This window comes from Pongo pygmaeus, chromosome 5, assembly GCF_028885625.2.
Source record: "Pongo pygmaeus isolate AG05252 chromosome 5, NHGRI_mPonPyg2-v2.0_pri, whole genome shotgun sequence".
In the NCBI taxonomy this organism is placed as follows: domain Eukaryota; kingdom Metazoa; phylum Chordata; class Mammalia; order Primates; family Hominidae; genus Pongo; species Pongo pygmaeus.
The window spans coordinates 132,895,102-132,967,190 of record NC_072378.2 but is presented as its reverse complement, the minus strand read 5'-3'; the positions used below and the strand labels follow the sequence as shown (position 1 = coordinate 132,967,190).

The window sequence follows — 72,089 nt, the reverse complement described above, 5'->3', positions numbered from 1 at the left end:
AAGTTTTTTTAAAAATTGCTGTACTGAACTATTGAATGGAACTTGGAAATAAAATTCCTTCCAAAATAACTATTCTTCAACAGGGAGTAATAGGTAAATGTGCTAGAAGTGAGAGGACTCGAATTGCCAATGATTTACTCTTTTATTTTTCCTCCTAGGTTTCTGGGATAAGTATGTGCAAATAAAAAATAAACACAAGAAGGAACTGTAACCTGATTATGGATTTGGGAAAAAGATTAATCAACACACAAAGGGAAAAGTAAACTGATTGACAGCCCTCAGGAATGATGCCCTTTTGCCACAATATAATTAATATTTCCTGTGTGAAAAACAACTGGTCAAATGATATCCGTGCTTCCCTGTACGGTTTAATGGTGCTCATAATTCTGACCACACTGGTTGGCAATCTGATAGTTATTGTTTCTATATCACACTTCAAACAACTTCATACTCCGACAAATTGGCTCATTCATTCCATGGCCACTGTGGACTTTCTTCTGGGGTGTCTGGTCATGCCTTACAGCATGGTGAGATCTGCTGAGCACTGTTGGTATTTTGGAGAAGTCTTCTGTAAAATTCACACAAGCACCGACATTATGCTGAGCTCAGCCTCCATTTTCCATTTGTCTTTCATCTCCATTGACCGCTACTATGCTGTGTGTGATCCACTGAGATATAAAGCCAAGATCAATGTCTTGGTTATTTGTGTGATGATCTTCATTAGTTGGAGTATCCCTGCTGTTTTTGCATTTGGAATGATCTTTCTGGAGCTAAACTTCAAAGGCGCTGAAGAGATATATTACAAACGTGTTCACTGCAGAGGAGGTTGCTCTGTCTTTTTTAGCAAAATATCTGGAGTACTGGCCTTTATGACTTCTTTTTATATACCTGGATCTATTATGTTATGTGTCTATTACAGAATATATCTTATAGCTAAAGAGCAGGCAAGATCAATTAATGATGCCAATCAGAAGCTCCAAATTGGATTGGAAATGAAAAATGGAATTTCACAAAGCAAAGAAAGGAAAGCTGCGAAGACATTGGGGATTGTGATGGGAGTTTTCCTAATATGCTGGTGCCCTTTCTTTGTCTGTACAGTCATGAACCCTTTTCTTCACTACATTATTCCACCTACTTTGAATGATGTATTGATTTGGTTTGGCTACTTGAACTCTACATTTAATCCAATGGTTTACGCATTTTTCTATCCCTGGTTTAGAAAAGCACTGAAGATGATTCTGTTTGGTAAAATTTTCCAAAAAGATTCTTCCAGGTGTAAATTATTTTTGGAATCGAGTTCATAGAATTATTATATTTTACTGTTTTGCAAATCAGTTGGTGATCATATTTATGAACACAACATAATGAACCACATGCACCAACCACATGAATTTTTTTTTTAATCAGTTACTTAAGTCAAAGTATGTATGGTGAGTTAAATTATGATGCTTATAGGTAATTTCCTATTTGGGACATAGTAGGTATACTCTTTTCCATTCTTACCACACATATTGGAACTTTGCAAATCCAGCATTTAAAGGCCTACATTTTATATAACTTTTCCTGCCCTTAGAAGAATTGCCATGAGTTTACTGTGGTACCTTAGTCAGCTGTTCAGTGGTGGAAACTATAGGGCTGAATTTGAGGATGCAAATCAGAATGATTTTGTCATATACATATACATGTCCTTGTCACATATGTGTATATCTCTTTTAGTAAAATCAACTAAAAGTACACACATTAAATGTTACTGCTAAATAATTGTTGACACGTAATTTATTTGTTTTGTTAATATATATTCCAATCCTTAAATATCTTGATCTTCGGTGGGCGGAGGGGGGAGGGATAGCATTGGGAGATATACCTAATGCTAGATGACGAGTTGGTGGGTGCAGCGCACCAGCATGGCACATGTATACATATGTAACTTACCTGCACGTTGTGCACATGTACCATAGAGCCTAAAGTATAATAATAATAATAATAATAATAATAATAAAAGAAAAAAAATATCTTGATCTTCACATTTTTAAAGTATGTTTTTCTGATTCTCATGCTTCTAAGAAATTTGAAAAATAAAGGAAAATATAAAAATAAAACATATACAAACCAAATGAAATTTTAAAAATGTTATTCATAGTATACTTCCTGGTAAGGATTATATCATCTAAAATTATTTTATATTAATATTTTTCTTTTTCAACTTTTATTTTGGAGTCAGGGGCATATGTGCACATTTGTTAACTAAATATAATGCATGATGCTGAGGTTTGGGCTATGAGTAATCCCTTTTTGTGGCTGTATAACGTGACTTTGCATAGATGTACAAATATATTTTTAACCATTCCCTACTGTTAACAATTCCAGTTGTTTCTAACTTTTCTAAAAATAATATAAATTAAATGAAATTTCTGCTTTTTACCTGCCACTGAAGTCACGAAAATGTCTAGAAGGATTTTACCATGTCTTAAGGTCATATCTGGCATGATAGGGTTCAAAACACAGGCTACCTGGTATTAAACAAATTCACTTTGCTGGGCTCCATAATACACAGAAAGAAAAGCAGTCATCCATCAAAGTAGCTAAACATGAGGGCCAACAAGAGGTATAATTAGACTAAATATACCATGGCTATTTAGATGGCATATATAAAAATAAAAAAGAGGAACAAATAATGGTTTCAAATAAGATTCTCTAAAGGAAGTGGGCAAACATTCTAAATTGCAAGCATTCGTCAGCAATTGAGCTGATGAATACAAACCTCACATGGTCTGTTTCAGATTGAGTATCACCAGGGATTTGGATTTGCCTTCTGCTCATGAATAAGTTAGAGTAAGGCAAATGATTTTAAACATAACTAAATGCACACTGCTGTGTATAAATTTCTGCTTACAAATCTGAGGATCTCCGGAGGATATGTTAAATCCTTCCAGAAATTATAGTCTGTTTCTGGAGTATGTATTTTGTTTCAATGATCAGTATCAATGTTTGCTCTAGTACATTTTAAAAGCATTATGTTTTATGTTTTTAATTTAGTATACGCAAGACAAAATAAGTAGTGTCCCTAACCACTCTCAGTTTCAAAAGTTTTTTTCATCTGTGCGACCAGTTTGACTTTTTTCACCTGTGAGAGCAGTCGGTCAAATTTTAAAAAGGAAACAAGCATTTAGTGAGTTTTCTATACTTTACAGTAATTTTATGTGCTTTTCTTCATTTGCTCCCATAATTCTTCTTAAGATTACTCTGAAGTGTTTGTACTTTTCTCTATGTATGTTTTGCCTATTCTGAATTTTTTCTAAAACCATTATGTTTTCTATGTAACCATTACTGCTGGTTATACAATAAAGTTTATATTAGCTTTTCAGTTGACTCGTTTGGGTTTTCATTATACAAATCATGTTATCCTCAAACAAGGCTGAGTTTTGTCTTCTTTCCAATAATTATGATTCTGATTTATATTCCTTACTGTACTTCATTAGTTAGAATTTCTAAATCAATATTGATAATGGTAATAACAATCATCTTTGTCTTACATTTACTTTAAAGTACTATTCAGGTTTTAGCATTGATTCCACATTTATCTTGGGACAAGTTCATGACTCAAATAATTTTACATTTTTCACTCAGTACTAAAGCTCTTGCAGTCTATCTTTATTGTAGGTTCTGTTTTTAATATTCATAATAAGTAATAACTGCCCTTCTCAGCAAAACAGGAAGAAAGGTTTGCTTCGTCTTTCCATATTCCCAGCTTTGCTGTAGCTTCCCTTTCCTCACGTAGAGGTGTGTCTTTTGATTTTCCAGAGTCTATTTAACAACTGGAATCCAATTCACTTTTGAGATGTTTTTTACTCCAACTAGTTATAGTTCATTGGAACTATAATAAAAAGATTGACCCCCTGCCTCTCCCTTTAACTAAACAGATGAGTAAATTACTGATATTTTCAGAATTTTCTCTACAATTTGAATCTCTAACAAAGGGATAGAAACAGTGATTCTTAGCAGAATAATTAGCAGAAAACAATGAAATCATGTGGGTGTCCATTTTATCCAAGCGGTAAGATCATGAGCAGACTGCTCATGGTAATATCAAGGTTTCTTTCTTCCCAGACTCCAGAACTACCCACCTGTCTGTTCATTTCCAAATTCAGTTATCCGGCATGGATTCCATGAGTCCCAGATAGCCTGCTAATTAATTCCTCTTGAGAACAGCTTTTGGTTGCATCCACACAAAGAACCTTAAGTTGACATACAAGATTATAGCAAATGCCAAGAAAGCAATTTCAATGACACTCCTTCCCCAGGTCAAGATAACTTGCAATCAAAACCGTCTCAACTTCCACCCTCTTCTCAAAGAGGAATATTCATATAAATTTCCACTCCAGATCAGTAAAAGAAGTGTTAGCAAGGAAGTTTGTTGGAACTGATTTATTAGCGATAATAATAATGCCATCTTAAGAGATCAGTGAACTGGAGTCCATCTTGATTTTGAAGTCAGTTCTTGAAGTCAATAATCCAATCTTTAGAGACTCATAAATATTTGCCAAAAAAGTAGTGCAAACCAGATGAACTCCAATTCATTGTCGATTCTGATGAGCCACAGTTTCCCTTTAGTTCCCAAGAAGAACTCGAACATTAAAGGTGTAAAGAAACATGCAGAATGATTTATGGTTCTAAATTTAGTAGATGATAAAGTGTACTGACAAAATTATTATTTAGTAGTTGAGATATGCCCTCAAAATCTAGATGATGTAAGAATCAGATTGAGAGTTTTGTTTTTTGTCTTTTGCTTTTTTAAAAGATAAAGTACATATGCATTTTCCAAAGTGCTTTAATATAATTAATTGAGTATGTGGCCACATATAAAAAATATTGGAAGTAAACTTGACAGATCCTCACCTTCTTCTCCACATCTCTCTTCCTCCTAAACCTCCTGCCTCAAGCCTTTAAGCTCCCAGTGAACTCAGGCTGTTCTAACATTCATTCCATTGAGGTTGGTTCTGTTGTGATTCACATTAGCTTCAGCATTTCCTTTATTTCTTTCATTTTTCACAGTGGGAAGACATTATTGACTCACACAAATTAAAATGTTCTCAACATATTTATAAATTAAAGTGATGTAGGAGCTTATAATTAGGCCACCCACAATGATTTATCAATGGCACGTATCCCTCTTTTTTTAATTATACTTTTAGCTCCGGGATACATGTACAGAACGTGAAAGTTTGTTACATAGGTATACATGTGCCATAGTGGTTTGCTGTACTCATCAACCTATCATCTACATTAGGTATTTCTCCTAATGCTACCCCTCTCCTTGCCCCCTACCCACTGACAGGCCACCGTGTGTGATGTTCCCCCTCCCTGTGCCCATATGTTCTCATTGTTCGACTCACACTTAAGAACGAGAACATGTGCTGTTTGTTTTTCTGTTCCCGTATTAATTTGCTGAGAATCATGGCTTCCAGCTTCATCTATGTCCTTGAGAAAGACATGAAATCATTCTTTTTTATGGCTGCATAGTATTCCATGGTGTATATGTGCCACATTTTCTTTATCCAGTCTAACTTTGATGGGCATTTGGGTTGGTTCCAAGTCTTTGCTATTGTGAATAGTGCGGCAATAAACATATGTGTGCAAGTGGCTTTATAATAGCATGATTTATAATCCTTTGGGTATATAACCAGTAATGGGATTGCTGGGTCAAATGGTATTTCTAGTTCTAGATCCTTGGGGAATCGCCACACTGTCTTCCACAATGGTTGAACTAATTTACACTCTCACCAACAGTGTAAAAGCATTCCTATTTCTCCACATCCTCTCCAGCATCTGTTGTTTCCTGACTTATTAATGATTGCCATTCTAATTGGTGTGAGATGGTATCTCATTGTGGTTTTGATTTGCATTTCTCTGACGACCAGTGATGATGAGCTTTTTTCATATGTTTGTTGGCTGCATAAATGTCTTCTTTTCAGAAGACATATCTTTTCAGATTTGGCTCTCTGTCTCATGTCTTTTCAGAAGACATATCTGCAAAGGATATGTCTGTTCATATCCTTTGCCCACTTTTTGATGGGTTTTTTTTTTTTTTCTTGTAAATTTGTTTTAATTTCCTTGTAGATTCTGGATATTAGTCCTTTGTCAGATGGATAGACTGCAAAATTTTTCTCCCACTCTGTAGGTTGCCTGTTCACTCTGATGATAGTTTCTTTTGCTGTGCAGAAGCTCTTTAGTTTGATTAGATCCCATTTGTCAATTTTGGCTTTTGTTGCCATTGCTTTTGGTGTTTTAGTGATGAAGTCTTTGTCTATGCCTATGTCCGGAATGATATTGCCTAGGTATTTTTCTAGGGTTTTTATGGTTTTAGATCTTACATTTAAATCTTTAATCCATCTTGAGTTAATTTTTGTATAAGGTGTAAGGAAGACGTCCAGTTTTAGTTCTCTATATATGGCTAGCCAGTTTTCTAACACCATTTATTAAATAGGGAATCCTTTCCCCATTGCTTGCTTTTGTTAGATTTGTCAAAGATCAGATGGTTATAGATGTGTGGTGTTAATTCTGAGTTCTTTGTTCTGTTCTATTGGTCTATATACCTGTTTTGGTACCAGTACCACGCTGTTTTGGTTTCTGTAGCCTTGCAGCATGTTCAAAGTCAGGTAGCGTGATGCCTCCAGCTTTGTTCTTTTTGCTTACGATTGTCTTGGCTATAGGCACTCTTTTTTGGTTCCACATGAAATTTAAAGAAGTTCTTTTCTAATTCTGTAAAGAAAGTCAATGATAGCTTGATGGGAATAGCATTAAATCTATATATTACTCTGGGCAGTATGGCCGTTTTCATGATATTGATTCTTCCTTTCCATGAGCATGGAATGTTTTTCCATTTGTTTGCATCCTCTCTTATTTCATTGAGCAGTGGTTTGTAGTTCTTGAAGAGGTCTTTCACATCCCTTGTAAGCTGTATTCCTAGGTATTTTATTCTCTTTGTAGCAATTGTGAATGGGAGTTCACTCATGATTTGGCTCTCTGTCTATTATTGGTGTATAGGAATGCTTGTGATTTTTGCACATTGATTTTGTATCCTGAGATTTTGCTGAAGTTTCTAATCAGCTTAAGGAGTTTTTGGGCTGAGACAATGGGGTTTTCTAAATATACATTCATGTCATCTGCAAACAGAGACAATTTGACTTCCTCTCTTCCTATTTGAATATCTTTATCTCTTTCTCTTGCCTAATTGCCCTGGTCAGAACTTCCTATACTATGTTGAATAGGAGAGTTGAGAGAGAGCATCCTTGTCTTGTGCCAGTTTTCAAAGGGAATGCTTCCAGCTTTTGTCCATTCAGTATGATATTGATTGTGGGTTTGTCATAAATAGCTCTTATTATTTTGAGATATGTTCCATCAATACTTAGTTTATTGAGTGTTTTTAGCATGAAGGGGTGTTTAATTTTACTGAAGGCCTTTTCTGCATCTATTGAGATAATCATGTGGTTTCTGTCATTGCTTCTGTTTATGTGATGGATTACATTTATTGATTTGCGTATGTTGAAATAACCTTGTACCCAAGGGACAAAGCTGACTTGATTGTGGTGGATAAGCTTTGATATGCTGCTGGATTCCATTTGCCAGTATTTTGCTGAGGATTTTTGCATCAATGTTCATCAGGGATATTGGCCTGAAATTTTCTTTTTCTTGTTGCGTCTCTGGCATGTTTTGGTATCAGGATGATGCTGGCCTCATAAAATGAGTTAGAGAGGAATCCATCTTTTTCTATTATTTGGAATAGTTTCAGAAGGAATCATACCAGCTACTCTTTGTACCTCTGGTAAAATTCGGCTGTGAATCCATCTGTTCCTGGGCTTTTTGTTTGTTTGTTTGTTTTGGTTGGTAGGCTATTAATTACTCCCTCAGTTTCAGAACTTGTTATTGGTCTATTCAAGGATTCAACTTCTTCCTGGTTTACTCTTGCGAGAGTGTATATGTCCAGGAATTTATCCATTTCTTCTAGATTTTCTAGTTTGTGTGTGTGTGTGTGTGTGTGTGTGTGTGTGTAGGGGTGTTTATAGTATTCTCTGATGGTAGCTTGTATTTCTGTGGGATCAGTGGTTATATCCCCCTTATCATTTTTTATTATGTCTATTTGATTATTCTCTCTTTTCTTCTTTATTAGTCTGGCTAGCGGTCTATCTATTTCATTAATCTTTTCAAAAAACCAGTTGCTGGATTCATTGATTTTTTGAAGGATTTTTGTTTCTATCTCCTTCACTTCTGTTCTAATCTTAGTTATTTCTCCTCTTCTGCTAGCTTTTGAATTTGTTTACTCTTGCTTCTCTAGTTCTTTTAATTGTGATCTTAAGGTGTCGATTTTAGATCTTTCTTGCTTTCTCTTGTGGGCATTTAGTGCTATAAATTTCCCTCTAAACACTGCTTTAGTTGTGTCCCAGAGATTCTAGTACATTGTGTCTTTGTTCTCATTGGTTTCAAATAACTTATTTATTTCTGCCTTAATTTTGTTATTTACCCAGTAGTCATTCAGGAGCAGGTTGTTCAGTTTCCATGTAGTTGTGTGGTTTTGAGTGAGTTTCTTAATCCTGAGTTCTAATTTCATTGCACTGTGGTCTGAGAGACTGTTTGTTTTGAGTTCCGTTCCTTTGCATTTGTTGAGGAGTGTTTTACTTCAAATTGTGTGGTTGATTTTAGATTAAGTGCTATGTGGTGCTAAGAAGAATGTATATTCTGTTGATTTAGAGTGGAGAGTTCTGCAGATGTCTATTAGGTCTGCTTGGTCCAGAACTGAGTTCAAGTCCTGAATATCCTTGTTAATTTTCTGTCTTGTTGATGTGTCTAATATTGACAGTGGGGTGTTAAAGTCTCCCACTATTATTGTGTGGGAGTCTAAGTTTCTTTGTAGGTCTCTAAGAACTTGCTTTTTGAATCTGGATGCTCCTGTATTGGGTGCATATATATTTAGGATAGTTAGCTCTTCTTGTTTTATTGACTCCTTTACCATAAGGTAATGCCCTTCTTTGTCTCTTTTGATCTTTGTTGGTTTAAAGTCTGTTTCATCAGAGACTAGAATTGCAATCCCTACCTTTTTTTGCTTTCCATTTGCTTGGTAAGTCTTCTTCAATGCCTTTATTTTGAGCCTATGAGTATCTTTGCATGTGAGATAGGTCTTCTGAATACAGCATACCGATGGGTCTTGACTCTTTATCCAATTAGCCACTCTGTGCCTTTTAATTGGGGCATTTAGCCCATTTACATTTAAGGTTAATATTGTTATGTTTGAATTTGATCCTGTCATTATGATGCTTGCTGGTTATTTTGCACATTAGTTGATGGAGTTTCTTCATAGTGTCAATGGTCTTTACATTTTGGTTTGTTTTTGCAGTGGCTGGTACCAGTTTTTCCTTTCCATATTTAGTGCTTCCTTCAGGAGCTCTTATAAGGCAGGCCTGATGGGACAAAATCCCTCCACATTTGCTTGTCTGTAAAGGATTTTATTTCTCCTTCACTTATGAAGCTTACTTTGGCTGGATATGAAATTCTGGGTTGAAAATTCTTTTCTTTAAGAATGTTGAATATTGACCCCCACTCTCTACTGGCTTGTAGGTTTTCTCAGAGATATCCACTGTTAGTCTGATGGGCTTCCCTTTGTGGGTAACCCAAGCTTTCTCTCTGCCTGCCCTTAACATTTTTTCCTTCATTTCAATCTTGGTGAATCTGACGAGTATGTGTCTTGGGGTTGCTCTTCTCGAGGAGTACCTTTGTGGTGTTCTCTGTATTTCCTGAATTTGAATGTTGGCCTGTCTTGCTAGGTTGGGGAAGTTCTCCTGCATAATATCCTGAAGTGTGTTTTCCAACTTGGTTCCATTCTCCCTATCATTTTCAGGTACACCAATCAAATGTAGGTTTGGTCTTTTCACATAGTCCCATATTTCTTGGAAGCTTTATTAATTCCTTTTCATTCTTTTTCTCTAATCTTGTTTTCACACTTTATATCATTAAGTTGATCTTCAATCTCTGATATCCTTTCTTCTGCTTGATCAATTCGGCTATTGATACTTGTGTATGCTTCACGAAGTTCTCGTGCTGTGATTTTCAGCTCAATCAGGTTATTTATATTCTTCTCTAAATTGGTTATTCTAGTTAGCAATTCCTCTAACCTTTTATCAAAGTTCTTAGCTTCCTTGCATTGGGTTAGAACATGCTCCTTTAGCTCAGAGGAGTTTGTTATTACCCACCTTCTGAAGCCTACTTCTGTCAGTTCGTCAAACTCATTCTTTGTCCAGTTATGTTCCCTTGCTAGTAAGGAGTTGTGATCCTTTGGAAAAGAGCATTCTGGTTTTTGAAATATTCAGCCTTTTTGCACTGGCTTTTCCTTGTCTTCATGGATTTATTTACCTTTGGTCTTTGCTGTTGGTGACCTTTGGATGGAGTTTTTGTGTGGTCATCCTTTTTGTTGATGTTGATGCTATTGCTTTCTGTTTTTCATTCTAAGAGTCAGGCACCTCTTCTGCTGATCTGCTGGAGTTTGCTGGGGGTCCACTCCAGACCCTGTTTGCCTGGGTATCACCAGCTGAGGCTGCAGAACAGCAAAAATTGCTGCCTGCTCCTTCCTCTGGAAGCTTTGTCTCACAGGGGCACTTGCCAGATGTCAGCTGGAGCTCTCTTGTATGACGTGTTTCTCAACTCTTTCTGGGAGGAGTCTCCCAGTCAGGAGGCATGGGGGTCAGGGACCCACTTGAGGAGGCGGTCTGTCCCTTAGCAGAGCTCAAGCACTGTGCTTGGAGATAAGCTGCTCTCTTCAGAGCTGGCAGGCAGGAATGTTTAAGTCTGCTGAAGCTGCTCCCACAGCTGCCCCTTCCCCCAGGTGCTCTGTCCCAGGGAGATGGGAGTTTTATCTATAAGGCCCTGACTGAGGCTGCTGCCTTTCTTTCAGAGATGTCCTGCCCATAGAGGAGGAATCTAGAGAGGCAGTCTGGCTACAGCGAATTTTCTGTGCTGCAGTGGGCTCTTCTCAGTCCAAACTTCCAGGAGGCATTGTTTACACTGTGAGGGGAAAACAGCCTACTCAAGCCTCAGTAATGGTGGACGCCCCTCCCAACACCAAGCTCGAGTGTCCCAGGTCGACTTCAGACTGCTGTGCTGCCAGTGAGAATTTCAAGCCAGTGGATCTTAGCTTGCTGGGCTCCATGGGAGTGGGACCCACTGAGCAAGACCACTTGACTCCCTGGCTTTAGCCCCCTTTCCAGGGGAGTGAATGGTTCTGTCTTGCTGGCATTCCAGGTGCCACTGGGATATGAATAAAACTCCTGCAGCTAGCTCGGTGTCTGCCCAGATGGCCACCCAGTTTTGTGCTTGAAACCCTGGGCCCTTGTGGTGTAGGTACCCAAGGGAATCTCCTGGTCTGTGGGTTGTGAAGACTGTGAAAAAAGTGTAGCATCTGAGCTGGATAGCTCTGTCCCTCACACACATTCCCTCAGGACTTTCCTTGGCTAGGGGAGGGAGTTCCCTAACCCCTTGCACTTCCTGGGTGAGGCAATGCCCCCACACTGCTTCTGCTCACCCCGTGGGCTGCACCCATTCTCCAACCATTCCCAGTGAGATGAACCAGGTACCTCAGTTGGAAATGCAGAAATTATCAGCCTTTTGCATTGGTCTCACTGGGAGCTTCAGACTGGAGCTGTTCCTATTTGGCCATCTTGTCCAGGAATTCCCTGGTATCTCTCTTAATAAATGTACAAGTCAGATAAGAAATCACAGAGATGCCAAACTCTAAAATTTGTTTTTTGATCAATATTTTAACAATGTGATGGTTAAAGTAGTATTTTTCAAGCCAGGCTGCTCCTACGGAGATTTTAATTAATGAGAATATTCAAGCCCTCATTATCGAAGATGATCTATGGTGAGGAGGGCAGGCTTGGGAACCAGACGCCATGGGTCTGCATTTCTGACTCCAATATTTATCAGCTATTATTTGGACAAAGTTACTTAACAATGCAAAACCTTCGTTTACTCAGCTATAAAGTGAGGGCAATGATCTCACCTCCTTCAGTAGATTGTTGATTACTAGATGAGAAGCTATCGCCTAGCATGGATCTTACAAGTAAAATCCCTTGGTGAACATATATTATTAGTGGTATTCTCTGTCATTTTATTGGTGTGTGCTATAGAGGCGTTCACTCAGCATATGCTATGGTACTGCACACAGAGATGTTAACATACACAGACATTACATGTCAGTTCTTTAAAAAAAAAAAAAAAAACTAGTGCGGAATCCCAGTATCCTCCTTCCTAACAAATTTTACAATTATAATTATGCAAAAAAGATAGCAGAAGAAGATCTATTTCAAGCTCTATACAAAAGGAAGTAACCTGGTGGCACATTTGTGCATAGTCGGTGATATGTCAGTTATTTGAGAAACTGGGAGGATTTTATTTTGAAAAAATATTATATAGCATGTATATATACACATAAGATAATTTACATAAGAAATTATTGGTATATGTATATATAATTATATAGCATATAATCTATAAATATGTAAATTGTAAAGTTATAAAAGTTATTTATATTTTGATATCAATCTGCAAAACACCTATTATCTACCGATGTAATTAAGCTTCATGAAAACTCTGTGCAATCTCTGAAGCACACTAGTGTAGAGCACTCTGAAGCACCCTGGCACATGGGGACAAGCTCAGGCTTTGGAACCAGTCAGCCGGGATTAAAATCCCAGTTCTCTTTGCCGTTCCCATGCTTTCCCTCCTTTATGTTTTAGCTCCTGCAGCCCTATACGCCTGAAATGCCTCCCCAGATCCCTCGCTGTAACTGGCTGACATCTACTCATCTGAAAAGGCTCATCTTGAGGATTACCTCTCCAGGAAGCCTTCTGTTATCCCCTCAGGCCAGGTAAGTGTCTTTCTCTGAACTCTCAAAATATCCCACGCCCATCCCTGTCAGGGCATGTATTGATTGTGGTGCCCTCTGCCCTCACTGGACAGTGAATTGCAGAAGCTAGGGACAGTGATTTATTAAGTACTGCTGTACTTAGCATTATGTTTGGCACAGAGAAAGTCACTCACTGCATGTTTTTTAGCTGGATAAATAATAAATAATAAGGGGTCCAAGAGGACACAATTAATAAATGTTAGAGATAGGATTTGAGCCCAAGTCTGTCAGGCTATGTATTAGTCCATTTTCACGTGGCTAAAAAGAACTGCCCAAGACTGGGTAATTCATAAAGAAAAGAGGTATAATTGACTCACAATTCCACATGGTTGGGGAGGCCTTGGGAAAGTTATAATCATGGTGGAAGGGGAAGCGAACACATCCTTCTTCACAAGGTGGCAGAAGAGAAACAGCATATGTAGAAGGAACTATCAGACACTTATAAAACCATCAGATCTTGAGAGAATTCACTCACTATCACGAGAACAGCATGGGGAACACTGCCACCATGATCCAATCACCTCCTACCCATTCTTTCCCTTGACACATGGGAATTATGGGGAATAACAATTTAAGATGAGATTTGCATGGGGACACAAAGCCTAACCATATCAGGCTACAAACTCTACCCACTTTCCTGTCTCAGGAAGTAGGGTCAACTATGAGAATACTATAGGGATTCATAATTTTATCCCCAATTAAATTTAAGAGAATGTGCCTATATGGGTTTAATTTTGGCAAAAAAATGTATAATATAATACAATTTTAAAAGCAAAGTTATTAAAACATATATTCTGAAACCATTAACTAGATTTGACTTATGGCCTTTTACTTGGCCTTGTGTTGGAAGCCCTAACTGCATTGAAATTATTTGGGAGGATGGGATCGAGACTCAGAAATCTGCAATTTTAATAAGTGACTTGGTTTCTTTGAAATGAATGCAGTTCTAAGAACCATTGATTTAGATCTTTAATAAAAAGGAATTCTAAGCTTTTCAGTGTATATAGTAGGTTAAAATGTTAGAGGAATTATGAAGACTACAATGTTTAAAACTTCACTCAGAAGCCTCGGCTATGAGCTCCTGTAGGCAGCCTCATTCATACCCCGTTCCTGCCACAGAGCCTGGTACAGGGTTGCTGCTTGATGAACATTTGTTCAAGGAAGAGAGAGAAAAAAGATATATTGACTAGAATGCAACAATTTTAAACCAGCAAGGAAAAACTTTATTTCTAAAGTTAGTTCTTGAGATTTCAGTGTTTTGATATTTTCTCAAACTAATGGTACCTTGATCATCTAAGTCAGGGATTCCCAAATTCTCTCAGTGTGAAGATTGGTGTTAGTTGTGACAAACTTTTTATAGGTAATTGTAAAGTGAGAAAATCAAAACAATGTGGTGAGCTTTTCATATCAGAAAACTTATTCAATTTAATAGACTGTTTGTTGTCTAAGATTATGTCCTTCCTGAATTTCCAAGATTAATATGCTCTTTTCATTTATGAAAATATAGTGATAATAGAAAGTATTGAATAAACCTACATTTGTCCCCCAAAATTTTTTTTAAAAAGTTTATTAATGAAATATCAGAATGCACTATTCCAGCTTTTCAATTGCCCCAGGGGCAAGAAAGGTGTTTGGGGCAACAAAGTCCTATAGTGGGCTTGAGAAGGACCAGGGAGACTATGGTCAGTGCCAATCATCAAGGAAAGTAAAGGCACAGGGACTCCTAACAACCCACAGTCACAATCCACTAGAGACTGGTGATAAAGGCAACAGCCAAACACAAGCAAATTCTTGCTACTAAGAAAAAAGTTGGCCTTATTCTGTATTATTCCCTCTTTTGGCAGAGGAGCTTACCTTATTCAATATATGCAGTATACCTATAATTTTAATATTTGAAATTACTTACTAAGGGACAAACCAAATGAGTATTTAATTAAGGGTTTCCTGTATCAGCCAACCAGGGCTGAGGCGTGATGTTAGTTGAATGGTTTTCCTGAAACTTCTGTTATCTTCCAGATAAGAAACTCCTTGCTCTTTGCTCATGTGCCAAATCTATAAACATTTACATCAAATAAGTAGATAGACTAAGGCACAGGTCACTGTCTTGCTTATCTTGCATCAACTAAAGTTTTCTTTCTCAGGTTTACATTTGGCCTTTGCTTAATAGTCTGAGAATTCCCCAGGTATTTGTTTCCTCAAATAAAGTTTGGTGATAAATGTTTTCCTATCTCCACTAAGTACACCTACTTCCCCAGTGACTTCTAGTGTGAAATTATTTCCCATCATGATCAAAGCCAAAGAGCAGACGTGTTAATGATGCCCTCTGGTCTCTATTTACTCTGAAGTTTGGCAAATAAGAGTAATGTGAGAGAGATGCTGTTTATAGGAGTCTCTTTGGACTGGGGACTCAAGTTTACCAAATCACAGCTTCAAAGTGTCAAACTGTAAATGAATTGAGGTAGGCATTGGTAAATAGCCAATCAACACATTTAATTACTTCTATAAGCAATCCTCTCAAGACTACTTTTAACAACCAGAGAGTTTGTAAACAGTGATCTCAATCTCATATGCTGAAACGTGTTGATAACTCTAAGCCCAAATGGCTTAAAGGTTTCATCTTGTTTGTGTCTTCTCCTAAGTGTGGAACATTACAGAAAGTGTTGAGATTAAGGAAAAACATACTGATCATCAACTAGTCTTCCTTCCATGGTTTGTATTACTAGGAACAATAAAATAAAACACACAACAAAACACAATGAAACACCACAGTACAATGTGTTTTACAACCATATTAGACTAGAGATGGAGTTACCAGAATGCTACATTAGAACATGGGCACCCCAGATCACAGATTAGCTCTACATTAAAAGAAAGAGAAATGCAAAATGGCAATCATTACCTGGGTAATTAAATCATTTGAATTGTCTTCTTCATCACTCCTATTACCACCAACAAACAAAGGAAGCCAGAATCATTACTTATGATATACCTGGAAATATATTGGCCTGAGTTTGTTTTCAAACACTTGTGATGACTAGCTGCCTAGCAATGTTTCACAACAGAAAGTATTTTACTAAACCTCTTTAAATATCAGTTTTCTTATTTCTAGAGAAATATGAATAATATTTATATTCATATTTAACACATAACTTTCAAGGTTCAAATAATACATAACTTTCAGGGTTCTTGTGAAGAGGTATTCATTAATTAAATTATTTACTTATTCCTATAACAAGTATTTATTGTGCATGTATTATATGCCTATAGTTGTGTTAGCTAGATGCTAAGGATTCAGATGTGAACAAGACCGCTATGTTCTCCAACCCTCTGGAATTTCCATGGGAATTACATGAAGTTTTCTTTCCCAAAAATGGAAATTATTTTTATCACTTATTTTTTCAGTCAAATATGATAACCTTTGCTAAATGAAGTGAGATATTTGTCGTGTGTTTGAATAATGTACAGCATATAGTTCATAGCGCATGATTAATAAATTTGATTTATAATTATTATTTACAATTCACTTCACCACTGTACCTGGTTCATAGGTGCAGAAATTGAATTAAAACCTATATCCCTAACTGCCAATTCTGAGCTCAGATCACAGGATACATCATCCTATGTCATTATATGATATATTGTAGGAAACTCTGAAGCTTCCTGTTGTGATCATATTCTGATTGACATCTAGTTTCCTTCTTTGTCTGTCTGACTCACATAAAATATACTGGTGTTTTCCCATCAATTGGTCTTCTCCTTTGCAGTACGTGCCCAACATTCCACATGTGCTGAACTAAACCAAATCATCTCACTACTCACCCTTCTCCTGCCATGTTCTCTATTGAATCGCTCTCCTTGCAATCGCTCAAGCTGAAAACCTGGGGGTAATCCTTGACTCCTCCTTCTCCTTACTCCTCATCCACCAGTCAAGGATGGGCAATACATCTTCATGCAAGTCTTAACTTTCCCTTCTAGGGACTCTGGATTAATTCCCAAAGTGGTTTTTATTCCTCAACTCTTCACCCCTCTAGTTCATTCTCCCCACAGTAGCCACTAATTCATCTAAAACCTAAATTTGACCTTGTCTTTCTGCTGTTGAATATCCTTAACTGGTTATGTATTACTTTCTGAGTTACACCATGATGTCCACATTTCTAGGCTGGCATGAAAGATTTTCTGTCATCTGTCCGACCTAGTTTTGTCTCTGTATCTCCTGCCCCTTTCTTACCAGTGTATTATATTTCAGCCAAATCAAGTTACCTAAATTTCCTGAAAACTCCATGCCTTTTCAGAATTCCTAGGCTAAGCCATTCTATTCCTATTGTTCAGAATGCTCTTCACCAAATAATTTACTTACTTGCCCTTGAGGCTTTACCTCAAGTGCAACTGTTTTCTGAAGCTTTCCTCATGTCATCCCATTCAGGCTGGGGAGGGTGTATCCTTGGCTGTTGTCTGAAAGCAATTCAGGCATAGTTTTATTATTGTACATAACATATTGCATCTTGATGATTTCTCTTTACAAAAAAATAGTTTTCGTTGTTGTTGTTGTTGTTTTTATTTTTGAGACGGAGTCTCGCTCTGTTGCCAGGCTGGAGTGCAGTGGCGCGATCTGGGCCCACTGTAATCTCTGCCTCCGGGGTTCAAGCGATTCCCCTGCCTCAGCCTCCCGAGTGGCTGGGACTACAGGCACCCGCCACCATGCCCAGCTAATTTTTTGTATTTTAGTAGAGACGGGGTTTCACCATGTTGGCCAGGATGATCTCCATCTGCTGACCTTGTGATCCGCCCAGCTCGGCCTTCCAAAGAACTGGGATTATAGGCATGAGCCACTGTGCCTGACCAAAAAGGTAGTTTTTAATAAATAGATTAAAATATGTTACAGAATACATGTAAAGTATGAATATTAGATATGAAACTCACAAAGAGCATCCTTGCAGCCTACACTCAGTTTAGGAAAAATCATGTTTTTTGTTTAATTTTTCTTATTGATTTTCAGGTCTGCATATTTCCAAAGTTAACTCGTTGTCAATTATATTCGGGACAAATATCTTTCCCGATGAGCAGCTTATTTTTTCAGTCATTTATTATGATCTTTGCTAAACGTAATTTTTTCATCCTAATGAGGTCAAATTTATCAATCTTTTTCTTCATGTTTTGTGCTTTTTGTGACTTAAGTAATCCTTTCCTATCTTGAGATCATAAGGACATTTTCCTATATTGTCTTCTAAGAGTTTTATAGTTATACCTTTCACATTTAGGTTTTTATCTTAACTTAATTCTGGAATTGATTATTGTGTATAGTGTGAGATAGGGCCTAATTTCCCTTATCATTTCTGTATAACTAATTGTCCTACCACCTTTTATTGAAAAGTCTAACCTTTCCCCTTTAATCTATTGTTGGTGCTATAATTAAATTTATGTACACACACATATGTGTGTGTAGATTTTTATATTGCCAATGGGTGTGTTGGTAATATAATTTATTATAATTTATTATAATTTATTATAATTTATATAATTTATTATAATTTATATAATTTATTATAATTTATTATAATTTATAATTAATATAATTTATTATACACACCTATGGGGAGAGTGTTTAGGTTCTTTAAAGGATCCATTTATCAATTTATTTATTGCTTTACAAATATCTCTAACTTAAGCCTTGAAATAAGGTTAAGAAAACTTCCTGCCAGGCGCAGTGGCTCAGGCCTGCAATCCCAGCACTTTGGGAGGGCAAGGTGGGTGGATCACGAGGTCAGGAGATTGAGATCATCCTGGCTAACATGGCGAAACCCTGTCTCTACTAAAAATACACACACACACACAAAAATAGCCGGGTGTGGTGGCAGGCATCTTTAGTCCCAGCTACTTGGGAGGCTGAGGCAGGAGAATGGTGTGAACCCAGGAAGTGGAGCTTGCAGTGAGCCGAGATCATGCCACTGCACTCCAGCATGGGCATCAGCCCCTGTCCCAAAAAAAAAAAAAAAAAAGAAAAAAGAAAAATTCCTTCATTCTATTTTCTCTTCTTTGTTTATTTCTTCATCTGAAGAATTATTTAGCTTTATGTAACATTTTGTAACTCCTTATAAATTTTGGGGACAACTTGTCAAATAACACGCATACACACATATATCCTCTGAGATTTTGACAGAGAGTGCATTAAATCTACAGATCAGTTTGGGGAAAATTAACATCTTTACCACAGTGATTCTTTTACTCTTTCTTTAGGTCTTTGTTTATGTCTTTTGATAAAATTTAAAAATTTTTCCATAAAGAATTGGCACATTTATCTTTAAAGGTACTTTTTCTATTTTTTGATTCTGTTGTAAAGATTTTTTTTTTTTTTACAAATTACAATTTTGAGTCCTTTCTTATTGCTAAACAGAAAAACAATATATTTCTGTATTTTAATTTTTTTAAACTTTTATTCTAGGTTTAGGGGTACACATGAAGGTTTGTTACATGTATTTTATATTCCTAACTGGCAACCTTGCTAATCTCTCATATTAAGTCCAAAAATGTATATGCATACTTGGATATTTTATATAGACATTCATGTCATTTGTCAATCATAACAATTTTATTTTCATTTTTCTAATCTTTGTACATTTTCCTCCAGCCTTACTACAATGGCTAGGGTCTCCAGCAAAAGCAAGAAATTGAAATGGCTTTACCTCAAGCTTATTCAACTTGCAGCCCAGGAGGGCTTTGAATGTGGCCCAATACAAATTTGTAAACTTTCTTAAAACATGACGATATTTGTGTGTGTGTGTGTGTGTGTGTGTGTGTGTGTGTGTGTGTTTTGCTCATCATCTATCATTAGTTTTAGCATATTTTATGTGTTGCCCGAAACAATTCTTCTTCTTCCAGTGTGGCCCAGAAAAAACAAAAGATTTGGAAACCCCTGCTTTAGAGGCTTCTCTAGCCTTATTTCTCATCTTCAAGGAAATACTTTTAATGTTTCATCATTACATAGGATATTTGCTAAAATACCTTTTATTTGTTTTTATAGATACCCTTAATCAGGTTAAGTAAATTGTCATGTTTTCCTAGTTTGCTAAGAGGGTTTTTTAAAATCATAAATAGGTTTGAATTTTGCCATGTGTCTGTTAAGATAAGTAAATGATTGTTCTCTCTTAATTTGATATTGTGATAAATTACTTTAAGTAATGTCTTTATGTCAAAAAATCAAACTATGCTTATGTCCCTGGGGTAGACCAATGTAGGTATAATTTATCTTTTTTTTTTAATAACTCAGAACTCTATTACTGTTGCATATATAGGTAAGATTATGAGTAAGATTAAGCTTTAATTTTTCTGTCTTGTAGATTCTTGTCAGGATTTGTATCTAGTTTATGCTATCTTCATAAAATCAATCGGCAAATTAACCATTCTCGGTGTCCTGAATAGTTTGTGTAAGATAGAAATTATTGTTCCTTGAATATCCAGTAGAGCTTGCCGTTGAAACCATCTGGACATGACATGGAGTTTTCTTCATAAGAATACTTAAAACTGCTAATTCATTTGTAATGGTCAAGGACTACTTACAGGAGTTTCTGCTTTAACATAATGTGCAAGTACCTGAAAACACTAATGTCCTTAATATTGTGCACAAAGAATAATAGAGTTGATGGAAAATAGGATTAATGGCAGACCACCTAAGCACTGTGTGGCACTGTAGCACTGGAACCAGGGACCTTACAAAAGCAATGAGAAGCCTAACAAAAACACTAGCAGAGTGAATATCTGTGAGCATTTGCATTCAGCTTCATAGTCAATATCTTGGAGCCTAGGGCTCACACTTGTTCCTTTAAATTGTGGGTCCATATATGCACTTAATTCCAATAGAGATCAATTTAATTAAAAACATTGAAATTGTAAACTTAGCCTAAGGCATGCCATTCATCATCAATCAAAAAAATTTTTCAACACTGGAGGAAATGACTTCACAGCTTTTCCATCTCAATTTTCAGCTTCACCAGACAGCGTAATGCTATAGAAACTTTGACAGTTTTCATGGCCACCAAAGCAGCCACTGCCCGAACTTCAGGAAGACTCTTAAGGTCTCCATATACTGTCAAGCTGTTTTTCTCAATTGTGAGGCTTAGCATAATCACCTGAAAACATGAATGTCTTGGGGAAAATCATATAAGAACCAACGTATCATTCTGAATTACATTGACAACATCCTCCTACATATCAATTAGATATGAACACGTTTTTCTTATAGAAATACATGCTGTTGAACCACAGACTATCTTCCATTTCTTCTTGAGTCAGTTTGCACAAAATTCATTTTCCCCAGGATTTGTCAGTTTCACATATGTTATCAAGTGTATCAGCAAAAGTTGTTCATCACATTTTCTTATTGCCTTTTAAGTATTTGCTGAATATGTAGATATGCCATCTTTTTAACTTCTGAGATTGTTTATCTTCCCTCACCACAACCTATCTCTCTTAATCTTCTAACTATAAGTTCTAGGCTTTGTTGATCTTTTCTATTGTGTTGGTTTTCTGTGTCAATCATTTCTCCAACTCTTCTTTCCTCTTGTTTCTTTGGGTTCTACGCTGTTCTTTTTCTAACTTCTTAATTTGAATGGTTATTGAGTTAATTTTAAGTCTTTTTTCTTTTCTAACATGAGCAATTTGAGGGAAAAATTATCCCTCTAAGTTCTGCTTTAGCTGCATTTTTCAAGCCTTAATAAATTATTCATTTTCCGGTTCAAAGTAAAATCTAATTTAATGTTTGATTCTTTCTTTAGTTAATGAATTGTTTAGAAGTATGTGTTTTTTATATCCACAGAGAGGGAGTATTTCTAGTTACTTTTTTTTTTTTTTTTACCTATTTTTACATTCTTGCTTTGTGCTTAGAGAACATGATATAAATTATTTTAGTTGAGACTTTAGTTTATATTTCAACATTTTATCAATTTTGTGAATGTTTTGTTTACACCCGAAATGTGTGTTTCCTACAGTTGTTTCATACAATGTTTTACAGATTTTGCTTAGGTGTAGCTTATTTAAAATCTTACTAATATTTGCCAGTTCTGGGCAATATGGCTGAATAGGAACAGGTCTGGTCTGCAACTCCCAGAGAGACCAATGCAGAAGGCAGGTGATTTCTGCATTTCCAACTGAGGTACCTGGATCACATCACTGGGACTGATTAGACAGCAGGTGCAACCCACAGAGGGCGAACTGAAGCAGGGTGGGGCATTGCCTTACCCAGGAAGCACAAGTAGTCTGGGAATTCCTTCCCCCAGCCAAGGGAAGCTGTGAAGGAGGGTGCCATGAGGGACGGTGCTATCTGGCCCAGATACTATGCTTTTCCCATGGTTTTTGCAACCTGCAGACCAGGAGATTCGCTCAGGTGCCTACACCACAAGGGCCCTGGGTTTCAAGCACAAAACTGAGTGGCCGTTTGGGCAGACACTGAGATAGTTGCAGGAGCTTTTTTTTTTTTTTTTTTTTTCGGATCCCAGTGGTGCCTGGAATGCCAGCTAGACGGAGCTGTGCACTCTCGTGGATAAGGGGCTGAAGCCAGGGAGTCAAGTGGTATTGCTCAGTGGGTCCCACCCCCATGGAGCCCAGCAAGCTAAGATCCACTGGCTTGAAATTCTTGCTGGCATGACGGCAGTCTGAAGTCAATCTGGGACCCTCAAGCTTGGTGTGGGGAGGGGCATCCGCCATTACTGAGGCTTGAGTAGGTGGTTTTCCCCTCACAGTGCTAACAAAGCCACTGGGAAGTTTGCACCGGGCTGAGCCCACCACAGCACTGCAAAGCTGCTGCAGCCAGACTGCCTCTCTAGATTCCTCCTCTCTGGACAGGACATCTCTGACAGAAAGGCAGCAGCCCCAGTCAGGGGCTTACAGATAAAACTCCCATCTCCCTGGGACAGAGCACCTGGGGGAAGGGGCAGCTGTGGGAACAGCCTCAGCAGACTTAAACATTCCTGCCTGCCAACTCTGAAGAGAGCAGCTAATCTCCCAGCACAGCACTTGAGCTCTGCTAAGTGACAAACTGCTTCCTCAAGTGGGTCCCTGACCCCCGTGCTTCCTGACTGGGAGACACCTCCCAGCAGGGGTTGACAGACACCTCATACAGGAGAGCTCCGGCTGGCATCTGGCAAGTGCCCCTCTGGGACAAAACTTCCAGAGAAAGGAGCAGGCAGCAATCTTTGCTGTTCTGCAGCCTCTGCTGGTGATACCCAGGCAAAAGGGTCTGGAGTGGACCAGCAGAACTGCAGAAGAGGAGCCTGACTGTTATAAGGAAAACTAACAAACAGAAAGCAATAACATAAATATCAACAGAAAGGACGCCTGGGCAAAAACCCCATCCAAAAGTGCTCAGCATCAAAGATCGAAGGTAGATAAATCCACGAACATGAGGAAAAGCCAGTGCAAACATGCTGAAAATTCAAAAAACCGGAATGCCTCTTCTCCTCCAAAGGATCACAACCCCTCACCAGCAAGGGAACAAAACTAGATGGAGAATGAGTTTGATGAATTGACAAAAGTAGGTTTCAGAAGGTGGGTAATAACAAACTCCTTCGAGCTAAAGGAGCATGTTCTAACCCAAGGCAAGGAAGCTAAGAACCTTGATAAAAGGTTACAAGAACTGCTAACTAGAATAACCAGTTTAGAGAAGAACACAAATGACCTGATGGAGCTGAAAAACACAGCATGAGAACTTCATGAAGCACACACAAGTATCAATAGCAGAATCAATCAAGTGGAAAAAGCGTATCAGAGATTGAAGATCAACTTAATGAAATAAAGCATGAAGACAAGGTTGGAGAAAAAAGAATGAAAAGGAATGTACAATGCCTCCAAGAAATATAGGACTATGTGAAAAGACCAAACCTACATTGGATTGGTGTACCTGAAAGTGACAGGGAGAATGGAACCAAGCTGGAAAGCAGTCTTCAGGATATTATTCAGGAGAACTTCCTCAGCCTAGCAAGACAGGCCAACATTCAAATTCAGGAAATACAGAGAACACCACTAGGATACTCCTTGAGAATAGCAACCCTGAGACACATAATCGTCAGATTTACCAAGATTGAAACAAACAAAAAAAGGTTAAGGGCAGGCAGAGAGAAAGCTTGGGTTACCCACAAAGGGAAGCCTAGCAGACTAACAGCAGATTTCTCTGCAAAAATCTTATAAGCCAGAAGAGATTGGGGGCCAATATTCAACTTTCTTAAAGAAAAGAATGTTCAACCCACAGTTTTATATCCAGTCAAAATAAGCTTCATAAGCAAAGGACAAATAAAATCCTTTACAGACAAGCAAATGCTGAGGGATTTTGTCACCACCAGGCCTGCCTTACAAGAGCTCCTGAAGGAAGCACTAAATACAGAAAGAAAAAGCCAGTACCAGCCATTGCAAAAACATACCAAAATGTAAAGACCAACAACACTATGAAGCAACTGCATCAACTAATGGGCAAAATAACCAGCTAGCATCATGATATCAGGATCAAATTCAAACATAACAATATTAACCTTAAATGTAAATGGGCTAAATAACCCCAATTAAAAGACACAGACTGACAAATTGGATAAAGAGTCAAGACCCATCAGTATGCTGTATTCAGGAGACCCAACTCACATGCAAAGACACACATAGGCTCAAAATAAAGGCATTGAAGAAGACTTACCAAGCAAATGGAAAGCAAAAAAAAAAAAAAAAAAAAAGCAGGGGTTGCAATCCTAATCTCTGATAAAACAGATTTTAAACCAACAAAGATCAAAAAAGACAAAGAAGGGCATTACACAATGGTAAAGGGATCAATGAAACAAGAAGAGCTAACTATCCTAAATATATATGCACCCAACACAGGAGCACCCAGATTCATAAAGCAAGTTCTTAGGGACCTACAAAGAGACTTAGACTCCCACACAATAACAGTGGGAGACTTTAGCACCCCACTGTCAATATTAGACACATCAACAAGACAGAAAATAAACAAGGATATTCAGGACTTGAACTCAGCTCTGGACCCAGCAGACCTAATAGACATCTACAGAACTCTGCACCATCAATCAACAGAATATACATTCTTCTCAGCACCACATAGCACTTATTCTAAAATTGACCATGTCATATGAAGTAAAATACTCCTCCACAAATGTAAAGCAACAGAAATCAAAACAAACAGTCTCTCAGACCACAGTGCAATGAAATTAGAACTCAGAATTAAGAGACTCACTCAAAACCACACAACTACATGGAAACTGAACAACCTGCTCCTGAATGACTACTGGGTAAATAATGAAATTAAGGCAGAAATAAATAAGTCCTTTGAAACCAATGAGACAAAGACACAATACAATGTACCAGAATCTCTGGGACACAGCTAAAGCAGTGTTTAGAGGGAAATTTAAAGCACTAAATACCCATTTAGTGCTTTAAATTTCCCTCCAAACACTGATTTAGAGGGAAAGCAGTGAGGGATAAAGTGAGAACGATCTAAAATCAACACCCTAACATCACAATTAAAAGAACTCGAGAAGCAAGAGCAAAAAATTCAAAAGCTAGCAGAAAGCAAGACATAACTAAGATCAGAGTAGAACTGAAGGAGATAGAGATATGAAAAGCCCTTCAAAAAATCAATGAATCCAGGAGGTGGTTTTTTGAAAATATTAATAGACAGACTGCTAGCCAGACTAATAAAGAAGAAAAGAGAGAGGAATCAAATAGAAACAATAAAAAATGATAAAGGGGATATCACCAGTGATCCCACAGAAATACAAACTATCACCAGAGAATACTATAAACACCTCTATGCAAATAAACTAGAAAATCTAGAAGAAATGAATAGATTCCTGGACACATACACCCTCCCAAAACTAAACCAGGAAGAAGTTGAATCCCTGAGTAGACCAATAACAAGTTCTGAAATTGAGGCAGTAATTAATAGCCTACTGGACAAAAAAGCCTAGGTCCAGACAGATTCACAGCTGAATTCTAACAGAGGTAGAAAGAGGAGCTGGTTCGATTCCTTCTCAATCAATAAAAAAAGAAGGACTCCTCCCTAACTCATTTTATGAGGCCATCATCATCCTGATATTGAAACATGGCAGAGACACAACAAAAAAAGAAAATTTCAGGCCAATATCTCTGATGAACATCGATGAGAAAATCCTTAATAAAATACTGGCAAACTGAATCCAGCAGCCCATCAAAAAGCTTATCCACTACAATCAGGTCAGCTTCATCCCTGGGATGCAAGGATGGTTCAACATATGCAAATCAATAAACTTAATCCATCACATAAACAGAACCTATGACAAAAATCACATGATTATCTCAATAGATGCAGAAAAGGACTTTGATAAAATTCAACACCACTTCATGCTAAGAACACTCAAGAAACTAGGTATTGATGGAACATATCTCAAAATAATAAGAGCTATTTATGACAAACCCACAGCCAATATCATACTGAATGGGCAAAAATTGGAAGCATTTCCTTTGAAAACTGGCACAAGACAAGGATGCCCTCTCTCACCACTCCTAGTCAACATAGTGTTGGAAGTTTGGGCCAGGGCAATCAGGCAAGAGAAAGAAATAAAGGTATTCGAATAGGAAGAAAGGAAGTCAAATTGTCTCTGTTTGCGGATGACATGATTGTGCATTTAGAAATCCCCATAGTCTCAGTCCAAAAACTCCTTAAGCTGATAAGCAACTTCAGCAAAGTCTCAGGATACAAAATCAGTGTGTGAAAATCACAAGCATTCCTATACACCAATAACAGACAAACAGAAAGCCAAATCACGAGTGAACTCCCATTCACAATTGCTACAAAGAGAATAAAGTACCTAGGAAAACAACTTACAAGGGATGTGAAAGACCTCTTCATGGAGAACTACAAACCACTCCTCAAGGAAATAAAAGAAGACACAAGTAAATGGAAAAACATTCCATGCTCATGGATAGGAAGAATCGATATCATCAAATTGGCCATATTCCCAAAGTAATTTATAGATTCAATGCTATTCCCATCAAGCTAACATTGACTTTCTTTACAGAATTAGAAAAAAACTATTTTAAATTTCATATGGAACCAAAAAAGAGCCCATATAGTCATGACAATCTTAAGCAAAAGGAGCAAAGCTGGAGGCATCATGCTACCTGACTTCAAACTATACTCCAAGGCTACAGTAACCAAAACAGCATGGTACTGGTACCAAAACAGATACATAGACTAATGGAACAGAACAGAGTCCTCAGAAATAACATCACACATCTGCAATAATCTGATCTTTGACAAACCTAACAAAAACAAGCAATGGAGAAAGGATTCCCTTTTTAGTAAGTTGTGTTGGGATGACTGGCTAGCCATATGCAGAAAACTGAAACTGGATCCCTTCCTTACATCTTATATAAAAAGTAACTCAAGATGGATTAAATACTTAAATATAAAATGTAAAACCATAAAATCCTAGAAGAAAACTTGGGCAATACCATTCAGGACATAGGCATGAGCAAAGACTTCATGACTAAAACACCAAAAGCAATGGCAACAAAAGCCAATATTGACAAATGGGATCTAATCAAACTAAGGAGCTCCTGCACAGCAAAAGAAACTACCATCAGAGTGAACAGGCAACCTACAGAATGGGAGAAAAATTTTGCAATCTATCCATCTGACAAAGGGCTAATATCCACAGTCTATGAGGAACTTAAACAAATTTACAAGAAAAAAACAAACAACCCCACCAAAAAGTGGGCAAAGACTATGAACAAACACTTCTCAAAAGCAGACATTTATGTGGCCAACAAACATATGAAATAAAGCTCATCATCACTGGTCATTAGGGAAGTGCAAATCAAAACCACAGTGAGATACCATCTCATGCCAGGTAGAATGACAATCATTAAAAAGTCAGGAAACATCACATGCTGGAGAGGATGTGGAGAAATAGGAATGCTTTTACACTGTTGGTGGGAGTGTAAATTAGTTCAACCATCGTGGAAGACAGTGTGGCGATACCTCAAGGATTTAGAACTAGAAATACCATTTGACCCAGCAATTCCATTGCTGGATATATACACAAAGGATTATAAATCATTCTACTCTAAAGACACACACACACATAGGTTTATTGCAGCACTATTCACAATAGCAAAGACCTGGAACCAACCCAAATGCCCATCAATGATAGACCAGATAAAGAAAATGTGGCACATATACACCACGAAATACTATGCAGCCATAAAACAGAATGAGTTCATGTCCTTTGCAGGGACATGGATGAAACTGGAAACCATCATTCTCAGCAAACTAATACAGAAACAGAAAAGCAAACACTGCATGTTTTCACTCAGAAGTGGGAGTTGAACAATGAGAACACATGGATACACAGAGGGGAATGTCACACACCAGAGCCTGTGGGGGGGGTGTGGTCAAGGGGAGGGATAGCATCAGGAGAAATACTTAATGTAGATGATGGGTTGATGGGTGCAGCAAACCATCATGGCAGGTGTATACTTATGTAACAAACCTGCACATTCTGCACATGTATCCCAGAACTTAAAGTATAATAATAAAAAACCTTACTAATATCTAATCTATTTATTCTATTAATTTTGCTAGATGTATATTAAAACATCTCCCACAAGGATTGTAGGTTTTGTCTGTTTTCTCTTGTAGATGTCACTTTTCCCTAATACTTGGAAACTTTGTTATTAAATCTAGAAATATATCTTCTTAGTAAATGAAACTCTTTTTTACTATGTATCCTTTTAACTTGCAATGTTTTTGGCCTTAACATATTTGTTTTCTGATATTAGTATGCGTATGGATGCTTTCTTTGGTTTACATTTTTCTGGTATATGCTTTTTTAATCTTTTTACTTCCAAATTTTCTTTATTCTTATGTTTTAGATCATGCTTAAAGTTTTAGATCAATGCATATAAAGTTAAACCAAAAAATAAGAGCAAAACAAACTCTGAAAGACAGTAAAACATATTCTAAAAGACAACATGATATCCATTTTATAAAGAGTTTTAAAAACAAGCCAAACAATGTTTTGATTCACTTATATAAATACACAAGACACAACTATTAAATGAATACCAAAAATGATAAGCACAAAATTTAAGAGAGTAGCTACCTGAGGTGATAGGCAGAAAATACCATAGAGATGTATGTAAGCTATTGTTAAACTAGTTCTCAGTCATGTATGTTCATTTTGTTAGAAACAAACAAATAAGGCAAGCAAGACATACTTGGCATAACTATTGTAATTAATTCAAATTCTTTGTACCTGAGTTTCATTAAAACATGTGAACTTATGTTCGTGATATACCCCTTTTCTTTAGCTTAAGGTACAAAATAAGATCATATCTCTTTGTAATATTCAAATTAATTTGCATTTTTCCCATTTCCCTTAGGGTCTTGTCTTTGGTTATATTCTCTGGGGACTGAATCCAAAGACTGTTTTCCCAGACTGCTAGCAGGTGTCACTGTTGAAAATAGGTGGTCACCCTGTCTGATGATGCCATTCCGACTGCCATGACGTGGAGACACCAGGTTATGGGGGGAAGCTGTGGTTTCTAAGGGCTTAGAAAAAACCAAGAGGAATGAGCTGTTACTCATTACATTTGCATCACTACAGAGCTGTTATTCTTAAATCTTGTGTTCAGGATTGGAGACACTGGTTCTGAAGACTTTTCTTAGACTCAGCTGTATATTGTTTGTTTCCAGGCCTTGATTTTAACTTTTCATCCTTGGTTCTCCTCGTGCCATCCGTCACGGTCTGTCCTGAGCTAATTTTTAAAAATTTTTTGTAGAGATGAGGTCTCACTGTGTTGCCCAGGCTGGTTTTGAACTCCTGGGCTTGACAAGTCTCATTCCCTTTGCTCCACATAAGTTCCTTTGCGTGTTAAAAATACACATTAAATTCTAACCTTCCCCTGCTACTCGTCTCCCATCTACATAATTAAAAGAGAACACTTAAGTAATTCTTTACAGAAACCAGAAAGTTTGTCCAAAATGACTTTTGGTCTCTCCCAGAAGAAATAGAAGTTGCTGGCAACTTTTGAGTAGCAATGTGTTTTGCTATTTCTACCCTTTTGGCTAATAGGTATAAAGATTTCTTTTAAAATACTTTCATATACATGATCTCATCTTACCTCATTCATAATATAAATCATTATTTTATCTCATGTCATTCATAATATAACTATGAATATGCTTTGAGATGAAAAGAGATTTTTTTGTTGCTGTTCCTCTTTCACTTCTTCAAGAAGAGCTACTAGCCAGGTGTGGTGGGGCATGCACCTATAGTCCCAGCTACTTGGGAAGCTGAGGATGGAGGATCGCTTGAGCTCAGAAGTTCAAGGCTGTAGTGAGCTGTGATCATGCCTGTGCATTGCAGCTTGGGTGTAAGAACAAGACTTTGTCTCTAAAAAAGAAAAAAAAGAACTACTAAGGGAGGTTCAGCCAGGACTAGCTATGTATTTTCACAAGGTCCAGTACAAAATGAAAATGTAGAGCCCCTTGTTAGAAAGTTATTAAGAATTTCAAGAGATCACATCAGAGCATTAAGCGTGACTTCTTCAAAGCTCGGCTCCCTTTATGATGGCACAATCTGCACGCGCACGCAGTGGCGCTAGGCAGAGCCAACGGAGATCACACAGAGCACTGTAATTTTTATTCAAGCAGGACCCCGGTTTCTTCTAATGACCAGGGTTATATTTCATCTACATCTGGGGTATCTTGCCTCCCATGGCTGTCCCATCAGAGCAACATGAACTTTCACATTTCAAAAGAACACAGACAAAAAAGGTAGGCCCTTAAACATATGACTAGGTTTAAACCAGTAGCATCTGAGAAGATTTTGGCACAACCATGTGAATTATTTACAAAGATAATAATTATGCTCAATTCCTCCAGATCTAAAAGGATTGATGAGATGTGTTCTTTTAATCACATTTATACAAAGAAAAAAATGAGGAAAGCAATGAGTAAAGCCTCAGTGACTAGCATGTGAGACAAAACATGGACTGTGACTGTCAGATCTTTCTGAAATGATGGAGGACACATGTCCATTTTTCTGCTTGAACCAGAGATCCCATCCATGTGTGGTTGAGATCAGGCTCCTTAGGACCCCCCATAACTCAAGGGCTCAGATTTGTTTTCACAGCCTTTGTGTAATAGCAGACTTAGAGCCTTAAATGCTGTAGGTGATAAAATCTTAGGTAAGCGGAGACTCCTGGGAGGATGGAGGAGTGGTTTAAGCCCATTAAGCTGTTAAACTTTTGAATGACAAGGATTTTGTTTTCTTTTTTTTTTTTTTTTTTCACTTTCAGATTTAATCCCCTTAAGACGAATTGTTAAGTTGTAAATCAGCACAACTCACATAGTTTAGGTCTTCTGGTTCCACATAAACATTAACAGTAGTTAGAGAAGAAACAAAGAAAAAACTTCCTTCAGTAAGGAGTTAACAATGGAATCTTCTGCAGTGCGACGGGTATGTGGAAGATGAGGGATTATGAAACAAAGATCTGTGTCTTCTCTTCCTTGAAGTTTCCTTAAGAAGTAAATTGCCATCCTGATAATGCTGTCGATTGCTGGTGCATTGGGTCTTCCTTTTTGAATTTTGGTCCTGTGCAGAGAGAATGTGTAGGCATGTGGAAGATTGTGGAAGGTGCAGGACTTAATATGAATTTGTAATAAAAGGCAGTCATTTTAACATGTGAACGAAATAACATGCTGCCTTCTGGCAGTGTAACAAGTTTCCTGGGAAGAATATTTAGAATCCTGGAAAAGGTTACTTCCTTATAAGTGACGGAGCAAATGATCTATCACTGTCTTAACTATTAAGTATTTATAACTGTCTTAAGTATTGACAGTTACCTGGCCTTTTTCCTTACAATCCCATTTCCTCTCTTTCTTAGGAGAAATCTTTTCTGGTCAAATGTGTCCTTGAACGTGGTAATTATTTACAACAGTGAAGGAAGGAAAAAAGGAAGAAAGGAGGGAGGGAAAGAAAGTAGCTTTTGATAGTGTGCTATATATCAGGCATTATGCTAAGCCTATTCATATTATATATTATACCATCCATTTAATATGTTAAGATTCATTAACTTTAAGTATTTGATAGAAATTGAACAATCAAAAGAAATCAACAGCTTGGGTAAGGGCAAAATAATTCAAGGAAATGAGAAATAATGATTAGCTGGCAGAAAGACATAGTGAAATCCATTAAGTCTTAAAAGTGGTTACTAGGCGGGGTGTGGTGGCTCACGCCTGTAATTCCAGAACTTTGGGAGGCTGAGGTGGGTGGATCACGAGGACAGGAGATGGAGACCATCCTGGCTAACATGGTGAAACCCCGTCTCTACTAAAAATGCAAACATTAGCCAGGCGTGGTGGCACGTGCCTGTAGTCCCAGCTACTCAGGAGGCTGAGGCAGGAGAATCACGTGAACCTGGGAAATGGAGGTTGCAGTGAACCGAGATTGTGCCATTGCACTCCAGCCTGGGCTAGAGAGGGAGACTCAGTCTCAAAAAAAAAAAAAAAAAAAAAAAAAAAGTGGTTACTAAAGCAGAGGAATATTTATTTACCAATGAAGCATTAATCAAATATAAAGACTAGGCAAAAAGAAAATACATCACATAAGAAAAATCAGAAAATTCTGCTTCCTCCTCCCTACCCCTTAAAAAAGAAAAAATAATAAATAATAAAAAATTAGAAAATAGAAAATTCTTTATCATTGTGGTCGTGATTCTGTAGATTGATCACTTTCTCAGGGAATACAGAAAACACTTTTATTTTAACAATTTAGTAAAATAAAGTTTATTTATTCATAAGTGGAATGGGCAAACAATTCATTATGTTACAAATCTTTATTTTTTTGTGTCTGAGCTTCTTTTAGAAACATAACAGTAATGGCGAAAAGATCTGACATTCCATTTAACTCTGTGGCAATCCATGTGTCTATAGATGCTTATGTTAACAAGTTTAAAAAATAGAAAAAATGACCCTTGAAAACTATAGCCTTTAAAATACTGCTTTTACATTTAGCTTTCCTTAGACAACAAATATGAAAGATATGGTTTTTGAAAGGTTCAAACTGATGATAGATGTCACATGAAAGAACTATGTCAAATAAATTATGGGGAATGTGATATTTAAATGGAATTAAAATTATTATTTTATGAATTCGTCAAATAATCATCTGATACACCCCTCCATACTTTGTGGCATGTGTATGAGGAATTCGAGTGTGAATGTAGACATCATATTCTGTGTTTCAAAGAACATTAGTGCTAGAGCTAATGATCTAATTAAAGTTTCTGACAGTTAAAAGGAAAATTAGTCAAGCTCTGCAGCCTATGATTTTAGAATTAGAAGGATTCAGCATGATTTTAACAAAAGTGGGATGGCAAGATGATTAATAATATCAAAGTGATTAAGCCAGGAACACAAAGAAGTTTGCAGGCAATTAAATCTTAAAATGTACTGTTGTTGGAACAGAAAATCAAACACCACATGTTCTCACTCACAAGTGGGAGCTGAACAATGAGAACAGGGAGGGGAACGTCACACACCGGGGCCTGTCAGGGGGTGGGAGGCAAGCAGAGGGAAAGCATTAGGACAAGTACCTAATGCATGCAGGTCTTAAAACCTAGATGATGGGTTGATAGGTGCAGCAAACCACCATGGCACATGTATACCTATGTAATAAACCTGCACATTCTGTACATGTATCCCAGCACTTAAAGTAAAAGAAAAAGAAAAAAAAAGTACTGTTGTTGTGAAATTGCCTTTAGCACAAGAATGTTGTATGTGTTTTAAAAGGACATTATTTGTTGTTGTTTTTTTTACCTTTACTTTCTAAGTAAAGTGATTTAAAAATAAACCAACAAAATTTGCTTTGGATTTCCTATGCTTTTTAATGAGCATACTGAAGATGGTCAGAAATACTTTTTTCTTTTTGATAATACTGCATTTTCTCTCAGTATTTTCTTCTGTGGTGATGCCTAACTGGTCAGTAGGTGGCTAAGAAGAAATGACGACAAGTAGCTAAAAGCCTTAGTACCAAGAAGGAGGAAAATCTCTCACCTCTCTTTTTTTTCTTTCTGTCTTTTTTTTTCTGTGACAATGTTAGCAAGAGTAAAATGCTATATGCGCATATTAGAAACCCCTACTTTTTAATGTGTCTGTTTTTAATTTTTATTTTTATATTTTTTAACTTTTATTTTAGGTTCAGGGGGTACATGTGAAGGTTTGTTACATACGCAAACTCGTGTCACGAGGGTTTGTTGTACAGATTATTTCATCACTCCTGTATTGAGCCCAGTACCCAATAGTTATCTTTTCTGCTCTTCTCCCTCCTCCCGCCCTCCTCCCCACTCTGGCCCCAAGTAGACCCCAGTGTCTGTCGTTTCCTTCTTTGTGTTCATAAGTTCTCATCGTTTAGCTTCCACTTATAAGTGAGAGCATGTAGTATTTGGTTAGAAACCCCCATTTCAGCTGTTAAAAATGAATGTAGTTTAAGAATTGCATGTACACATTTTAGACAGACCTGGATAAAACTGTTCTGATGAAACTCTTTCATGAATAAGTCAGCTGTTTCTGTAAACAGCATTTAGGGTGTCGGCAGAGACCTCAAATGCAGTTTGGTAGTGTTTCTATTTTGTGGTATGCAATCACCCAGGTGGCAGATATAAAGATCTTTAGTTCTATTGCTCAAATACTTCCCGTCATACACCAGGCCATTACTTCTCTGCAAGTGGGGACGAGGCCCCCGAGGAGGAAGAATAACGAGGAGAAAACTGCCTTGGAGTCGCCACTTGGCATCAGTTGGAGGAAGCTTTTAATTTCAAATCTGTACTCACTCTCTTGTAACTAACTTAATTACTTTAATTTAAAAAAATCATTACCCAAATTTAAGAACAAAGTGGGAAATCTCTTTTGACTAATGCTGTCTAAGAACACTGGCTTGAGGAACAACAATGAAACTAGAAACACTTTCTTCTCTCCCTCTATTCTCCCTTCCACCGCGTATTTTCTCTGCAGTGTTTTAGGGGTCCCTGAGAATTCCTTTTAGAAGGTCTCGGAACACATACAGCCTTGTGTCTTTTCTTCATCCTACCTTCTGTGTAGAACAGGCTTTTTCTCTTCTGTTCAAATCCTATGCACCCATTGAGACCCAGATAAAAGTCATATCCTTGCTGGAACATTCCTGTGTAGCCCAGCCTGAAAAGATCTTGTTCATTTTTGGTCTTGGATTGTACATTTTGCCTGGATCTCTTTTGGTCAGGTAATCGCTGCTGTTGCTTTCATCTGAGGTGCAGAATCATGTAGGTTTTAAGTGTTGATGTGCTTTGTCTCTTCAGCTGCATTGTAGAATCTCTGCTGCAGGGTTGACCTTCATGCTTTCTTCTTCCTTTCCTTGTATCTTTCATATTGTGGACATTCAAGAAAAATGTCTTACTCTCTTTGTGATACACTCTTATATAATAGAGGCTGGTAATTTATTGGTTTATCTCTTGGTGACTGGTAAGGTCTGATATGTGTGAGGTCACTGAAGGCCAAAGGCATTTCCTCAATATTAAGAGTTATGCTTTGCATATGGACAGCTCTTTTTTCCTAATGTACTTTTTAAAAAGAAAATCATTGTAACTTATGAACATGTTACATTTCAAATATATATGGAAAGAATAACATGCAGATTTAAATATGTAAAATGAGCATTCTGGGCCAACACAAGGAGGGCATGGGCTTAATTTTCTTGTAGTGGAGATGGCTTGCTTTCTAAAAGCTCTCTAGCCCTCTGCTCATAGCCTTGTGTGTGGCCTATGCATGGCAACTTGTCAAGCTGTCGTTGCATAGGGCTCTGAGTTACACTTGCGCTTCACAAATAATTGAGGGTAGTCCAGATTTGGTCTCTGCCCACCTCTGACTTAGCTGCTTTGGCTGATGCGATGCTTGTTAAGACTTCATGATTTGCCTTATAGATTGACTCTACCAGATAATTAGAGGTCATTAGATGATTCTTCCCCCTTAAAACAACATTGGTATGAATAAAACAAAACACAGCACAGTGAAAATAATAGAACACAAGAATGAAATTGTTTTCAAATAATAACCTCCTGATCCCACAGGTAATAGATCACAATCAAATCAAATCTGATTATATATTTCTGACTCCTGGTGGAAGAAGTACATGTATTGTCTAATAGATATCTATTCTTCCTACACATGTAAGAGACAGCTCAATAATTTGTTTTTTCTTCTTTTAAATTTCAAAGCCTGACGTAAAGTAAGAGCTTCCTAAATGTTGGTAGTATAGAGGAAAGTATGGAGTAAATAATGATTTTTTTTTTTTTGAGATGGAATCTCTCTGTCTCCCAAACTGGAGTGCAGTGGCACGATCTCGGCTCACTGCAACCTCCGCCTCCTGGGTTCCAGCGATTCTGCTGCCTCAGCCTCCCGAGTAGCTGGGATTACAGGCACATGCCACCACGCCTGGCTAATTTTTGTATTTTCAGTAGAGATGGGGTTTCACCATGTTGGCCAGGCTGGTCTCAAACTCTTGACCTTCGGAGCTCCCCCTGCCTCGACCTCCTAAAGTGCTGGGATTACAGGCGTGAGCCACCGCACCTGGCCAATAATGATCTTTTAAGCCAATTAGGTTACAATTCTACAAAATTACAAATAAAGATTAAAATAAGTAAATGGGAAAGATCATGAGTAATATTGCAGCATAAATTATCTTCCTTGATTCTTCTCTGCCTTTCTTGAGTTTTTCTATGAAAGCATATATAAAACATAGAATTTTATATTCTGACAAAATTCTATCTGTTCTTGTTTTTTGAAGGAAACATTCAATTGCTCTGAATATGGAAATAGATCTTGCCCAGAAAATGAAAGATCTCTGGGTGTCCAAGTGGCTATGTATTCATTTATGGCAGGAGCCATATTCATCACAATATTTGGCAATCTTGCCATGATAATTTCCATTTCCTACTTCAAGCAGCTTCACACACCAACCAACTTCCTCATCCTCTCCATGGCCATCACTGATTTCCTCCTTGGATTCACCATCATGCCATATAGTATGATCAGATCGGTGGAGAACTGCTGGTATTTTGGGTTTACATTTTGCAAGATTCATTATAGTTTTGATCTGATGCTTAGCATAACATCCATTTTTCATCTTTGCTCAGTGGCCATTGATAGATTTTATGCTATCTGTTACCCATTACGTTATTCCACCAAAATAACTATTCCGGTCATTAAAAGATTGCTACTTCTATGCTGGTCGGTCCCTGGAGCATTTGCCTTTGGGGTGGTCTTCTCAGAGGCCTATGCAGATGGAATAGAGGGCTATGACATCTTGGTTGCTTGTTCCAGTTCCTGCCCAGTGATGTTCAACAAGCTATGGGGGACCACCTTGTTTATGGCAGGTTTGTTCACTCCTGGGTCTATGATGGTGGGGATTTATGGCAAAATTTTTGCAGTATCCAGAAAACATGCTCATGCCATCAATCACTTGCGAGAAAATCAAAATAATCAAGTGAAGAAAGACAAAAAAGCTGCCAAAACTTTAGGAATAGTGATGGGAGTTTTCTTATTATGTTGGTTTCCTTATTTCTTCACAATTTTATTGGATCCCTTTTTGAACTTCTCTACTCCTGTAGTTTTGATGCCTTGACATGGTTTGGCTATTTTAACTCCACATGTAATCCGTTAATATATGGTTTCTTCTATCCCTGGTTTCACAGAGCACTGAAGTACATTTTACTAGGTAAAATTTTCAGCTCACGTATCCATAATACTAATTTGTATATGCAAAAAGAAAGTGAGTAGACTTATTCTGCATGAATAAATTGAAGCAAAAAACTAGAATTTAGAAAAATGAAGTTGTTTAAAATGTGTGTTTTTGTGCACGTGTGTATTATTTTAGCTACCATAGAAAGCTGTTGGTTTCTAAGATGAGAATAAAAAAAGGAAGCTTCTCTTTGAGCCAAGAATCCCTCCAATAGTTTTCAGAATTCTTTACACACCCACTACTTCCTGGTAGAGAGAAAAGAAGGAAAATTAGAAAAGTAAAGAGAACATGGGGAAAAGCCAGAGATGGAAAAAGAAAAGCCAGAGATGGAACAAAGAGGACACACAGAAGCTTTTATACTGTTCGAAAGGAGTCAAAACATAGGCTGAGCTTGGGAACTGCTTGTCCCCCTCCCCACCACAGACAATTTGTGTGATATTCCCATTTCATTTTTGCTCCTCAGTATCTTACCAGATGTACTTTGAAGCATCAGCAACTAAAAATGATAGGTAAGTAAATATGGAAATAACAATTTCGAAAACTCATATTCTTCCAGGAGTCAGTTATGTGTTAGCTGAGAGTTAAGCCTTTACTAGATTCCGCTGTTGTGAGAACAAACGTTTCTTAACTAAAAGAAGAAATGGCAAACTGAGTAACCGGGGCGACAGACTCCAGGCAGGTTTTCATTCAGGAGCCATCCTAATCACAGCAGCTAGTTAGTTCCCATGTTCCATGCAGTAGAACTCTGTTCAGTGTCTTCCTTTCCTCCGTAGGCTCATCCACATTTTGTATTGCTCATCCACATTTGTATTTGGTGTTCTGGTGTTTTAATAAATGTGAAATATCTACTAAAGTTTTGTTTTGAATCCATCATTCTTTTTTGCTTGATATTTATACACATATTTTTTAATAACAGAGGAATGAGAGGCAGAAATAAAGAAGAAAATTAGTAACTTTAGGTTGAGACTCATTAATAACTGATGGGCTGTGACTAGTGATGTGTTGGTTTAAGTTCAACACTGGGCTGTAAAAAAAATCAGTTCTAATTTGTAGAGTTTGATGATTTCCATGGTATATACATTTAAAAAATCTTTCCTTATGAGTGATTTTGACCTATAAGTGTAATGTCCTGAAAAGTTAACAAACTTTTCTTGAAAATAATCATGGGTGGTTCCAGCATACCACTGGCTGTGAGCAACATTTTTAATGAAAAGCAAATTAGAATAGAAGAAAATAGATAATATCAAAATATATCACTTGCACTGAGGCTAAGTATAGCCTCATGAAGTTTTATTTTCAGTTATATCTCGTGTGTGTGTGTGTGTGTGTGTTTACATATGGTAGTGAACTGTGTTTCACCAAAATATTCTTTGTTTAATTTCTTCATTTACATTATAGCAATGAAAATTGTGAGTTTTCAAGAAGAGAGTAGTTATATCCAGGTGCAGTTATGAAAGCAAATCTGTCAGTATCTTTTCAATGTCCTTTTATGTTTCAAAACGTAATCACCCTGCTGTGTTCTAGTGAGGATGACAGAGCGACCCAGCGTCCTGTATACTGGCTTCCTTCTACCATTCACTCTGTCTTCATTTCCCAGGATTAGTAAAATCATGTTCCTCAACACCGAGAATTTTATAGTAAGTTACAGATGTGAAAACTGAGCCTGGGGGATTTAGTAGTTTACCCTGGATTATACAAAGAGTTATAAGTACAGGACTAGAGCCCAGCTCTCTTCACTTCTTATTCTGTGTTCTTTGTTTACTGAACTTTTTTATTTTTTTCAGATTTGTGACATTTTAACTGGCTTTTTTTTAAAAATAAAGATTTTCGAAATTCAAATTTGTACAAATCACTTAAGTAAAAATAAAAACTCTCTCACATTCCAATACTTTCTTGTTACATTCAGGAATCAAAGTGTAAACAGAAACATTTTATGATTCAGACAATTATTCCTCCCTTGGATATTAGCCAGCATTTAATTGAGCCCACACACCTGTGTATTTTCAATATATGGAAACTTCTGTACTTAATCTTTCTGAAATGACCACGAAATCAGATATAAAATTGCCTTTCATTTGGAAAAAAAAATAAAACAAACTGGGTCATTAAAAACACACAGGGATGCCTGTAATCCCAGCACTTTCGGAGGCCCAGGTAGGCGGATCATGAGGTCAAGAGATGGAGACCATCCTGGCCAACATAGTGAAACCCTGTCTCTACTAAAAATACAAAAATTAACTGGGCATGGTGGCGTGTGCCTGTAGTCCCAGCTACTTGGGGGGCTGAGGCAGGAGAATCACTTGAACCCAAGAGGCGGAGGTTGCAGTGAGCTGAGATCGCACCACCATACTCCAGCCTGGTGACAGAGTGAGACTCTGTCTCAAAGAAAACCAAAACCAAAACAAAACAAACAAACAAACAAAAAACCCAGGGTATTTCAATATCCCTTAAGAAAGTTAAAAGAGCAATCCCACTGGGACTCCACAGTTAGTGCCTATCTGGAAGCTCCTGGATCTGAGTTCTCTACTCCAATTCTCCTGAGAGCAGAAGCAAACTTATATATGAATCAGACACCTTAATCCTCTACACTAAACTTTCTGGAATTTCCTGATGTCACACCTGCAAAGCCACAAGAAGACGGTCATTGATTCAACTAACTTTTCAGGAAAGGGAAGGTACTGGGTCAATAAAAAAAAATTGGAAATGTTCTATTCTTTTTAAATTATTGCTGATTTATTCTCTTCTTCAAAATAATTGAATAGTGATAGTTGTATTTTATAAAGAATCAGAAATTGTTGAAATGGGTTGCAATTGAGAAGATAGTTTTTAACTAAAAAATAATGATTATAATTTTCTGGTGAAAGAAAGGTCTTAAATTTTCCGTCAAAATTCATTTGACAAGGTTGGTAAATTTTTATATAGTGGCATATAAAATACTTTTGCAAAGTACAAGAACTATGCAACACATGATTCAGTAAATGTAGTTAGGTATTTCAACAATGCTGAAATGCACTTTCCTCTTTGGCATTATATATCAATAATTTTAGATTTCAATCTTAAATTCCAAGAGCCCTAGGGCTGTCAGAATTTAAGGGAGAATTATTTATGACATTATCCAAATTTGTGTTCAAATGAGAAACCTTTAAAAATCTGCTTCTTTGTACATGTAATTTGAGTTAATATATTGAAGAAGTGGAACACTAATAGCTCATATCTTGCTTTGCTGATCTTTCTTATCTGTTTTTCCAACAAAGAAAAATGAAAGGAAATTATAATTTACACTTATTTATATGCTTGTACATACATACATAGGTGACAATGGCAATTGTAAGTTCTTTGCCCAAATAGGTAGGTCCTAGAAGAGGAGAACATATTTTATGGCAGTAGTGACACTTTTATTTGGTGCCATGTAGAGCACATGTACAAATGCTTGCCTTTATGGTCGGAACCACGATTGTAGTCTACTACAGGTTATATGGTATTCATCCTGGAAGGCTGTGAAAATTAGATTCCTAACTTGGTGTTGCTGTTAAGTCATCTCTGCCTCCTACTAAAATGAATGTGTCCAGACAATCAAAGATTCTCTTCAACAAGCATTAACTCCGTGATATATTGCATTACAAATCTGACTTTTTCCAAATGTATGTGGCTGGAGATATGCCAACCTTAGTCAGTGCTTAAAACTAAAACTTGAGGAAAAGGAAAAGGTCCCAGTGGGAAATTATTTGTAATTATTAATATTTGAATATTTGTAACTTTAAAAAATGAGAATTCCATAGAGGCTGTGTGATTCAACATAATAGATGGCATAAAAGTCTAAAAAAATTAAAGGAGCTAGCATAATTTCTATGAGGAAAAGCAGGGAGGAAGGCAGGAACAATGTTAATGACCGCAAAGATCTGCATGTCAACTTTGAATGTATAAACATGTTATGAAACAGTAAAAGTTTATTTGCAAATCAGTTATTTGGAAATTAGAATACAGTTTCCCAAAAGAACATTGTTAGTTTTTAAAGCTGGTTATTGTGAGCCTCATTGTGTTCTTACTAGACAGATGCCCCACTGTGGAATGTTAAGGTAATGATGAGGCCAGAAACTGCATCACATAATACATGTTTGTAAATATTTCATTTATGGCCTTCTCCAGTTCTGAAAGTATATGAATTTTCCCTTACGTATATAGGAAGTTGCACATAGTGAAAGATTTGATCGCATGTTGAAATATCTTACAGAATCCTCCCAATACTTAAAACATGGAACAGTTACTTATATGTAAGACCTATGTGAGGTTGCTTAAATGTCGTGGCTGTGATCAATAAGGTCATAGGGGCAATTGGGGTGTGGCAGAGTCTCCTGTGTAATCATAAACATTAACTGCATATGCATTCATGGACTTAAATACTGTATGAATTTAACTGCAAGTCTGCATTCTGCAACGGAATATTTCCTTTTATCTTTGAGAGTATGTGAGTTTTAACTGGAAGAAAATCCCCAACTCCTCTAAGTGGTAGATAAGGTGCAAACATTACATATGGGACTGAAAAGAGCCAAGACAACCTCACCTTCACACCTCAATGGGACACTGAGGGGTGTCATGCCACTAGCAGCAGCACCTCCCAACTGCATTTAGCTGAAATACTTCCACTTTTGTTTTCTTCTACTAACACTGTCTATCTCCGTCCAGACTCAGAATCTCTGGTTTTCTCATGCTACCAGATCAGTAAATTATGTCTACGCAAAATCTCTCAGCTCCTCCTGTCTAAATGCTACTTTGGGAGGAGTTATTTTATAAGAATACCATCAACAATTCAATACCAGAACAAATGTTCATGAAGTGTGCTCCTGAAATGAGTCCATTCATTTATAGGGACGTCTTAAGCACATTGAATTAATTTCTTTCATTGAAACAATGCAGGTATTTTTAAAATGGTAATGATTTACAATTATTTATATGTTTATTCATTCAAACATATATCTCTAGTGTATACTAGAAGCCTTAACTTAGATACTGAGAATCCAGTGGTGATGGATAGACAAGTTACTTGTCTCATGGAGGTGAGTTCATATATTTTTTAACACAGATATAAATTCAACAATTATTTCTTAAGTGCTATCACTAATGCGCTCAAATGGGGCCCAGGCTAGATGTTCACAACCTTTCCTTGGTGAAAACCAAAGAACAAAGAGAGGCAATGAGTGGAGGACTATCTATAATGGAGAGAAACATATCCTCAATATAATTTTTAACAAGAGAAAAGCACACACATTTATTTAATATAAATTTTACATGACACAGGAGACCTCAAAAATGAATACTGCCTCAGAACTGTAAAAACTGTGTATTTTTCTGAACAGTCATGCAAAAGTATGACAAAAGGATATGATACAGTAGTAATAAACTGGGGGCTAATTTAACAAGGCCTGTTTGTTCAAATTCTTCTTGATGTTTCTGTGTGACATTCTTTCCCCCTGAGTACAGGACACAAGAGAGTCTTATGACCTATTTTAGGAGAAGACCAGATCATTCTTTTAGGGTCTGCTTCAGGGAAAAAGTGGGAGAAAGCCAGAGTAAACTTGTTTCCGCTATTTCCTCAAACACCAAGGTGCCATATTTTGGTGTACCCTATCCTGAGCCCGATCAACTTTTTGTTTAAAAATTTTTAAAATTACTATGGATACATAATAGTTGTACATATTAATAGGGTACATGTGATGTTTTGATACAGGCATACAATGTGTAATGGTCAAACCCGAGTAACTGGAGTATCCATCATCTCAAGCATTTATTATTTCTTTTGCATTAGGAATATTCCAATTCTACTCTTTTAGTCATTTTAAAATACACAATAAGTTATTATCAACTATAATCACCCTAATGTGCTACTTAGTACTAGATCATATTCATTCTATCTAACTGTATTTTTGTACCTATTAACCATTCCCTCCTTATCCCCCTCTCCCCACTATCCTTTCCAGCCTCTGATAACCATCATGCTGCTCCCTATTTCCATGAGTTCAATGCCTTTTTTTTTTTTAGCTCCCTAAATAAGTGAGAACATGAGACATTTGTCTTTCTATGCCTGGCTATTACAACTAACATACTGTCCTCCAGTTCCACTCATGCTGTTGCAGATGACAAGATTTCATTCTTTTTTATGGCTAAATGATAACTAATATTGATCAGGCATGTCCCAGGACTGAAAGTACCATTCATAGAATCTCCGCATTGAGCCCCAAACTTTAATTCCTATCTTTCTTTCATCTTGTTTCTCTGCTCTTCTGTTTCCTATTTGTTTACAAGATGATTTAAAATGAAGCACCTTTCTGTTACAAATGATTCACAGACTTTCAGAGCTGGAAAAGCCTGCAAGGCTCATCTAGCCCAGCACACCTCCCATCACCGAGAGTTCACAGCTGGCTGATGGCAGAAGCTGGACTAGGAGAACTCTTAATGCAAGGCTCTTTTTCTACCTCCTCTTTGGAAGTTGGTGATGTAAACCTTTAACCTAGAGAAACCAGGGGGTCACATGGAATAGTTAGCTCTATAAAGGGTCCTCCTAAGACTTTGCAAGGAGACAGCTTCCTGTGACTTGGTAATAAGAAGTGTCTCTAACCAGCAAAATTCAGGTTCTTGTATCACAACAAGGTTCCTTTTCTTCCCTGTCAATCAGGAAGAATGACAGAATCAAAAGGAAGGAAGGGAACTTCTAGCACCTTGAGATGAGGATGGGGCCAGTTTTTGCTCTTTCTTGGGGGTTATTTCTGTGCTCTTTCTTAGAATTCTAAAGCAAAAACTAAACTGAATCTGCCTAAATAGATGAACTTGTTAAATGTACACTGCAGTTAAGTCTTTATATAGCTTGGGAGAATTCAACATAGGCCCAGGGTGTCTCCTCTGTCTGATTCACTCAAGATTGGGCCTGCTTTTCTTTGGCCCACTAAGCAGACTCTGTGCTTTGTTATAGGCACAGTGTCAAGCTTCTCTCGAGGCTACTAGGGAGTGGCTTTTCAGGGTGATGTGTATCCTGAAGCAAATAGCAAAGCAAGTGTGACAATTTTTTGGAAGTTTTTATTTATGCCATTTGTCCGCCCTCCTTTATTCAGCCCACTGTGACCAAAAGGAGTCATGTGAGATTTGAGTAACTGGGTCTGTGAGTGTGGAATTTGTAATTTTTATTGGTCTCTCAGGGATGGAACATATGACATGGCTTTACTAGTTAGAATCTCAGAGAAGCTATAAGACTTAAGAAATACAGGGAAGGAACAGGAAGAGTAGAGGACAGGAGAGGCAGAGGGAAGGACAGGAAGAGAGTAGCAAACAGAGAAGCTATGAAGCATTGACCCAGGTGCATGTTTTAACCCACGGGTACATGGCTTTCAACAGCCATGTTTCATGGTACTGCATGTTTCTGCAGCAATATGCCATTTATAACTCTTAAAACATTTGCACACTGTTAACAAAGGAAGATTTCAAATTATCAAAAGAATGCCTAAAGGAAAACTTTGTTATTTTCACTTGGTTTTTTGGGTATGGAGTATTTTTTCTGACAGTTTCTAGGAATATGTCTGTTCAAAGTGAAAGTTAACCAAAAATTCTTGAAAATCTCCCAATTCCTTACCAGGAATAAAGCAGTCAATAGATAAACCTATGTTGGATAGATGAATGGATAGATGGATGAAACAGAGTTAAATATAATAACACAGGAAAGAATACACAGCTGAAAATTGTCATTTTTCTAATGCACCAAGTAACTCAGAAAGCAAACACAGTTGATATAATTTAAAATATTTAAATAAATTACAATTGAAGTGAATTCATAATAGATAACTTTGAACAATCTTGTACTATTAGGAGCTGAAATTTACTGGAATCATTTTAAGAAGAGAAGAAACAGTGACTCATCCTCCTGGAAAGAAATTTCAAGTGATAAAGCACCATGGATCTAACTTACATTCCCGAAGACCTATCCAGTTGTCCAAAATTTGTAAATAAATCGTGTCCTCCCACCAACCGCTCTTTTCATGTCCGGGTGATAATGTATTCGGTTATGACTGGAGCCATGATTATCACTACTTTTGGAAACTTGGTTATAATGGTTTCCATATCGCATTTCAAACAGCTTCACTCTCCCACAAACTTTCTGATCCTCTCCATGGCAACCACGGACTTTCTGCTGGGTTTTGTCATTATGCCATACAGCATGGTGCGATCAGTGGAGAGTTGCTGGTACTTTGGGGACGGCTTTTGTAAATTCCACACAAGCTTTGACATGATGCTCAGTCTGACCTCCATTTTCCACCTCTGTTCCATTGCTATTGACTGATTTTATGCTGTGTGTTACCCTTTACATTACACAACCAGAATGACGACCTCCACCATAAAGTGACTGCTGGCATTTTGCTGGTCAGTTCCTGCTCTTTTTTCTTTTGGTTTAGTTCTATCCGAGGCCAATGTTTCCGGTATGCAGAGCTATAAGATATTTGTCGCTTGCTTCAATTTCTATGCCCTTACTTTCAACAAATTTTGGGGGACAATATTGTTCGCTACATGTTTCTTTACCCCTGGCTCCATCATGGTTGGTATTTATGGCAAAATCTTTATCGTTTCCAAACAGCATGCTCGAGTCATCAGCCATGTGCCTGAAAACACAAAGGGGGCAGTGAAAGAACACCTATCCAAGAAAAGGGACAGGAAAGCAGCGAAGATCCTGGGTATAGTAATGGGGGTGTTTCTGGCTTGCTGGTTGCCTTGTTTTCTTGCTGTTCTGATTGACCCATACCTAGACTACTCCACTCCCATACTAATATTGGATCTTTTAGTGTGGCTCGGGTACTTCAATTCTACTTGCAACCCTCTTATTCATGGCTTTTTTAATCCATGGTTTCAGAAAGCGCTCAAGTACATAGTGTCAGGAAAAATATTTAGCTCCCATTCAGAAACTGCAAATTTGTTTCCTGAAGCACATTAATAAAAAGCTGTTGCAAAAGTGAATAGAATATTGCAAATGAGATGGTTGTTATTTTGACTTGCAGCACATACCTTACATCCCCAGATTACTGCAAACATGATACTATTAAATTTCAGTAATCGAGGTAAGTGTTCTATCACATACACAAGAGGTACATTCACTATCTTTGACTAGTAAATCAATTACTCAATTATTTGTTAATTGTTAACTCACTTCCAATCCACACCTCTGACTGGTGGGGAAAATGTACAAAAGAAATACAAAACACAGTTCAGAATAGGTTGGCCTAGATTTACATACATGAGACAATTAAAAAGCAATATAAGAATTTTTTAAAAAGTGTTGGCTTTGGTTCCTATCTGATACCATTCTAGGAATTCAGGAAAAGGAAGATCATTGCGGCCTGTGGGTCCAGGAAGGAAGTGTGCGTTAAGGTTGGCCTTTATTATCAACTAGTGGCCTGCCTTATCATATGTCTTGGGAGAATCATTAACCATCATTTTATAAATTATTCAGTTATTTTCTGATACCTTTAGGCTCACTACAAAGAGTTTTCCGTAGGTGAAGCAGGTTGATTATGAATCAACATATGCAATTCAAGCTTTTGCCTTTGCGATTATTTACTTTGTGGTTTACATTTGAAATGACTTTCTGGTTCCTGTTTCTCTAGAATCTTAATCTGCTTGGTATGTCTCCATGATTGGTCAGCAATCACAAGGTCTCTCCTTGTGCTTGTTTCAACCACTTTCTCCAAAAATCTTCCTTAGGGCACCCCCAAATAAATTTCATCATACCATAATACCTATGATCTAAATCAGATCGTTAACTTTGGTGAACGTTTTTCAGTGATTTTTCTGTGAAGTTTTAAGAGATCAACAGAACCTTCATGAACTGTGAAATACATGAGCACACATGGCAGTCATGTCCACATCCCCTCATACCTGGGATTACTTTGTAGGAGGGAGAAGAGGAGAAGAAGGAGAGTAGAATGTTCCCTTTTCTTCCTTTTTGTTTGTTATTTTAAAGTTTTTTTGTGTGTTTGTTTTTGAGACAGGGTCTCACTCTGTCACACAGGCTGGAGTCCAGTGGCGCAATCTCGGCTCACTGCAACCTCTGCCTCCTGGGCTCAAGCAATCCTCCCACCTCACTCTCCCAAGTAGCTGAGATTACAAGTGTGTGCCATCACACTTGGCTAGCTTTTGTAGCTTTAGTAGAGACAGGGTTTCGTCATGTTGTCCAGGCTGGTCTTGAACTCATAGGCTCAAGCAATCTGCCCTCCTCAGCCTCCCAAAGTGCTGGGATTACAGGCATGATACACCCCCAGTGCACCCACCCAAATGTTCCCATTTTCCTGACCAAGGTCAGCCTTAGGTCAAACTTTGAAATAGGAAATTTTAATTTTGTCTTTTTCCTCTCTCTTTTCTAAGTTCTTCTCTCCCAATACTCAGATACTCTTTGTCCTAGATCCAATCATGGAAAATTATCCAGACTCAACTTCCGTCTCGAAGGGCATTATAATTCAGTAAAGGCTACCTCCCTGTCACCATCGTTACAGTTTTTATTCCCTCTACTTTTTAGGCAAAAAGTAAATGTGTCTGATAAATGCATAATTGATAGCAGTAAAATATTCTCATTTTTACCAAAGGATATTTACCTTTGTGTAATTACCAAAGGATAATCCAGTCTAAGGGCTGATCTCTATTTGAACAATTTTGGCTCTATCTAGGAAGGGACATTAGGGTGAGAAGCACTGCCAAGCGCCTTCTTCCTGATAATCTCACAGGACAGTAGACATCACCCAGTCATGCCTCTCCCTTCACAGGTGAGGACATTAAAATTAACTTTCTCTGCCTCTGTAGTGATAGATCGTTTATACCTGGTGGTCCTTCTACTTTTGGCTTCTTTTCAGTTCCTGTTTTAAAAATTCTTATTTGTTTCTCTACTTATTTATTTATTTATTTAATTTGGAGGGATATTTATTTAAACTTTAGTTTCAGAATCAAGAGATGCATGATCAGATATACCTAGGTATATTGCGCGATGCTGATGTTTGGAGTATGGATGAATCCGTCATCAAGGTAGTGAGTATAGTGAACTCTAGGTAGTTTTATTCAATGCTTACTTCCCTCCTTGTCCTCTCTTGCATTCCCCAGTATCTACTTTTACCATTTTTATGACCATGTGTACCCAATGTTTAGCTCCCACTTATAAGTGAGAATAGGCAGTATTTGGTTTTCTGTTACTGCATTAGTTCGCTTAGGATAATGGTTTCCAGCTACATACACATTGCTGCAAAGGACACTATTCCGTTATTTTGATGGCTGTATAGTCTTCCATGGTGTGTATATACCACATTTTCTTTATCCAATCAACTGTTGTTGGGCACTGGGTTGATTCCATGTCTTTGCTATTGTGAATAGTGCTGAGATGAACATACAGGTGCATGAGTCTTTTTTAAAAATAATTTCAATGATTATCTAAGATTCAGGGGATACATGTGTAGGTTTGTTACATAGGTATATTGTGTGACGCTGAAGTTTGGGATATAAATAATCCCATTACCCAGGTAGTGTCTACTTCTTTACTCTAAAAACTTCACAGTGTGTATGTTTGTGTGCGTGTGTACACGTGTGTGCATGTGTGTGTGCCCATGTACTACCCTGGAAGCAGCATTAGAGGATTTAAAGAGGGGAGGGAGCAGTATAGGGACAGCTGGCTTCAGTATTGGGACATTGGCACATGGCTGTTAGAATGAGAACTGTCTGTAGATATAGATATACCTAGATAGGTATGCAGTAATCTATTTGGATAGACTTAGCTAACTAGCTGAATGAAACCTATAGCTGTAAGGTTATATGGGATCTGTGTATATTCATTAAGATAGACATTGAGTACTCATTAAAGAATATAAATATTCATTTGGAAATTCATCTGTAACGTGCCTTCCCTCCCACCCCTGTCTTCTTCCCTCCCGTTTCACAGCTTTCCAATCGATTCTGCACAGTTATCTGGCATTGACACTTTTCTCTTAAGTATTTTAAAGTTTCTATGCTAGATCCTTTTATAGGCCCCAAGCCTTCTCCACCCAGTCTGGGCAGCGGGCTGGCCTGTACAAACTGGATTAAGGAGTTCTCCTGCTTAGGATTTCAGATGACAGTTTACCATTGGGAAGCACCTGCAGGAGATCAGCTGGTGGAAGGAGGGTGAAATCGGGTACTTATCCCAGGCAACCTTTCTGCCACATTGCCCTGAGGCTGGTTGTGTTCCTCTAGGAAAGGCTATCTGGAGTCCCTCTCCACGCAATCATCCTCTCAAAATTCCCATAACTGCTTCCTTCCCCTGACACTTCCAGTCTAGTTGAGGTGGTGGTTCCCTGCTGTTGCTGCCCCTGGCTATGAGATTGCTTTTTCCTGGTTTCCTTAAACACTGCCCACACCACACCCTGGTAAATGGTCCTTTATTAAACTCTCCTCAATCACCCAGGTTGACTGTGCCGTCTGTTTCCTGTTGGACCTGATAAAGGTAGCTTTTCATTGCTCTGAGATAAAGTTTTGAAATTCTTCCCAAAGGCATCAAGTTTACACGTACTCAGTTTGGTCTTCTTTGTCCTTGCACATCGAATCTCTCCTCTCAGCTGCACACTCCTCTGAAGGAATCATTGCCCCCTCAGTCATTCACCCCGTTTGCCCTATGTGGGGGGCTATTCACCATCCTCTTCCATTTGGCTAATTTCTTTTTTAAGTTTTAAGATCAGTTTGTTAGTTTGAGTTTTCTGTGTTCTTTTTGCATATAGAAAAGATACATCAGCCTGGCGCGGTGACTCACGCCTGTAATCTCAGCATTTTGGGAGGCTGAGGCAGACGGATCACCTGAGGTCAAGAGGTCAAGACCATCTTGGTCAACATGGTAAAACCCCGTCTCTACTAAAAATACAGAAATTAGCTGTGTGTGGTGGCGTGCTCTTGTAGTCTCAGCTACTCAAGAGGCTGAGGCAGGAGAATTGCTTGAACCCGGGAGGCGGAGGTTGCAGTGAGCCTAGATCGTGCCACTGTACTCCAGCCTGGCAACCGAGAGAGACTCTGTCTCAAAAAAGAAAAAAAGAAAAAAAAAAAGAAAAGAAAAGATATGTTAAAGTAATTTTGGCTTTTATAACCAACATTTCATTTATAAAATAATATGGAAAAATCTAGCTCTTCCTTAAAATTTTACTTAACATGTAACTTTTATTTAACTTATAATTTATAAACTTTATTTAACTTATGACTATAACTTATAAGCAGAAGTTATTCTGTATATACATTTATCAACTTTTAACACCTTTTAAGTGACAATTACAGACTGGTGAATTGAATTCCCTTAATATTTTATTTGAATTTATTACATTAAAATGCTCAAGTTCTCTTACTGATGATTTAATTATCAGACACACAAAAACTTCCATAATACTTAAATTGTAAACTTAATGTCTTACTTACAAATACAGTGAATTTGAAGATTCCTAAAATTATAATACCTTTTATAAACATTTTAAACTTCTCTTGTGCCTTTCAACTTAAAAATTATGTCTAGATCAACTATTTAATATTATATTCTAAGTGGCAATCACAAAGTTATTTTAAGTCTTTTAACTTGCTAAATTCTCTTAAACATTACCAATATTATAAATGACAAATATATAAAGATCATTTCCAAAATGAATACAAGCGATATTGATTTCCCTTGTCATTTCTTTTTTTTTTTGAGAGAAAATTTGTTAATCATATGCATATAATACATTCCTGCAAATGCACATATCCCAAGATTTACAATGGGAAAAACTGGCTCTGATTGACCATATATTGTTTGTACTAAATAATAATACTAATTTTTCATCATTAGATTTGTCCCAAATAATTGCTGACAATTTTCTTTTTTTTTTTTTTTTTTTTTTTTTTGAGATAGGGTCTTACTCTGTCACACAGGCTAGAATGCAGTGGCACAATCACGGCTCACTACAGCCTTGACCTCCTTGGGCTCAAGCTATCCTACCGCCTCAGCCTCCTAAGTAGCTGAAACCGCAGACACATACTGCCACACCAGGCCAATTTTTTACTTTTAGTCAAGATGAGGTCTCACCATCTTACTCAGGCTAGTCTCAAACTCCTGGGCTCAAGCAATTTACCCACTTCGGCCTCCCAAAGTGATTACAGGCTTGAGCCACTGTGCCTGGCTGACAATTTTCTTAACTCCGTTTGTCACTGAACTGGAGCGGGGCCATGTTTCTTATAGCAATGTTGTCTGAAACATCTCAATGAGGTTGAGGTTAACTGCTTGCAGTTTTATGAGCTCTTTAGTTCATGTACAGCCTGCCACAAACCCTTATGAAAATAAAACAAAACTTTTTTTTAAATCCATAGTGCTAATCCTTTCTGATCAGTATTTATTTTTTTGGTATTGTCTTTTTTTTTTTTTCTTCTAAAGGTCTTAGAGCTCCAGAATGTTCTTAAAGTGTTTTTACTTGTACATTGTCATTTTCTATACCTAATTCCAAGCCTTCACAAACTTAAAAGATAAGGGTCCTTTAGACCAGGGGTCCTCAACCTCCAGACCACGGATGGGTAATAGTCCTTGGTCTGTTAGGAACTGAGCTACACAGCAGGAGATGAAGGGCAGGCAAGCAAGCAAAGCTTCATCTGTACTGCATTTACAGCAGCTCCCCATTGCTCCCATTACGGCCTGAGCTCACTGCCTGTCAGATCAGTGGCAGCATTAGATTCTCATAGGAGCATGAACCCTATTGTGAGCTGCGCACGCAGGGGATGTAGGTTGCACACTCCTTATGATAACCTAATGCCTGAGGATCTGTCACTGTCTCCCATCACCCCTGGATGGAGCCATCTAATTGTAGAAAAACAAGCTCAGGACCCCCGCTGATTCTACATTATGGTGAGTTGTATAATTATTTCATTATATGCTTACAATGTAATAATAGAAATAAAGTGCACAATAAATATAATGTGCTTCAGTCATCCCAAAACCATCCTCCCCCACCTCATTTGTGGAAATATTGTCTTGCATGAAATCAATCCCTGGTGCCAAAAAGGTTGGGGATGGCTGCTTTAGACTACAGCTAAAATAAAGTTTTAATTAAATTAAGTTAAATTAAATAGAATTTGATAAAAATAAAAATAAAGAAAATCTTATTTTAAAAATCATAATTTAAAAAATCTAGCATATTCATTCAAAAAATATTTTGAATTCAAAAAATTCAAAAACAGTCAAAGTCTGTACACTAAAAACTAAGTCTCTCCTTAATCTCTGTTCTCTGGTCTTTCAGACATCCTCCTCAGAGGTAGGCACTTCTTTAAGATATGTAAGAAACACAGGCCTATCTGTAAACAATCATGTATGTACATATTGCTCCCACACACTTTTAAAAAATGGCAAAATATTATACATGCTAATTTTAATCTTGGTTGTTTTACATACTGTCACATATTAGAGTTTCATTTTATGTCAGTAAACATAGACCTGCCAAATTTTTTGAAAAGTCTACAGAATATTCTATTATTTGGAAGTATCCTAATTTATTTAACTAGATCCCTACTGTTTCTGGTCTTTTGCTACAACAAATAATGTTACAATAAATATCCACAAACATATTTCTTTATGAGAATGCATCAGTAAATACCGTGGTTGTTTGATTTTTTGAAATTTATTTTACTGCATGTCGATGATTGTATTATATCACTGCTTCGTCTGTGGTTGAGTACAGTACATATTTCTTGCTGCCCACCAAGGGGGATATAGCACAGAACACAATGGTAAGCTAGAATTAAACCCTGTCCTCTAGCTATCTGCATTCTGCTGGGAGAAAATAAAACATGTGTACAGATGAATATATACTTTGCAAGGCTTTTGTCCAATAAAGTAAAAGAAATCTGATTTGAATTTTGTATTTAATTCAGATTTATTTGTTATTTAGTGTATGAGAAAAAATTCTATTAAAAATTCAAGATTTCAGTTTATGAGTACCTGTTGGTCTGGTGTGCTTTTTCCTTCTTTCTTCGTCTCTTCCTTCTTTCCTTCCCTCCTTCCTTCCTTCTTTCCCTCCTTCCCTCCTTCCCTCCTTCCTTCTTTCCCTCCTTCCCTCCTTCCTTCCTTCTTTCCCTCCTTCCCTCCTTCCTTCCTTCTTTCCCTCCTTCCCTCCTTCCTTCCTTCTTTTCCTCCTTCCTTCCTTCCCATCTTCCCTCCTTCCCTCCCTCCTTCCTTCCTTCCTTCCCTCCTTCCTTCCTTCCCTCTTTCCCTCTTTCCCTCCCTCCTTCCTTCCTTTCTTCCTTCCTTCCTTTTTCTTTTTCTTTTTGTTTACTTTGTCCTTTTATCTTTATTCTATATTAGTTTTTTTATTCTTTGGGGATGAGCAGTTAAGAGTGGTTTACTGGTATGGTAATCTCAAGGAAAGACCATGTCTTTTTAATGTCCAAAGCATGTAATTGTTTTTCCTTTTACAAATTAACCTTTGTTGTTCCTACTTTTAGAAATCATTAAATCCTGTGATTCCAGGAGTCATTTTATTCTCCATGGAGCTCCAGCATTGCTGTCAGAGCAGTTCCTCCTCGTGGCCAATTGGGGAGTTCAGAGCCTGTGCATTAAGCTGTCAGGTTGGGAGAGCACTGAGGAGTCATCTTCATGCCAAATCATCTTATTTAGCCAAATACCATTGAAACATTTGAGTTCTTTCCTGGACCTGGACCTGGCCAAATACCTAAAGCCATGAATAGATCTTCTCCCTCAAAGAAGTCATGTAAATGTTTACATTATTGTCAAACTGTAAACAATAATGAACCAGCTCTTTAGGTAAAAGAATTTAAACAATAATAATAATAATAATAACAATAATTTGCCTCTATAAAAGGACTCTTTCCAAACTCCCGAGGAACCAGCTGTAGCTGGGTATCATCCTTCCCTCAGGAGTCTGAGAACACATTCTGAGGGGCCCCTGTTGTGTGCTTCTAGATTCTGATAATTCAACCACTAATTCTTTCCCCAATCTAGGGAGGTAGATGCCTCCTACAGTTACTATTAGTAGTAACCTCAGCAGGGTTTTTTTGGTTTATTTTTTGTTTGTTTACAAATGCTTTTTGCTCTTTTAAGTTTTCAAATGTATTTTAAACTAATTTTCTAAATTAACTTCTTTCTGTTGAAATAAAAATTTTCTATTCTATTCTCCTGACTGGACCCTGACTGAAGCAATCAAAATTGCTAAAAATATACTATTAAGTAATTAGTATAAGACAGAAATTTGGAAAGAGAAGTTTTATAAACCTAGATGAGCATATAAAGGAAATCCAACATTTCCAGCCATCCCCATTCACTAAGGCATTTAATTTCATGAAGAATATCCTCAGAGGACATAATAAAGTTAGTCCTTACCAGTTGACTTAAATATGAATAATTCGTTTCTATTTCTACAAGAACAAGCTTTGGGCTGGGAGCGGTGGCTCATGCCTGTAATTCCAGCCCTTTGGGAGGCCGAGGCAGGTGGATCATCTGAGGTCAGGAGTTCGAGACCAGCCTGGCCAACATGGTGAAACCCCATCTCTACTAAAAATACAAAAATTAGCCGGGCATGGTGTCAGGTGCCTGTAATCCCAGCTACTCGGGAGGCTGAGGCAGGAGAATCACTTGAACCTGGGAGACGGAGGTTGCAGCAAGCCGAGATCCACCACTGCACTCCAGCCTGGGTGACAGAGCGGGACTCTGTCAAAAAAAAAAAAAAAAAAAGAAAAGAAAAGCTTTGCTGTTCTCCAAAGTGTTGTATATTTAAGTAAAACAACTGTGTGGTGTTGATTAATAATAAAATTATCAATGGAAACTCCTTGAAGCTTAGTGTCTGGAATTATGGCACACTAATGGAAATGTCTTCCCTAGTGATCATGAAAATGCCGTTGTGGTGATGAAGAGTCCCCTTTTCATCCAATTGTGTTGAAGCCTTGTTCTTCTTGCATTTAGCTTGGGCTAGGACCTTTATTTGAAAAATTATGAACTTAAAAGAACTGCAATAGGAAGGAATATCACTGACTTTTGCATGGCAGGAAAAAGAAAAGATATAAATGAGTCAAACTTTCACTAGAGAGTAAAGAATTCATGGAATCAATGAATTATCAAGCATTTGGTAATAAGTGGATGAAGCATGGGTTGTGTTTCAACTACATTTTCTCCTTCCTCTCTCCCATCCTTCTTCTCTTCCTCTCTTCCTCCCTTCCTTCCCTCTTTTTCATTCTTCCTACCTTTGGCCTTGTGTGAGGCTAGTCTTTGTTGTCCCTCTGAAGTCATAGCAATGTTTGCACAGAACTGAAGCTCCCTCCCAGAGCCATTTCTCTGGTGACTTACTATAATCTCTTGCTGGCAGCACACTGAAGCTTGTGAAAAGACACACGAGTCAAAAGCAGGACATAGGACACTGCCCCTAGAGGCATATTTTAGGCATAAATACTGGTAGCAGCATAGCCTGCTAGGAGCCTATCTACAATAGTGTGGCCCCAAGTTCCTAGGAAATGAGCAGGGCAGACAACAAGAGAACACAGTGCAAATTTGCTTGGTAAGAAACCGTAGTGTAACAGATAACTCACCTTTCAATGATATTAATTTCACCAGCCTAATTAGCCAAATTTTGGCAAGCCAAAGGAGAATATATTAGGACAGAAAAAAATCAGATAGGCTTATTTTCTTCGTTTGCTATTTTTGCATGTTGAAAGATACCCCTCTTAAAATACTGACCCATAAAAATAAATCTGGGTCATTTTCTTAAATCACCAAGATTTGAAACAAACAATGATGGGAAGACCCACAGCAAATCTTTCTTAAATCTAATTTACCAGTAATTTCCCTTACCTATGCCACCATTGTAGGGATGAGATATATCAAAGTAAGATAAAATTATTATTTTTGTGAAAATGGCTGCAGAAGTAGATTGTTTGGGCTATGTAACCAGTAAGAGAAAAGTCATGCCTGATAAAGCAGGTATGATATGTCCTCTCCTATTTTTTTCCATTTATTTACAATGCATTGCTGAACTAGTTGAGCTATATTTCCCCCTTCTGATTTGATGGAAATATGTGTACACTAACATACTTTTAGGGTTCTAGTACTGGGGAAAAAAAGCATTGCGTAAATCCCCTTTTCCTTGAAATTCCAATAATTGTTTACATTTTCAAAATTATTATTTCAGAGTTCTTGTTTCTGTTTCATTAGTCTATCGTCTTCTCCCTTAAAGAACTACATTTGAACGAAAAAGCTATGTAATTCTTGCTCTTCTCTCCAGAATTGTCAACGGATGTTTCTTTCTGCCTCCTAGAAGAAATAACTAATAATTTCCATGGGTGGTTGTTTGCAATGTTGCAATTAATTTAGCCCTTTGTTGCTGATGCTTGGGGGAAATGTTATCTGTAAAAAAGAGAAAAAAGGCACAATAATATCCCATAACAAAAGTGAGGTGCCATAAAGGGCTTAACTTTATTTTATTTTGTTTTTTAAAAAAAATGCCGTATCTATCTTTTCTGAAGGCGAATCTCCAAATAAAAGGAATCTTTATTCTGTTAAGTTTTAAATAATAAATAAAACTCCAACTTGATTTAATTTTATAATCAGTTCCCTTTAGCAAACGAGCAAGCCAGCAGTCATATTTGCATGTGGTTACTTGTTTTCATAACTTTTCGCCAAGAGCTTAAGATAGGAGTTTGAAATTATTCTTATCTTTGACACTACCTTAACAATTCACCCATGTAATAATTTTAAATATATATGTGTGTGTCTTACTCTATCTTCTTGTCTTAATCTAACACTTAAATGTTTAACCATTTCCTTAGCATATGTAACTGTAATATATGAGAGAATACTGTTAATTTCTATAAGTTGTTTCATGCCATATTTTTCAAATAAATGAATAAATAAATAAATAAATAAATTCACTTTACAAACTGAGGAGGTTAAATTATATTCTTTCAGTGATTAGATTTTCAAACTTGGAAGTTAAAACTTTAAAAACTGTATAATGAAATGTAAAACTTTGTATGGGGAATGCTCTATTTATGAATATATAGTGGCAAATGCTGAAGTGACTTTGTAATTGTTAGCTTTCTCAAAGATTGATTTTTAAAAGAATTTAAAAAGAATTGAGGAAAGGTTTTTAAATTACAAATGCAGGGGAGATAAAGAGCAGGCTAAATTTAACTTATTAAATAAAATATTAGATATTAAGGTTTGATTATTTGCAGCCTTTTAGAACTTTGGAACCAAATTGACTAGTAAACAATTTATTCTGTGTATTCTGATCGCTAGTCTGCACTTTATAAAGGAGCTGAACACATCTTTGTTCTTCGTGCATTTTATTTCCCTTTGGTTTGGTGTTTCAAGTACAACTTAATTGTTTAATATGTGATTGGTATTTTAAAAAAAACCCTAAAAATATTTAAGAAATCAAGTTACTATATCCAGAGCAAATAAAAACATGTCATAATGTTAACATTTCAAATAATATACAGATATTGGAGATAATTGCTAAGCTATTGTAGCAAATAGTGAAAATAGTATTTTTAAAGGTGCTTGTATTTTTATTAATGTCTTTTTCAATTAAATCTGGTGAGGACGTGCTTGTGGGTTCATTTTCCCAAAGGACCATTCAGTTTTAGCCTATTCTCAGGCCAAAGTCCATTTCAATTGGCCTTAGACCGCATTGGTCACCAGAATTACACATCCAGCTCCGGCACTGGAAAAAAACAAATCAAACCATGTCATACTCTGGATGAGTCAGTCCCATTATTTTCACATTACAAGAGCAATGGCATTAATTATACAAAATGATAGATTAAACAATGAGCACTCACACGTATCACATTTGTTACGAATATAAGACGAAAACAGGGGGAAAAGACTTCAACTTGAACTTGAATTCATGACTACAGCTACTAAATGAAAGGAGATAAGCCACAGATTTATAGAATCTGCTATTTGTGGGTTTTTCCTTTATATTTTTGATTATTCACGTATAACTTTGTGATCCTCAGTATATTTTTAATTGGCCATAATACAGCTCAAACCTCTAAAAACTATGTTGTTCTCCACACTGGAGAGATAAATGTTTCCTTAATCAAATAGTATGTCATAAGTGGCAGGATGGAAAGCACTGGCAAATGCTCACACACAAAGTTAAAAAAGAAGCATCAGCATAATCTTCAGATCATAATTATTGTTTAAGCTAAACATTAAATAATAATTCCACAGTTCTTCATAATCCTTGAGGAGCTTTTATTGTTTAAAAACTGTCCAATATAAGTGGGACAGAAAAAACTCAATCTGCCTATGGATTCGGAATCCTGAGTAAGGTTAATATTAGGGCAACTGGAATGTGCGTTCACCTGTATTACTGAGATGACGATGACCTAATAGCAATCCAGTTTTCTTTAGCCCCTTCCTATTCAAGGGGTGGTCCTTGGACTAACAACTCTGGCATCTCCTGAGAGCTTGGATGCAGACTCTCAGCCCTCCCCAAGAATCAGAATCTGTGTTTTAAAAAGATCCCTAGGTGACTTGTATGCGTGCAAAGTTTTAGGAAGCAGTCTGGTCAGTAGGGAATTCATATTTGGATTGTACATGCAGGCTTAGTTTGGCCTCTGAAAAAAACTGTACTGCTGGTGATTTGTATTGTTGTACTGTGTCTTTCTCACACAGAACTGAGAGGAACACAGCACTTTTGAACAAGATTCATAGTACCCATGAGACAAAGATGATGAATTTGCCTGACCCTCAGAACCCCCCAACAGTACAATTTTGCTTTAGTTCAGTTAACAATTCGTGCCCTAGAAATGTGAGGCCGGTGCTGAGTGTCTGGGCCATGTACCTGGTCATGATCGGGACTATAGTGATGACTATGCTGGGCAACATGATCGTAATGATTTCCATCTCTCACTTCAAGCAGCTCCACTCCCCGACCAACTTCTTGATCCTCTCCATGGCCATCACTGACTTTTTGCTGAGCTGTGTGGTCATGCCCTTCAGTATGATCAGATCCATCGAGTCCTGCTGGTATTTTGGAGACCTCTTTTGCAAAGTCCACAGCTGCTGTGACATCATGCTCTGCACCACCTCCATTTTTCACCTCTGCTTCATCTCAGTTGACCGTTACTATGCTGTTTGTGACCCATTGCAATATGTCACCAGAATTACCATCCCTGTCATAGAACTCTTTCTACTCATCAGTTGGTCCATTCCCATCCTTTTTGCCTTTGGCCTGGTATTCTCAAAACTAAACATAATTGGTGCAGAAGAGTTTGTTGCAGCCATTGATTGCACAGGTTTGTGTGTGTTAATATTTAATAAGCTCTGGGGGGTACTGGCCTCCTTTATAGCTTTCTTTCTCCCCGGGACAACCATGGTGGGAATTTACATACACATTTTTACAGTAGCCAGGAAGCATGCTAAGCAAATTGGCACAAGTTCTAGGACTAAACCGGCTGGGTCAGAAAGCAAAAAAAAGGCATCCTCTAAAACAGAAAGCAAGGCCACCAGGACTTTAGGCACAGTCATGGGAGTGTTTGTGTTGTGCTGGCTGCCCTTCTTTGTCTTGACGATCACAGATCCTTTCATTAATTTTACAACTCCTGAAGATCTGTACAATGTCTTCCTCTGGCTAGGCTATTTCAACTCCGCTTTCAATCCCATTTTATATGGCTTGTTTTATCCCTGGTTTCGCAAGGCATTGAGGATGATTGTCACAGGCATGATCTTCCACCTTGACTCTTCCACCCTAAGCCTGTTTCCTGCCCATGCTTAGGCTGTGTTCCTCATTCAATAGGACTCTTTTCTGGTGGGGAATCTTGGATGCTCTTTCTCCACGCAAGTAGGGGCATGAATCGACTAGATAAGGAGATCCTTCCAGTTGGCGTAGTGAACATCTAGGTAGGAGTCATAGATGAGCCTTCCAGGTATACTAAAGCTACCAAAGTGGTCCATTTCTGGGCTTTGGGGAAAGACAACTCCAACAAAAAGAATCTCTCCCAAGTCTTGCTGACTCCTGAGATTCCAAATTAGGGATCTAGAATTTTAGTCTTTAGGCTTAAATCATATAGAGATTTTCTTACTTTAACTTGAAAACATCAGATGCAAAAGCAAAGTTGGTTTCCACAATCATTGACAGCCATGTATATCTGAGTTTATCTAAATCTTTTTTGAGATTGTTGTTGCTTGTTAGGGGAGTGGGAGAGAACCTGAGCACACAGGAAGTCTGAGTTATGGAGCATGCTAGTGATGCGGAAAGGGAGAAGGACACAGACAGTTGTAGTTACATTCAATTGTAATGATTTTGGCTTAAACCCCTTTTCAGAAATAATTTATGTGAGATTTGCAATATTTGATAAAATTGGACTGTCTTACTAAATGAGAAAAATGAATAAAGAGTTTGGGAAAATATGCTTTCTTTCTCCCAATATACACTTTTGATCCATGTATGTATGCAGCCTGTGTGTACACATAGTGGGGATGTGTCCATGTCTTTCATGTGTGTGTACATATATTCATTATCCTCCCAGACTGAACTTTACAAAGGTGTCCACAAACATTAGCTCAATAGTTTCTCAAAACAGCTCCACATGCTCTTCCTAGGCTAGGCCAAGGAGAATGAAGCAGCCATTTTCATTCCTAAACCAAATCTCCTCTTCCCAGGACTTATCCAAGTTGAGCAGAGTAACCATTATCTCAGGGGGAATGGTAATTTCCGTGATACTTGCTGTCTGTATTAAAAGTCACTCGGTTCAATGAACATTTATTGAGCACCTACTATGTGCCAAGTGTTGCTCTGATTGCTTGTGGTTCAGAGATAAATAAAACTCAAACCCGGGCCTCCAGGGAATTCTGACTTCATAGGAGAGACCATAGCCACTCACTTACACAACAGGGTAATATGTGTTGTGACAGAGCCAGGCACAAGAAGCCATGAGAGCATGGCAGAGGAAAATTTAGCCTGACATGGGGTTGTGGAGAGACTGCCTGCATTTTAGACCAAAGGACTGTAGCATCAGGTTTAGTAAGGGAACCAGAGCCTCTATTAGAGTCAAGGGAAAGCTGGGGAAGTGGAGTTAGAACATCAGAGAAGGGGTCACTAAGCCAACTTCCTGAAGATCAGCATGAGGAAGCAAGTTTGAGCAAGTACTTTCACCCACTGAAGTGAAATTGCAAAGACAGGGCATGTGGCAAAGTCTGTGGTAAGCTGTTGCCCCTGGGTAGCTACTGTTCTGCGGTCCTTACCCAGGAATTCAGTGGTAGACCTGGGACCACTGTTGTTTAGCAATGTCAGCAGAGAGGAAGAAGAGCCGGGTACAGAGTGGAGCTAGGCCAAGTGTAACTTATAAATAAGAACTTATAAATAAGAAGTTTAACTGGCTCGTGGTTCTGCAGGCTGTACAGGAAGAATGGCTGGGGAGGCCTTAGGGAATTTACAATTATGGCAGAAGGCAAAGGGAAAGCAGGCACATCTTACATGGCTGAAGCAGGAGGAAGAAGCAGAAGGGAGGTGCTACACACTTGTAAACAACTAGATCTCGTGATAACTCACTCACTCTCAAGAGAACAGCACCAAAGGGGAAATCTACCCCCATGATCCAAGCACCTCCCACCAGGCCCCACCTCCAACACTGAGGATTACAATTTGACATGAGATTTACACAGGGACACAGACTCAAATCATATCAGACAGATTTTGAGGAATCAAGAATTATTCTGTCCTATGTGCTCTCAAAGGCAGGCAAAGACTGTCCATAGACAACAGGCTATAGAAAGAGAATCTCTGAACCTGAGTGAGGTCTGCCAGTTTGAGCTTGTACTAAGAACACTTCCATCTGGCTTCATAATTTCAGGTTATCATAATTAGCACAGTCTCATTATAATTGATTTTGTTAAAGTTGGCAGTAATTTGAAAACAAATTTGGTTTCTAGTAAGTAAAGTGCAGAGGAGGCTATGTGTGATGCAGTGGGGAGATTTAAAAGAAATAAAAATGTTCCTCTATTCAAGACCTTTAGCAGCTTGCTGCAACATTAATGAATCCCCAAGGTAAGCAGGAAACCTTAGCAGATCCAGAATCCAATTACTTTTGCCTGTGATTGTTATGTAATGGAATGTATTTCTAAAAGTCAGTGGAAGAAGGGATAAGAGCCCTAACTTGGGAAGGTTATCATTTATCTGCACTAGATATCCACTGGAACTCTTGTCTGCCCAACTCAACTTTCTACATGCCAGAGACTGCACTTTATGAATTTTAAGTCATTAATATTCACAACAGATTGTGACATAGATCATGTATTATATTCAATTAATAGATGAGAAAACTGGACACAGTGGTGTTAAGTAATCTGAGACATAGAGATCATACAATTGTGTTACATATTACATTTTAGTAGGTCTGATGTAATCCATCCCAGAATGGAAAACCTTTCCCTGTTTCTTCTTCAGCCTTATTCCAGCTACGGGACATTTGTTTGTATTTTTCACAGGTTCTTGGTCAAATTAAATATAAAGCCATAGGACTCCTTAGCCAATTATATGTGGATTATGACTTTTAAGCTAAAGGGGTTTCAAGGTACCTAGTAATGCAATATCCTTCCTTGTGTCCGATTAAGTACTGGAGCCAGAAATCTATTTCCACACATATGAACCTGGCATAAGGCAAGATTCAAGCGGTCACCAGGCTATAGGGAGCTTTGCCTTGGAAAACACTGGGTTTAGCCATGGATTTGTAGAGAAAGGAGAGGTGCATACTAACCTTCTTCCTTCTTTTTGACCTGCCCACCTCCTCTTCCAGGCCCCTCTGGCAGATGTAATTTGGTGTCACCTCTAGAATTCTGTCATTTTTACAACTTTAGTTTGACTGATACCGTGAAATGGTTTCTCTGTAACCATAAAGAAGCATACCAGCTTCTAAGATATCAAGAGGCAGAGAGCAGAATATGATTCAACATGTTATTTTCCTTGATAATATCCCTGTGAAATCAAGTTACACAGGTATAATTGTACCTACTCTTACCAATGGGGAAGCAGAGGGAGAAGTTAGGTGATGGCACAGGAAAGGACGAAACAGGAATTTAACTATTCTTCCTCCAGGTGAACTGCTTCATCTACCATGCTTGCTTTCACCATCACAAAATATAGTGCTCAGAAAACACATAATAATGAATCCTGTGTGGAAGTCACAAACCGCCTCTTCATGAACCAAAAAACTCACGATCAATTATTCTCAACTATTTCTCATGTTGAGAGAAATATACACAAATAATCCTAAAGCAGAAGAGAAATAAGGAACTCACTAAAAATGAAATTAGAAAATATGTAGCAGCCATTAGCAAGCAAGAATACCTTCAAAACATCCCAGAACTGAAAAATTAAAAAAGAATATATACATCCACTGTCTTTAAATTTTATCTCTAATTAATTGTCAAGGTAAGTGATTCTGTATTGAGGAGGAACCTTAAACAACTGAGACTTGCGAATAGTGCAAACTAGGTCCCATGGTGCCTCTTCACAGCTTATTTGTATCATAGCACATGGAGGAGTAGTTTCTATTGAGAGTATAAAATCATTAACTAATTGCACATCTGTCATTGTGGCCAACAGAAGAGTACTCTAACATTCCCTGTGTCCACCTGCTCCAAGAAACATCTTTTCCCAGGAAGGGATTCTGACTTCTACCTGTGTAAGTAGCTTAGAAACCCTGAATTCAATATATTAGGACTTGGTTAATAGTTCACAGACTTATGTTAAGATGTTAAATAGATAAAATCATTTTGCCTATCAAATAGTTATACCAAGATGTGTAAACACTTTGTGTTATCATCATAAAATGTGCAGCATTTAAAGCTAAAATAGAGCAATTTTCTACTCTTTTAATTATTAATATTTGCATGCTGAATTCTTCTCTTGGGAAGAGTTGACATGTAGCTAAAAATCTTAATCTGCTAACTTTATTGTCAATGTATGTAATTCTTAAAGAGAGAAGCTAGAAGTTACACTTTTTCCAAGGAATAATTTATTAACAAGAATTAATTGGTCACTTGGTTCAGACCATTGCTTTAAATTTCACTTTACATTTGACAAAAAATACCTTATCAAAATGTAAGAGACATTCTCTATTATTTAATACTACCTACTGATATAATCAAGCTTTATTTGAGGAAACATTCAGCTTACATCCTTCTTTTCTTTCTTTAAGAATACTATCTATACTAGTTTTAAAGTACCTAGTCATATAAACTAGGGCTAGCAGGAGTAACTCTCATGAAACCTTGAATACTATGCTGCATTTGATTTTCAGGGCACATTTGATTCAGTACCCAGGGGCACTGTACTAGGTTCCAAACTGTACTTTAGTTTCTTCCTCTTCATTTCACTTTGTGATTATTTAGCAGACAGAATTTTTTTTTTTTTTTTTTTTTTGCCTCCCCAGTGGAGAAGGTGGCCAGTTCTCAGACAGAGGAAGAGTAGAAACCATAAATGAGAGCTGTCTTCATCCAAGGTGCTGAAGAGCACCCTGTGGCATTCTGCTACCAGGTGAATGGGTCTTGCCCCAGGACAGTACATACTCTGGGCATCCAGTTGGTCATCTACCTGGCCTGTGCAGCAGGCATGCTGATTATCGTGCTAGGGAATTTATTTGTGGCATTTGCTGTGTCCTACTTCAAAGTGCTTCACACGCCCACCAACTTCTTGCTGCTCTCCCTGGCCCTGGCTGACATGTCTCTGGGTCTGCTGGTGCTGCCCCTCAGCACCATTCGCTCAGTGGAGAGCTGCTGGTTCTTCGGGGATTTCCTCTGCCACCTACACACCTACCTGGACACCCTCTTCTGCCTCACCTCCATCTTTCACCTCTGTTTCATTTCCATTGACCGCCACTGTGCCATCTGTGACCCCCTGCTCTATCCCTCCAAGTTCACAGTGAGGGTGGCTCTCAGGTACATCCTGGCAGGATGGGGGGTGCCTGCAGCATACACTTCCTTCTTCCTCTACACAGATGTGGTAGAGACAAGGCTCAGCCAGTGGCTGGAAGAGATGCCTTGTGTGGGCAGTTGCCAGCCGCTGCTCAATAAATTTTGGGGCTGGTTAAACTTCCCTTTGTTCTTTGTCCCCTGCCTCATTATGATCAGCTTGTATGTGAAGATCTTTGTGGTTGCTACCAGGCAGGCTCAGCAGATTACCACATTGAGCAAAAGCCTGGCTGGGGCTGCCAAGCATGAGAGAAAAGCTGCCAAGACCCTGGGCATTGCTGTGGGCATATACCTCTTGTGCTGGCTGCCCTTCACCATAGACACGATGGTCGACAGCCTCCTTCACTTTATCACACCCCCACTGGTCTTTGACATCTTTATCTGGTTTGCTTACTTCAACTCAGCCTGCAACCCCATTATCTATGTCTTTTCCTACCGGTGGTTTCGGAAAGCACTCAAACTCATGCTGAGCCAGAAGGTCTTCTCACTGCAGACACGCACTGTTGATTTGTACCAAGAATGATTCCTTCTACTAAATGCAGGCAAGGAGTAGGACCTCACAGGAAAGATGAGTGGCACTGTGACCGTGGGCTGTGTGGTGTTGAGTTTGTGGGCATGCTTCCAGGACAGCATGGGTTAAGTAGAAGAGAAAGACAAGCTCCTTAATTTGGAAAGGGATAAAGCACTCCCCACATTCAATTTTTTTGTATATTTTTTTTATTATACTTTAAGTTCTAGGGTACATGTGCACAATGTGCAGGTTTGTTACATATGTATGCATGTGCCATGTTGGTGTGCTGCACCCATTAACGTCATTTACATTAGGTATATCTCCTAATGCTATCCATCCCCGCTCCCCCCACCCCACAACAGGCCCTGGTGTGTGATGTTCCCCTTCCTGTGTCCAAGTGTTCTCATTGTTTAATTCCCACCTATGAGTAAGAACATGTGGTGTTTGGTTTTTTGTCCTTGCCATAGTTTGCTGAGAATGATGGTTTCCAGCTTCATCCATGTCCCTACAAAGGACATGATCTCATCCTTTTTTATGGCTGCATAGTATTCCATGGTGTATATGTGCCACATTTTCTTAATCCAGTCTGTCATTGTTGGACATTTGGGTTGGTTCCAAGTCTTTGCTATTGTGAATAGTGCTTCAATAAACATATGTGTGCATGTGACTTTATAGCAGCATGATTTATATTCCTTTGGGTATATACCCAGTAATGGGATGGCTGGGTCAAATGGTATTTCTAGTTCTAGATCCCTGAGGAATCGCCACACTGTCTTCCACACTGGTTGAACTAGTTTACAGTCCCACCAACAGTGTAAAAGTGTTCTTTTTTATAGTACGTTGGAGGAAAAGGAGAGCAAGAAATCATCTTAATATCCACTGGATAAACCAGAACACTGTGCACATATTTGGTTCCTCATTCATTGCTTCCTTGAAACAACTAAGATGCAAAGATGGGAGGAACAGAGCCCTGAGGTCTGGCTTTCTGAGTTCTCACACTGGTTCTGCCTCATGGAACAGCCAGGAGAGATTTCAGCAATCTTTGAATCCTCCCTCCTCCCACTACAGAGTTTCCTCATCTAAAATTAGGTGTTTGTGATATTTCCTTTCTACTGTGTTCTTAAGTGAAAATATGGCATGATCTAACTTCAGGAAACCTAGTTTGAATCATAATTTCACTTCATACTTCATAATCATAATCAATTGTTTAGAATGTCTCTTCCTCAAAATGTTCATTTTAGAAACCTCATCTCCTAAAAACCCAAGCACTAAGCAGATTTGTCAGCCAGGTTTGTCCATTATGATAATCACTGAGTAAAAGCATCATATTCTTGAAGGAATATTTTTTCTTATCTTTTTGAATAATTTAAACCTGAGCATAGTTTGAATATTTTGTTAAGTGATAATTATCCACATCTTTCCATTTTATTATTTCTTCCTTTAAATTTTTCTCACACAAGTTAGACCTGCTGTCTTTCCAGGAACACCAGTACACGTTTTTGTTTTTGTTTTTGCTTTTTATAAAAACAAGCCCCTGTGCCACATGCTTGCTCAAAATTGAACCAAAAGTTTCTCAGCAGTGATTACTAGTAAGGGCACTAGCACCTTTACGTACAGCCTGCCTGTCTTCTCCTGAATATTTTCCTAAAGCCTCTAATCACCATTCCTTTCTATTTATTACTGAGATTTTTTCAAATTAATAATTGCTCATTTGAAAAACTTCTTTATAAATTAGTTCAAAGCCTCAAAGCCTCTCAACTACAGATGCACAGATATCTGTAGCTATAGATGCAGATACAGGTGTATCCATCTCAATAGGTAAACTTAGACAATGAAGGAGGGAATGTGTTTCAAGAGCAATTCATATGTCGATAGTCAGATAAGTAGCCGTTAAACAAATACTTAAAACAACCATTCACATGTCAATAATAATCATTAAAGGAGTGGCTGGGTGCGGTGGCTCACGCCTTTAATCCCAACACTTTCGGAGGCCAAGGCGGATGGTTCACCCGAGGTCAGGAGTTCGAGACCAGCCTGATCAACATGGAGAAACCCTGTCTCTACTAAAAATACAAAATTCACTGGGTGTGGTGGCACATGCCTGTAATCCCAGCTACTCGGGAGGCTGAGGCAGGAGAATCGCTTGAACCCGGGAAGCAGAGGTTGCGGTAAGCCAAGATTGTGCCATTGCACTCCAGCCTGGGCAACAAGAGTGAAACTCCGTCTCATAGTGATAATAACAATAATTGAAGGAGTAAAAATCTTATTTTGTCAATGAAGTTAGCTAAAATGGGTTTATTCCATTTATTTATATATAGATATATGGAGAGAGAGAGAAGTGCTATTAACCCCAAACCTTCCTCCTTATTTAAAAATAATTTTTGTAAACATATTTTTCCATGTATTCTTTAGTGCTTCATTTTTCTTTGGAAGTAATTATAGTTTATTTTTTATTAACTCTTAGGCATTATTAAATAATTAAATTACAGATGAATTATAAACTAAAACTTATCCTAGTATATATAGTTTTGAGTTATTAAGAAGCTAGAAATACTGTGCCTTTTGTATAACAATAAATATAATTTGCAACCTATAAGTGAGTCATTACTTTAAAAAGCCTATTTTTCTCTTGCCTTTCTAGAAATAAGCCACCCCATTCCCAATCAACCGGGCATAGCAGTCGCCATCTCGGAAGTAAGAGATCCGGCTGCTTCACAAGGTAGAGCTCTGAACTAGTCACTTCCACAGAAGCAAGAAATGATTCTGCTTCTTGCACATATTATTGTTTCCTCTTAGGTGGAGAAGGCTGCCTTAGCCAGTTAGGCCCTCAATGAAGAGAAGGGAAGGAACTAACAGTTACTAAGAACCTATGATGTTCTGCATCTCACTTAATGCCTATGAATCTGTGAGGTGGATATTATTACCCTTAGAGGCACACAAAGATCTGGTAATCTACCTTGGCATCCTTACTTGAAAATTCTTAATCTATCTTCTTACTTGAAAGTTGTTAACCTGTCTACTATTTCTCTGAAATATTAGGGAAATCTGAACAGCTAATAAATCTGTGAACAGGACTGACACTGAAAAGCAGATAGGAGACTCCAGTTTCCAGTGAGTCACAGATACACAAGGACACGTGTGTCATGATACAATGTTTGCATCACCAAAGAGAGATGAGAAAGGGAGAATGAGAAAAAGAATCACACCTTCAGTGGACACCACAAACGGAAGTGTGAGCTGATAGTTGGAGAGGGGAGGCACCCGACCCCAGGATTTGAAGCCCAGCTCTTTCATCCTCTTCGATAGGAGAACAGAATGTAAGAAGCAAATCTGTTGCACCCAGAAAATTGGGTTATGCCCTTGGACAAATGAAAGCATATACTCAATGACATTCTCTTGAGATCTTAGTAGAGTGTCTGTGGTGATAATAATCCTTACTCACTCTCCCTAGTTGAGTGAGAGTTAACCACATGTAAGGCAAGTGTTATTGATTTTTTGTGTCATGGACGTTTTTGACACTCTAGTAAAGACCACAGACCCCTACTCATGATGAAAACTTTTGAGGGAATAAAGTTTTTTTAAAAAACATGGAGTTATAAAGAAAAACAATTATTAAAATACAATTATATAAATATCTTAGAAATAGTCAAATTTGTAATATAATCATACGTGTGCTTCTTTTTGAAAGCATCAAATAACAAGATCTGCTGACAGGTACAATAAAACTACTGTAATTTCAGAGTAGTGATGAGCACAAATGAAATTTTATAATATCTGCAACAACTACATTGAGATATGAAACTATTAATTTCTACTGGTGACAAACATGACAGGTAGTGCTAATACCACTGCGGTTTTGCCTATATTTAAAATGGAAGGAGGTGATAAAATTTCAGATGGAGGTTAGTAAATATAAAGATAAAATTTTTTCCTGTGTAAGTTTAGGGACATCCTGATTTAAGAATTTCCTTTAAATGTGAACACTGGGGCATTCTTCTGACCATGAAAGCTTTGTGATCATATGTGAACAGAAGGCAGTGACAGTCACACTTCACCATTAACTGCTGAAAGGCTGAAGCCTCATAAAAAATCATCTTTATCAAGAGCATTCCACTGGAAGATTACTTGACAAGCACAATCATTTCTTGGTGCTTTTGTGCTTGCTTAGGATTTTTTGCCATTTAAAAAAAATTCCTGCTTCATTAAATGTATCAGCATGATTGTAAATTTCATGATAGGTCTTTCTTGTTTTATATAAACCTGATCATTATATTTTTCTGCAAAGACCTCTCAACTTAATTATACTGTTTTCCTACAACTTAGTCAAACCACATTATAACTCATCCCAGCTGGCAGAGTATTACATACTCAAGTATGTAATACACTTGAGTGTATGTGTGTATGAGTAGAAACAGCTGTGTAAGTGTATGAGTATATGTTGTGTGTATGCGTAGAAATATATGACCTATATGCCATATAGATGGACAAAGGTTCTGAGGAAGGCAATTTCCCTAGCAAGGTCCCCTCTGTATCGCTTCTGATTCACGCTGTTTTATAAAGTTAGTTCTGTAGAGAGCATCGAGAATCAAGAGGTCACACTAACAGCAGCCTACAAAGTGAGAGAGAGAATGAGGCCCCTTCTCCTATGCAGAGCTTTGCAGGTTGCATATCTTGTCTCTGGAACTCTGATGGCTGTGACATTGGAAATGTAGAGGAAACCTCTGACCACCAAAGAGAAGGGATTCACCATCCTCAGAGCTGGCCCTGGGCACCTATCGTATGTTGCCACTAAGAGGTTTGTTTTCTACACTTTCCACCTCTATTTTATGCTCTTTTCCACTGTAGTTTCCCTCACTCTTTACTTTCTTGGAAGGAGCAAATGTCTCAGACCCACTGATTTTGGGCTTGGTTATGTGACTTGCCTCGATCAATCAACACAGACTGATGTGGCACTTGTTATATTCAAACAGAAGCTTTAAATGTAATTGCATGGTTCAGTCCAGCTTTTGCACTTCTTCATTCTGCCCTGAGAACAGATTGTCTCAGTTGGAGCTGCTCCTTTAGCCTGGGTTCTAGAGTAAGAAGATGAGAAGAGCAGACCCACAATTAACCCACAGCTAGAGCAGAGCTGTAGCCATCCTGCAGCCCTGATGGAATGTAAGCAAAAATAAATGTTTATTGTCATAAACCACTGAAAGTCTGTTTGTTGGGCTGGAAAGTTGACTGATTATAGGCAAAATCCCTATGTCTGTCCCATGTTGCCTCTGCCTATTCCGTTTCTGTCCTGCTAACATTGAAAGTACCTGTCAGTGTTAAGAGTGACCTTCCTCAATTTCCACACAATGACCTCACCTAAGTGTATTGTGAGGGGCAACACCAGTGATCCTGGAATAGTTTGAATTCACAGGGCAGGCAATTTTCCTGCATGCTTATTCAATTCTTCCCTCCTCGGGAGGGCTTGGACATCCACTGTGGACCTGGGTCCTGAACAGAAAGCCCAGGGGCTCTTAAAGCCTTGCATATGTGGCTGGAGGTCCAGAGTGCATGGCCCTGAATTACTTCTCCCAGGCCTTAGATTTGAAGAAGTGCAATATTACTTCAAATACTTCAAATGTGATTTTTGTCAGCCTCTCTATGTTTATTGAAAACCTGCTATGTGCAGAATGTGATGTTAAAATCTGTTGAATCCAAAATTCCAGAAATGTCAACATTGCACCCAAAAAGCTTTCAGTCCAAAGGAATAGAAATAACTATAAGTAAGAACAAACAAAGCAGTGTAAAATCAGTTCTCAACAAAGGTAGAACAAAGAGCTACAGTGATCACAGCAGGGAGTTGTGGCTTATTTCTAG

General features: G+C 37.8%; 5 protein-coding genes across 5 annotated transcripts; all 5 read left to right on the top strand.

Moving 5' to 3' along the window:
- The first annotated feature begins 284 nt into the window (after positions 1–284).
- TAAR1 (trace amine associated receptor 1) lies at positions 285–1,304 on the top strand. Its single transcript, XM_054493129.1, has one exon. The coding sequence runs from the start codon at positions 285–287 to the stop codon at positions 1,302–1,304; it is 1,020 nt and encodes a 339-aa protein (XP_054349104.1).
- A 29,394-nt stretch (positions 1,305–30,698) lies between these two features.
- LOC129038739 (trace amine-associated receptor 2) lies at positions 30,699–37,793 on the top strand. The gene is given in 3 exon segments (XM_054492136.2): positions 30,699–30,758; positions 36,802–37,621; positions 37,624–37,793. Coding segments are annotated over 3 exon segments (1,050 nt in total).
- Positions 37,794–38,216: 423 nt separating this feature from the next.
- Positions 38,217–66,332, top strand: TAAR5 (trace amine associated receptor 5). Its single transcript, XM_054492135.2, has 4 exons — positions 38,217–38,264; positions 45,607–45,784; positions 46,370–46,466; positions 65,191–66,332. The coding sequence occupies exon 4, from the start codon at positions 65,238–65,240 to the stop codon at positions 66,249–66,251; it is 1,014 nt and encodes a 337-aa protein (XP_054348110.2). The 5' UTR covers positions 38,217–38,264; positions 45,607–45,784; positions 46,370–46,466; positions 65,191–65,237; the 3' UTR covers positions 66,252–66,332.
- On the top strand, positions 45,692–46,723 carry LOC129038737 (trace amine-associated receptor 3-like). Its single transcript, XM_054492134.2, is given in 1 exon segment — positions 45,692–46,723. A coding segment is annotated over 1 exon segment (1,032 nt).
- LOC129038736 (trace amine-associated receptor 4) lies at positions 59,490–60,533 on the top strand. The gene has a single exon (XM_054492133.2). The coding sequence runs from the start codon at positions 59,490–59,492 to the stop codon at positions 60,531–60,533; it is 1,044 nt and encodes a 347-aa protein (XP_054348108.2).
- Positions 66,333–72,089: the final 5,757 nt, after the last annotated feature.

Coding starts and splice junctions, on each gene's coding strand:
- TAAR1 (XM_054493129.1), top strand. CDS start 285: ATGATGCCCTTTTGCCACAATATAATTAATATTTCCTGTGTGAAAAAC.
- LOC129038736 (XM_054492133.2), top strand. CDS start 59,490: ATGAATTTGCCTGACCCTCAGAACCCCCCAACAGTACAATTTTGCTTT.
- TAAR5 (XM_054492135.2), top strand. CDS start 65,238: ATGAGAGCTGTCTTCATCCAAGGTGCTGAAGAGCACCCTGTGGCATTC.